We start from the raw sequence: 72089 nt of genomic DNA, 5'->3' as shown, positions 1-72089 counted from the left end.
AGGCCAACCACAGAAATGTTGAAATATTAGACAGTAGCACTGTCCTCCTTTAGAAACATCATCAGAGTGGTAAACTTTATCTAAACAGATCAGTGGGTAAACAAAGACTAATGAAGCATGCAGAGCTGCTGGTTTGATTTTAAAAAGCAACAAAAAAGAGCACTGTGCACTCCCAGAGAAGTTTAATGCAGTGAAAGAAAGTTCAGAATAATCACTGTCAGCCTGGAGATGGAAGAATGCTTCCCGAGCTCCCTGTCTCACGTTCTCGCTCTTTCTGGGATATTCCAGTTGGCAGTATTTGGAATAAGAACATTAGTGATAATTGGAATGCATGTTGATTTTTTTAATCTTTGCCAGACATCTGTGTTCAACGTACTTAAAGATTAGAAGAGTGGTGTATAATTCTAGCGTACTTCTTCATGTCATGTTATTAAATATCAGAAAATAAGTACCAGAGAGTAAAATTTCCTAGTATTTTTCCTCTCTTGGTTTGGTTTGAGGGAAAACAACATATTCGTTGATTAAATCCTGAGCAGCACATCTGTGGACCCGGCAGCAAAGGAACAAAATTTAGAAGCATTAATTACAGTGCTTTAAGCCATGCTGCATTTCATTTTTGGTAATGTTGGAATTCAGTGCCAAGCTACAAAGAAATACACGCAGCAGGCAAGCTTCAACTGGGGAGTGTGTTGCAGCAGCCATACTTTCACTGTTTTGCAAAACAAGCCAGTAAGTTAAAGAAAACATGAAAACACAAGAAATGAAAACACATTCAGCAAGAAAGAAGCAAGTTAAGTTTGTGCGTGTAGCAGTAAAGAAAAAGAAAAAACAAAGTGGAAATTAATAAGGAGGAGACTGAGGAAAGAGAAAAAAAGAAAGAGTAGCACGTGAATTCTATTAAATCTAGATTTGCTTTACACATTTCTTATAAGGGAATATTTGAATACGTGGCTGGACATTTTGCAAGTATTACGTAGCTCTGAATTTTGAAGTGAGACTAACAGTGCTTTATACTATCTGTCTTTGTGTATATACTGGTTTTCAAAGTAATTTTCATTCGCTTTATGAACAGCAGGTGCTTGAATCCATCTTTAAGGGTACTATTTAAACTGATTATGAGGTGGATTTTTTGAGGTGCATAGAACTGAAAGTGTGGAATTCCTGAGAAACCTCAAATTCTAACCTCATCAAAATCTGAATAAACTGGAGGTGTGTCCAGGCAAGAAATCTATTGTGACAAGCTTGAATTCTTGTTCTGGTCTCTCTTGCTGACTAACTCCTATGGAAATAGTCAAATTTATTGTGCCTCAACTTCTTCACTTATGAAAGGGAGGTAGTATACTAACCTTTCAGATTAAATTTTGTAGGTTGAATAACCTCAGAATATTTGAAAAAAAAGCTATCTGTAAAAAATAATTCCTCTTGTTCTACCTTGTTTCTCTTGTGAGAGAAAAATGCTCAGAAATCACTTTAGACATTGAAGTAAAATGACAAATAGCGACTAACATTTCTTCCACACCTTGTCTGGGGTCATTGCACATGCAATATGTCATGTAATTCAGGCCTACTCTGCATGGATCCAATAGTCTTACTGTTCTGCACACTCAGGAGGTGGTAAGGCAGTAAGATAGTGTTGAGTTGATGCCAAATAGTTCCTACCTTACAAGACACTATGCCTGGAAAGACAGGAAACAAAGCCTTTAAACGGAAGGCTTTGTGTACTTTGGAACTCTCTTAAATGACACAACAGCTTCTGCAAAGTCTAGATAATTAAGCTTCTGAGCTTGGACAACAGCCAGCCCCTCTCCAGCTTCACTCACACTTCATTTTCTTTGGCTGAAGCATGTACTGACTGACCACATTTTTAAAACTGACTGCTAGCAGAGACTGAGTGCTACCCCTATTCTACTCTATTTAGGCAAAGGCAGAGTTCAGTCCTCACCTGTCTTGCGTTTTCTCCGAAAGGAGAAACAAAAAGAACTTTTTTATCTATTACAAGTAATACTTTTTTCAGATCCTTTTTTGCAGCAGCTACCAAAAAAGTCAGTTTGTATAACATAATGATCTCAAACTAATGTGCATAGTCTTATTTAGGCACTGTCCATAATATGCTCTCAGATTTCATAGTATTAAAAGTTACACATGCATTAGATAGATGAGTTAGAGACAGCGTTTTCCATTAACAAGACCTGCAGACAGGTGTAGCAGTGGCACAGGTGACACCTGTCACTTGCTGGGGCTCTTGACAGTACATGATATACTGTGGGCCCATGGAGAAGCAAGCAGAAACCTGAAAGCAATCCTTTGCTTTCAGGTGAATAAATTCCTGTGCCAAGAATATCAGTTGTATCTGATGTAACTGACTTAAGGAAAAAAGACTTGTGGTTTGAGCAAAAGATGAGAAGATAGGTAGAAATTTCTGGCAGAATACAAATATCCTGGTACTGTGTGATACACAACTCCTTGGTGTCCCTTACCACAAATTACAAGAAATGAGTTGCCTGATTTTAAACAGGGAAGACTTGAATTTTGTTACTGCTGTACACCTCTAACACCTGGTGTCTTTGGGGGCACCTTGGTATGTGGTTTCCCAAAAACAGTGCTAATGAAAAGGTTATAAAACTAAGTCTACACAGAATCATAGAATCCTTAGAGTTGGAAGGGACCATTAAGGGTCACTGAGTCCAGCTCCCTTGCAATGAACATGGGCATGCACAGCTCAATCAGGTTGCTCAGAGTCTAATCCAGCCTGGCCTTGAATGTCTCCAGGGATGGGGCATCCATCTGTCTCTCTGTGCAACCTGGCTTTTTCCTTATATCCAACCTAAATCTCCTAAGTTTGAAATGAAGTCTCCTTATCGTGTCACCACAGACCCTGCTGAAGAGTCTGTCCCCTTTGTTCTTGAAGCTGCCCCTCTAGGTACCTACCGAAAGGCGGCTATCATGTCAACTTGGAGCTTTCTCCTCCAGGCTGAACAGCCCCAGCTCTCTCAGCCTGTCCTCATAGGAGAGGTGTTCCATCCCCTGGATCATTTTTGTAATTCTCCTCTCCTCTGGACGTGCTCCATCAGCTCCATTTCCCTCCTGTACTGAGGACTCCACATCTGGATGCAGTACTCCAGGTGAGGTCTCACCAGCAGAGCAGAGGTACAGATCACCTCCCTCCCACTGCTGGCCACGCTTCTTTTGATGCAGCCCGGGATACAGTTGGATTTCTGGGCTGAGAGGGCACAAGGCTGGCTGATGTCCTGCCTGGCATCCACCAGTACCGCCAGGTCCTTTTCAGCAGGGCTGTGTTCAGTCCTTCCATGATGATAACAGTGAGTGGGTTTATACTAATATTGACTCACTTGTGAGAAAAGTTGACTAATCTGTGTGCTCTAGGCACGAGAAAGTGCAACTTCAGGATAAAAATCCCTGGGATAACAACCTTCTGCTTACTGAAGTACATGGATTTCTAATGTCATGTATTATTCTGAAACCTGGTCCTACTTATATTACAGTAAGGTGATTATGGTGAATAAGAGCTTTCATGCAGAGAAAAATGCCTGGTTCTTACAAGCTCTTTAGACTAATGGAGAATGACATAACATGAACTGATTTTTGGAAGAAGTCTGACAAATTAGTGGAAAAAGCCTAGATTTTTAGCTTAGGAACAGACACCTACAGCAAATAGAGATTATCAGAGACTTAATAAGATTCAAATGATCTAGGGAGAACCAAGCTGAATTGTATGTAGTATGTGCACAGAACTCACTGTGGGGAATACAGACATAATTCATTCAGATTAAATGGAAAAAACTGGTAGACAGCTACTGTAGAACTGATAGGGCTAATATGGAATTGAAATCTTGTCCTATTCTTCAAATTATTATTAACAATTATGATATGTGTGAACTGTGATATGCAACAATCAAGTATATAAGGTCACTGGAACTTCCTGAATGTGAAATCTGACTTCTGTGGTACCTCATTCAGTTTTGGAGTGGCCAAAACTCAGAAGCTCATAATATTTTGTTTCAGTTTTGGTGGTTTAAGTATCACCTCAAGCTCAGCCTGGGAGTTCTGTAGTCAAAATCCAAATTGGAATGAAATCTTGTGGATCACATTGATTTGTAATTTTTCTCTCTTCTTCTACTTGAAAACAGAAAGAAGGCTTCACTTGTACCAGTATTGTTGGTTACATTATGTTTCTTCTTCCTGACTGCTTTTGTGTAGTGTCTGTTAGAAGCTCATCTCATCTCTAAAATGGAAGGAAAGACAAGATGGGCTTTGAAGTTCGAAACACTAAAGCAGCCACACAGGTTGCTGATTATTTCAATCTGAAAACAGAGGAATTCTGCAGGAATTCCACATAGTTTCAGGAGGAAATAGAAGCAACCCTAATGTGGGTTTTCAGTATTAGCTATAAATAACATTTTGTGGTCAGATGCACATTTAGCTAATTAGATCATTTGATTCACAGAATATTACTCTGAATGAAATTCAAACAGGGTTCCAGAGCTTATTCCCTTCTTGTCCTCAGGGAAGTACCCACATGGTGTGATCCCAGAGAAGGCAGCAGCTGTGTCTGGGTCTCTGGGCCACAGAGCTTATCCCTAAGCACACACGAGTGCATGAAGTCCCTTACTGGCTGCCAGCCTGAGAATCTGATTCAATTTTTCAGTGCCTTCCAGCTTGTTCTCTGATCTTTTAAGTCCTGAGCATTCAGGCAGTTAATTTGTTCTCTGCTAGAGGTGGTTATTATCTTAATTAGTCATACTCCAAAGATTTATATGGAATAGATTGGAGCATTTAGCAGCCAAAAATTATAATGACACCTACTAGAATTATTTCAAAGTGACCCTACAAACAATATCTTTGCAGGCATTGCTCACCGCAGAAAAAGTGATTCTCCCTCTGGCCACAGGGAGCCACACAACTACCATTATGAATCCAGGGGAGAAGACAAGGGAGAGAGCAAAAGCCATGGCCTCCGAGCTCCCTGCCAGGAGCCACAGGAGTTGCTCTATCCTTGAGGTGAATGTACTCGTAGCACCTGGCCTTCTGTTAGCTGTTTTCTTGCCAGCTCCTGCTGATAGTCTTTTGTTTGTCTGCTGTTTTTATCCAGGCATATAGAATGCCTGGGTAGCAAACTTGCAAGCAAACAGAGTAATTAGTGCAGACTGTCATCATAATTTCAAAGTTTGTTTTTGACTGCAGTGTTCAGGTCACTTTGCAACATGGGGGATGATCATTAACCTGTGATGCCGTAAGCAACAACATCAGAGAGCTTGACCTCAGAGAAGAATCCATCTGTTATGTAATCACCCCAAATATGTTATTCTTAAATATTTAACTGTCTCAGTACAGTAATCATTCCACACTAGCAGCACCACAGACACGAAGGCGTAATCATTATCTGACACTCCACACCTCTAAGATAATTCTACTGTACAGATCCAATAGCATTCAGCATCACAGTGCTTTCTAGACCAGACTGGCACATTAAACTCACTCAGCACCATTAGTTCCTTTACCAAGCCCCCTAACTGGACTTTAGAGGCAGAACTCGTGCTGTACTGACCTGTTCTCTCTTTAAGAAGTTTCCACCAAATGCTTGGTGAGCTGATGGATCCGAGAAGAGCTCAAATAGATCTTCATTCAGGTAAGGGAGGAGAAAGCTGAAAAGATCAGCAACTTGATGGAGCAGCACCTAGAGAATAAACTGTCAAAGGTGGAACACAAAAAGATGGGTTTCCCTGATTTGTTTTCCTTCCACCATGTGATCGTCTTTCTTCAAACATAAGATGTACACTGTCTTTGTGGGTTTTAATTCTCAGTGGGCATCTTCATAAATGTTCTTTCATTTACTGAGATACTTAGAACAAGTCAGTGATCAATCTCATTTATCAGAAATGCCTTAACACTTGCCTGGATTTTGTATGAGACTTTAAAGATGGAGGTATTTATGTTGGACAGCTCTGCAGCACTGAGCTGGATTGGATAGTGCCTACGATCACATGAAGAAACCATAAATCAAACCTGCTCATTCTGAATTACTTCAGTCTGCTGTTCCAGCTAGCTCATTTCTGCCCTTGCATCAAAATACAGCTGCTTGAGGGTGAATATTTGGCCTGTAAATCTTAAATCAGCTTCAATGCTAAATGTCCCCAGCTTTGTCTGAACGCTGATATTTCCGAAATAAAAAGCATCCCTTATTTTTCTGTTCTATATATGCAGTGGAGATGAAGTGCACAGAGCAAGGACTGCTCCTTAGAGGACTTCAGAAACGCTCTTTGACCAAATATTATTTGACATTTCTTTTGCCACTCTGTAAAGCTCCTCAGAGGGCTTAACTACTCTCATTTCTGCCAAGGAAGCGAAGACACCATTTCACTTTCCCCAAGCTAAACAGTGTATGATGTGCAACAATTCAGAATTAATTTGACAGTAATGGAGATGACAAGTATTACTGTGAGGTATTTCTGCTATGAACATTGCCATCCTGTCCTCATTTCACTCCCACCCCCAAGATTTGGTGTTACAAGGAGTTGCAGAGCAGCAGGCAGGCTCATACACACACAAGGCTACACTGCTCAAGCAGAGCAGCAGCTTTGGATTTGGCAGCCTACACGGGTACAAGGGTCCTAAAGTCCCACAAAACTGCAGCTCTACCTTGGAAAGAGAAACGAATCAGCATGGGTGTATGAAATGTGTAACACACACAGGTCTGTGGGAAGTAGTATTTTCTTCTACAGAGACCAGAATAGGATCAGAGCAGTTTTGGTCAGATGTTTTTGGAGATCACGTGGTCCAGCACCTTGCTCAAGTCACAGGACATCCAAGGCTGTTTCCACCAGTGACCAGTTAGGAAAACTTCCTGGCCGTTTATCCACTAACAGTGCCCAGAACTAACTGGTGATTAAAGTATGCATTCTCTGTACATAGCTAAGAAAAACAGAATGAATAGCACTGAAGCCAAGAATGCCATAAAGATACACACTGCTGGCAGTAATTCCTACCAGCTGTGCCAGATACACCTTCTCAGCAGAGAGATTTATTCCACCCCCTCTTCTACCAGTACCCACAGAAAGCACAGCACAGAGCTGCTCTAGGCTCACTGCCAGTTTTTCAGATGTGGCCTCTCTTTGATTCCAACCTGCCATAATGATTTTACAACCTTCCTCTGCAGGTGCAAGCTAAAGCCACTTGGCTGGAGCTGGTTACTGAAGAAACCCAAACATAGCAAGAATTTGAAGATGTGTGAGGGTGAGCATTACAAGCAAGGGAGAGGCAACTGAAAGGGTTGGGGAGAATATGGCTCAGTCCAGTCTGTTCCTAACTCATCACCCCAATAGTCTCGTACTAGCTCAGAAAACATTTTAGGGCTAAAGTCTTTGCCCACAGCACAGACGGGTTTATGTCTGTCAGGTGGGAAAAAAATCCTTAGCTTTTAGTACCTTCACAGCTGAACTTAATGCTGTACTAAGATACTAACATGAAATCTCAGCTTTATTCAAGTCAATAGGTGCCTCATCTCTTAACTTCACTCTGAATAGCTAGTGTGGGTTTACTCGAGCAGGCAGACTGTGACTATATGAAAAAGTGCATCATCTATAAAGATCATTTTAAGTCGGATACTTGAAAGACTTCAGAAAATAAGACAAGTCTGGGGATCTTCCATGTACTTAACTTTTGTGAGAATAACAGCATCACCTGCTTGATCTAATGAATGACATGATGTATTTGCTACTTCTGGGTAGGAATTATTTCAGTGGACTAAAATCAGACAGCCACCCTCAGATTTGAATAAGTCCTTCTTTTTCTTTAAACAGAGACAACAGGAAAGCCAGTTAGCCAAATGCTGCAGATGAAAGTGGTGAGGCTGTTTTTTAACCAAATCCTTCTGTGTTGGTATCCTATGGGCACAGTGGCTGTGTGTATCCCTGGAATGAAACGAGCACTGAGACAAGGTTCAGAGGAAATCAACATTTTGATCTTTCAATCTTAACTACAGTACAGAAAAGCAAGGTGCTTTCATTATTAACTTTCTTAGACGCTTAGAAGCCAAGAATTACTGCTCAAAGAAATGTAGATGATGTTTATTTTCAAGCTGTTTTATGAACAACAAAGCCAATGAATGCTGGACTCCTGCAGATTCTTCTGTGTTGCCTAAACTCTGCTTCCTACTGTGTAATAGTAGCTCTGCTGCATGTTCCCTGAAATGCCCACTGGGCACAGACAGCACATGCTGCACTGACTGTGCAGCCATCCACACATTGGCCAGCTGACCAAATTCTATAAAATGTCTGTATTCTGTTTAGTTCTTTTTCTCTCGTGGAGCTCAGTAAGCTGGAGAGTCTGTCCTCCAAACACCTATCCATTTTTCAATAAAGAACCGCTCGTGCTATCACGCTTCAGTCTTCTACCTGATCTAAATGTAGCAGAATAATGGCCAGTAGGCCTGAAAGCTGTGCTGTGGGGTAGCAACAGACACCATAACCACAAAGATCATATTTCTTCATGGAGCTGAGGATGTTACCCATCCCTAATGCGTGGGATGGATATGCTGCAGTAAGACTACCAGACAACCTTCTGTTTTATGGCAATTAAATGTAATACAATACTCTAAAGGCATTTTGATGTTTTAAAGGTAATTTCCCAATGTTGTTATGACAGGGCCAAATTATGTTAATGCCTACTAGATAATACTAGATAAGTATTTAGTAGACACGTATCTTAATATGATAATTCTAGGCTTTAAAACCTTGCGTATGAGATAATCCAACATCCTTACAGAATATTTTGTTGTAAATTGCTAATATGTGTGGATGGAGAGTAAATTTTGTCTGTAAGCTTAGTCATTTCAAATGCTATATACAAATAAGCTCCTTTTTTTCTAATTTTAGCACTATCCTTTTTAGCACTATCCTACGATTGAATGTAGCTACTCAGTCTTAAGATCAGTTTCCCATTAAGCCACAGGCTGATGAAAAAAACAGAAGGTATGAGAAAAATGCTGTTGTTCGGTTAACTGTGGACAGTCAACATGAAGCTGTATGAACGGATCTCAGTGCTTATGAGAATGATAACATCATGCACTTGTGCTTACAGTGTTAGTGTTGACATGGAGATCATAGGTATGTTCAGTTTTGTTCTCCGGTGCTATTAACAGAATTTTAATAGCAAGATGTGCTTTTACCTAAGATAGCAGCGAGACCCAAGACAGTCAGCAGATCTGTGTAGGCCAAAAGAGAGCAGTGTTATCATGACCGTGCCGTAACAGTAAAGAAGTTAGCTGTCTCGATGCACATCAGTCAGCACACATGTGTTCATGTAGGTTAAGTGACAAGTTAGCATGTGCAGCTGGATGTGACCAGTAACTTAACTCAGAAATGCAGGAGTAAGAGTATAATTTAAAGCCATTTTGTTGTGAGCTTTTGTCCTGCGTTCCTGAGGTGAAAGTAGCATTGGGCACATCCCGTGAGAAACACAGGCCTGTTGGCTGACCTCTGTAGCTTCACTTTAGACAGAATGATAAAACTGGGTGTTAATCCCTTCACAAGCTCACTCAGTATGCTGTACTGGGAGGAAATGATGGCTTGGTTTGAGCAGGCGTAGGGGTTTTGTCACTATTACTGAGTGCAGAAAATGAAAGTACAGGGAGGCACAGTCAGGCAGTAGGCCAGGGCATGGCTTTGAGACACTTCCACTGTCAGGCCAGTGCTCTGACCACAAGGCTTCATGTGTCACATTAAATAGTGTACAGGCCTCCAAGACTTCAGTGTCGAGATCGGCAGTATTGTGAAGAAATCAGCCCTTCATTTTCTCTGCTCCTGTCTCCCTTTGTATATTTTTTTCTCTCTGCAGGTTCACTAAATACATTTTCAAATTTCAGATAAATTTGGAACATTTTCATTTGTAACTTTAATTAGTAGACATCAGAGGACCTGACCTCTTTTATAATAACTGGAAAGGTTGAGTAATTGAGGTCTGAGTAGTCAAGGTCAAATTAAGATGCTGAATGTACATCTTACAGTTATCTAGTTTGGACTTCACAACATTACCAGTATTAAACTTCAAAATCTTCAGAACCCAAAGATCTACTTTTTTCTCTATAAAGAAATTAAATAAGATATACTTGTTTTTTAAACTGAAAATGGTTAATGGCACAGTGTCATAACATTTCACATAGCTGCAGTGCATCTGCTCATGTTTAGGTCTGTTCACATTAGCAATAATGCTTAGGATAAAGCTGCTTCTGTCTTTAATACAGGAACTGTTATGTCATGAGGGGTTCAGTGCCTGCTACAAGCACCATTACATAATGATGCTTCATCCACACCGTCTATTGGTGTGGATTAGTCAACAAGGATGAGAGGCATACAGTTGTGGGGATCAGTGTTCCTCTTTACAAACTGCATCAGAGATATGAAAATGGGTTCAAGGAGAGGTGGCCTAATGTTCTTAGGACATTTCTTCTCTTTCCCCCTAAAAGGAAGAACGATAACATCCCTGATTCTCTTACACTAATCTGTTTTCAGATTAGATTTCACATTAGATTGTTCTTGATATAATTTGTTAGAGCAGGCTATTACAGCATTATGACAACTCTTAACTGACAGCGTTACTTCTGCAGCGATAAATGCAGGAGAGAAATTGTTCCATGTGCAGCCCTGTAGTGTAGTGCCCGTTCAAGTAAAGATTTCAGAGCGAAAGAAGAGCGGTTACACATGCTCGAGCCAGTTAAACTAAACTTCTGTGAGCTTGTACATAATTATTTCCACAAAGCTGCTTCCTATCTTTTACACCAGCTACTTCACTCAAGTAATTACTTTTCTTCAGATTTGTGGAAAGAACAAGCTTGCAGGAAGGTGCTTCTGTCAGAAAAGGGTAAAAGGCAGCAAGAGACCCATTGTAATAGAAACACTATGGGTCCCCTGACAAGGAACAGTTCAAGAAGGCAGGACACAGCATTTAATTTGCTTCTCAGAAGGCCATGAGCCCACTTAAAGCAGTCACTGACTATTTGTCCCTACCCTCAGCCTTCAGTGGTGAGCTCACCAGGCTCTTCTCCTGTGGTCTGCTGTTTTTCCTCTGCTGCACTTTTCTTCTGCTGATACTGGCACAATACCACTGGTGTTAGTGGTGATAGGAGCGTTCGATTTAGTGCCACAGACAGTAATTGGAAGGGCGGCTCCGAAAGTAATGCCTCCTATTTTATGATGTTGGAAGAAACAAGTATAACTGTTTGCAACATCTATTTTGTTTTCCTCCTGATTTGCTACAGTAAAGAAGTGCCACAGTATACATTACCTAGTCATCATAACACATGCTTCTAAAATCAAGTAAGGGTTACTGCTATAACCTCAACGCTTTGTAGTACTCATCCAGTACTGTGACGCAAGGAGTCTCTTATTCCTGCAGCTCTGTTCATTTAGCTGCAGCTCTCGCCTTTCTTACTATACAGCTTATTTCTGACTCATCTTCTGAGCTTACAACATACGAGATAAAAATAGGTAATTGTTCCATCTAAATTCCCATAATCCTTGTACTCGTTAAACATAAAGTCATGTAACAGTTCTTAGTCAGGATTGCACTAATCAGTGCAACTGGCACTTCTGACCTTGTGATATGTATCCTTACTGTGCCCAGCTCTGCTGTGCTGCCTGATGCAGCATATTTCACACCCCCTTACACAGCAGAGTGCTGGAGAGAGAGCTGGGCACAACAGAAAATAAGTGTCAGAACTTTTTGCACAGTAATAGGTATTTTTTTCCACATCTTCACCCTTTGGCTTGGCTGAATATCTTTGGATTTATTTTTATATGGCCAACTGAAGGGCCACAAGTTAAAAACACAGACCAAATTTCATAGATGCTTTAGGAAGACAGTATTTTAATTTGGGGGATAACTACTATTGGCAGTAGATTTTTTTGCTGTAGGTGCTGACATTTACTGCTTGATTTATAGAAGTTTCACTGGAGCCAGGAGATTGCTAATGGTAAGTCCATTATTAAATCTAAACTCACCGTCAAGCTGTATTTAAATGAATATTTAAATAAGTTATGCTGACAGGCCAATCAATTCTCTGAATGTTATAATAAAAAGCAGAAGTACTGTGCAGGTGGTGAACCTACAGGAACGAGAACAGAAATGTAAATAGTTAGCTCAGAGGGGCCCTCAGTCATTGCAGATTTGACAGAGGTGTATAAAGATAGGGAAGACAGGCAGAAAAAACAAATTGGGGATTTTACTCCTTTTTAAACTACTCACTGACACAAGAGGAAAGGCACAACCAGAGTGAAATAAGAGCAATCAGAACTGAAGAAGCTTTCACTAAAAACAAATGGACTTTTGAAAGAACCTGTAGGCAGCCTGCAGGACTCATTCACCTCCTCAGGCACAAAAATGACTCAGGACTACAAAACAAGGAGGCCATCTTCAAGGAAAACAAAATAGGAATGTAAATTTCAGTAGGCCAGGACATAAGCCAACTTCTAATTGGAAGGTTGAAAAGTAACGACCTGTACATAGCAAGGTTATTTGACACTTGTCCACTCCAAGGATCCTTACAGTTCGCTCTGAGGCTCTGGGATTGGCTATTCTTGGTGAGGATACTGCCTTGGATGTGTCTGGGGCCTGACTCTATATTTACGTATTGAAGACAGCTGTTTCAGTAGTTATCCCAGATGTGAAAGTCATTGAATAGTCTGAAAAAATCAGTCTTTTATTTTGTTGCTGTCTTTTGCAGCTCAGGGTCTTAGTAAGTCCAGGGCAGAAACACTGTGTTGAGAAGTTAAACAAATAAAAAACTGGCCATATAGTTACTAGAAAAACAGTAAGTTTGGTAGACTATCAAACCAAAAACCAACCAGGATAACATCTAGTTTAGTTACCTACATGTAGGTCACAGTCTCCCTCAGTAATTTGGCTAAACAGTACCTACTTCCAATTCAGCTCCACAGCAGAATATTTAAGGTAGTTATATAAGGCAGCATTAGTATTCATCATCATATTAGCATTTAAGACAGTTTTAACTTCAAACGACCAAATATACACCCCTTAGGATAGCTTCTTCTGCCAAGAGCTGCTGCATCTTCCATCCTTCCTTCTGGAGTATGGTCCATGATGGAAACCACCTTCAGAGGGCTTGTATGTAGTATTTTTCTTTCTTTAGGATAAAATAAACAGACTAGACTTCATTTTCTTCCCTTAAGACAGCTTTTTTTTTTCTTCCCAGATTATCTTTGTAGAATAAATTGGCTCTGTCTGGAGCTCTTTTCTCAGAACAACTGAATTCGTACATGTAAGCGCACACGGTGCATAGTAAGCAGAAAGAGCTGTTACAGGCAACCTCCAGAGCCTGTCCTCCCCTGTGGGGTATTCTGCTGACTTCAGATATACTGAGTTGCCTGACACTGCTTTTCTCGAGTTTAAGTAACAATTATTGCGTGAACATAAAACACGTGCCGTACTGCATTAGCATTACTGTATGGCAGGGGCTGGAGAAACAAAATCCACCAGCTGTGACTTCAAGAGTCAAAGCAATCAGTCTCCCAGTTTCTCGGTGGGAAATGTTCTTCCCATCTCAATCAGAATTGAAAACATTTGTTTGCCAGAACTTTTACAGATGTTCTCCTTCAGATTTCAAGTGAGATTACAAAATCTTAACTACATTCTGTCACACAATACTAAGCAGAATTTGCCATCTCATCTAATTTAGTATTACAACTTTAGCAAAGCATTGTTGCATTTTCCCAAAGCAATGCTGAGCAGCATTACTGAGGTTGGCTTGTTACTTACTCACCACATGGACAGAGATTTATTTTAATTAACACTGTCACAACATGCACTTTTTTTTAATTTTCCCAGTTTCCCAAGGCAAATTTTGAGATCTGTTCATCGTAACTCATTGAGCTCCTTCCCATCTTTAATGAATCAGTCTATTTGTGTCAACTTTTAATACCCCTGCAGTAACGTTAACAATTAATTCTACTTTTAAAGTTACTATTGAAACTTTGCAGCCTTTATTCAGCCATGTTAGATGTCAGCACAAGCTGCTCTCAAGTTCCCAATGGATCACTTTTGGAAATCTCACTGAAAACTCTTAACCAAACCAACCCAGCTGACTCAGTACAGAAACAGACCAGCACCAGAAGGACAGCCAAACCAGAGCTCTTTTCCTTAGAGAAACTAAGGGTATGAAAAATTAAGTACCAGTGGATTCTACCTAAATAAAGATACTAACAAAAACCTTTCTTCTTCCATAAAAAGGGGATACGGTGATGTCAGTTAAAAAAAAGTCAACTACACATTAACACACCCCACCACCTCAGACACCCATATTTGTCCACCATCACACTCCCAGCTCTGACCATTACTCTGCCCTATTTGTAAGCAGGCAGCTGCTGGTAAATCAGCTCAAGTCTGGCATTCGCCCTGCATGCCAAAGGGACTGGCAACACGTGCTATCTGACAGCAGGTCTCAGAGGAGGAAGGGAAGGAGAAGCACCTGGCACTGGAACTAATTACATCAGATCTCTGTGCTGAGCTAACAAAGCCTTCAAATACATTTTGTGGTTATCTGATTTTAAAATCAGTGAGGGATGTTTCTCTCTACACATCAGTACACAGATGACATGACATCCACGCACCTTTATTTGCTGCTTCAGTTGAAATTAGTACTACTTAAAAATGCTGAGAATCCTTTCAAAACCAACCAACCAAAAGCCACGTGGCAGCCACCAGAAAAGAATACACGATGGAATCCTGAGAGATAAGAATTTATTATGTCTGATCAGCACGTCATGGTATGGTCACATCTTACACTGCTGACATTCCCATAGCCAAAAGGACTTTTTCATTTTTAAAAATACATTTTTCTTCCCAGCAGGAAAGATTTTTTTTCAAACTTTTTTTAAAAACAAACATTTCATACGAGGCAGGAATGAGTTTACAACCACGGCTTCTCAGAACGATGACGCAGCCGCTAAGCAGCGGCTCTCCCACCTGTGTCTTCATTTGGATGTCAGATTTTTCCTCCCCGCATCCCCCACCCCTCACAGGAAAACACAACAAAAAGGACAAAGCCCAGAGGGAAAAAACAGAGGTAGATGGAGCTAACAGCCACCGCTGCTGGCAAGGTGTCCTCCTGTGTCCTGAGGAGCTCCCTGCTGGGCTGCATGGCAGCACTGCACACAACAGGTAATGCATGGCAGCTGAGCGCGTCAGGGCTGCACTGCTTCACCTGGATGGAGCTGCTTGAAACCAGACTGCTCTGTCAGGTAATGTCCTCAGTGAGGACTCGGGTTCTGCTCCCACTGTCCCCTGAACTCTTAGGAACTTTGAGGGGAATCACTGCTACACGGCACCCTGCACAAGGACTGCAGGCAGAGCACCCACAGTTCCCCACAGGTGCTTGAGGAATTGCTTCCCCCAACCTGCTGCTCCACTCCTCCCCTTACCACCACTGCTGGCACAGAGGGGTTCCTCTCTTTGTCCTTCCCCACAGCTCCATAACTAACACTGTTCCTTGACACTCAGCTGCGTGGTGAACTGTTTTTTCCCCAATATTTCTAGTCTTCATGGCAAGCACAACAGAGACTGTGCCATCTATTAGATACAAGCACAATAAATACAGCCTTCAAACAAAATCATCTCTGCCATCAAGGATTAGAAGCACATAAAATAACCTTGGGAAAAAAAAAAAAGCAGCTTTATTTTCATACACACACACCAAAAAAAAGAAAAAAGAAATGGAAATAGAAAAAGACACCTAATAGTCGCTGTAGAGAAATGCTTCTTCTGCTATCTGCCTGCAGTTCTGAAAGACATCTTGGCTGCTGGAAATACCTGATAAAAATCCAATGAAATAATTCCAGTACAACAAATCCAACCACAACAGCCCTCTGCACAGTCACAGAGTAACTGCATCCATTTGTCACATGGAGCACAGTGTGGCTAACGTGGGGGAAGGAGAAAATGGGACACTAACATAAATGCTATTGAGAAAGCTAACTTTTATCATACTAAATGAACACCACTGTAGAGAAACTTAAGAAGAACTCACTGTAAGAGGATGGTTGTTCAGTGTATAATTAAACTTCAGTATTGAATGCTTAAAAGATTTAACTTCAAAATACACAGATTCCTTTTAAATCCCTTCTGCATCCCAGGCAGGGAGGCCACAGCTTTTGCACAGAAAAAGTGGAATTGCTCAGAAGCCTTCATAACGTATGCAGACTTTTAAAATCAGAGAACAGTTTTCAGTTTCACTTTTTTTTTTTTTTAAAGAACGATTGGAAGAAAGTGTAAAAGCTATCAGGTATGCAACTTTGCAAAATAACCCTTTATTTCATATGGCTCCAATATTTCCATACAGTACAGTACCCGGATGCATCATTACGTTGTGTGATTGTATCAGAGCAGCACGCAGCCTCCAGCCTGCTGTCTCAGAACATGCCCCCTCCCACTTCTCAGTACCTTTGGTTGCAACACTGTATGCCAAGGCAAAGCGAGCAGCTGAATCTGTCACACAGTGATCGGTGTATCTGCGTTCACTTACACACAAGGTTGACAAAGTTAACAGCACTTTATGGCAAAACACCCAAAACAACTACATCATTTACAAGAAGATGAGTAACGAGCAGTACCACAGCAGTCACTTCAATGCAGCAGGATGTTTTGAGGGTCAGGGTGAAATGGAGAGAAGGAAGCTCTTCATTTTCCAGGGAACGAAGTTAACTGCAATCTTTCTTTTCAAAATCTGATGAGAGCAAATGAAAATCCCTCCTGCAAGATCATCACTGTTGAAATATGTGGTGACAGAACCATACATACAATGTAAGGGAATCTGCAAGGAAGGTACATGCAAAGGGCACTAAAACAGAAGTGCTGCTCATTTTGGAGGGGCAGATATTCTCCTAAGGATGAAATTCGGTAAGAACAGTAATGCTAAACCATCGGGACTTGCACCGTTTCCAGTGAAACTTGTTTATGAACAACTGAACAGAGAAACTTACAAATGTTGAGTGCAACCCTGACAGAGAAACACCTTGATTCACAACAGACTTGAACCGCTGCGTTCTCACTTGCGTGCAACAGCTTTCAATTTATTTTTTTCATCCTACTGTCACTGTATACATTCTTTCATATTATTTCTCCTGACACATACTTAAAATCACAGCAATTAACCATTTTGTGAACAACTGCACGGTTCATAAACATTTTCATCAAATGCAGGTCAAACTCTTTAGAAGAAGAAACCTTTGGCTGCTGCAGCACAGCACTCACCCCAGCCAATGCCAGAAGGCATGACCCAGCTGGAACCCACAGGGATCCATGTTATACAAGCTTGCCTGCCAAGCTCCAGCCTTCACCAGCATGGTATTTTTTAGCATAGGATTTCCCACAGTGTTTTTCCCTTAACAGGAAAACTTACTCTGTCATGAAGTAGTATTCAGTTTCATGCTGGGAGGGTACTTGGGTACTTGTACCTACAGCAGCTCAGCCGGAGCGAGAGACAGCACCACGCTCTCTTCACATGTTCCAGTGCAGGCAGGAAAGGAGCTTAATACTATTTACTCAACCTACCAAAATGACAATCAGTGCTTGCAAACAGATCTCTTGCAATAGTGAGAACTATAAAGGAACTAACTGAAAATGCACAGGACCAGATAAACCAAAGGATTATCTGAAACATTACTGTGCATTCCTAGGTTCTGCAGGCAGCATGTGAACACTCACTACTGACTGCAATCCACTGGAAAAAATGCTGCATTGAAAAAAAGAAAGAGTACGCTCTTACATGGAGTTTACTGGGTCTACTGTGAAGTGTCCTGATGCAAGTTACTGCTGTGCAATCTGCTTATAGAAACTTCCCTTCTTCTATCACTCCAGTCTGTCCTAGCTCACAGTAAAACAGCTGTAAAATAAGGGCATCTCTGTAGCTCTGATTGACCCACACCGTGGAGGACAGCAACAAATAGCACACCACCTGCATTTTGCAGTTTTGAGAGCCCACTTTTGCCCAGGTGCTGCAGCCTAGCTACTCACACCTGATGGCAATGAGCTGCCCCAGAACCTGCCTAGGAAAAGGCAGATTAAATACATTCATTCCATCAGCTGTGATTTAGCAAGAGCAACAGGAAAGAAGTTACACTCCCTTTTCAGAGCATACCTCCTCTGAAGTGGATTTATGTTACAGAAGCATTCAAGTATGGGGCTAGGTGTAAGACAGGTGGGATTTAGAAACAGCATCTTAAGTAAAATATTAAGGCTCTATCTAGGCAAATGCTGTCCTCTGCCTTCCCACTGCAGTGGTACACGTAAACCCAGGAGGGGATTCACAGTTGAGAACTCGCCACTGTCTATGGATTTGCAGCCATCCCCACAGAGCTACTTTAGGATAGATCTGATTTTAGAGGGAGGGAGGAGTGACAAATTTGACAAAGGGCTTTTCAATTAACGTCAGAGAAATCAGCATTGCCTCCTATTTTAGTATGCTCATCCTGCTCCTGCAAAGGAACCACTGACTTTCTTTCTGAACACCACCCATAGTACCAGGACAAGGGGGATCCATATCACCAACTCGGAGATGAAACCACTGAGGGCTTACTTTGTTCTCAGTAAAACCAACATACAAAAGGCAGCATGCCACATCTCAAGTTCTGGCTATCCTGCTCGTATTTAGAGAGATTAATTTTATTTTAGGAACAGCTCTCTCAAATCTGTGTATAATCAGACAAAGACAATGCCAACTAGAGCAGCTAGGGTCAAGACATACACCACAGATGCCCTTCTGAAAGTATCATACACCTGAAAATGGAGCTGAACTTCTGTTCCAGATTGCCTTTAAAATGAACTCATTCTTCCATTATGATTTTTACCACACTGGTGAGCTAATTAATGCTGCCCTCCATATAGTCACTCAAATGATTTACCATACCTTTTTCTTTCCTTTTGTAGTGATACTCTCATACGGATTCATGGTAGCAATTACACCTATTTTTTTTTAATATATATTTTTCTAAGAAACTAGTTTTCCTCTGTTATATCTTAGCAAAACATTAAGATGGTTGGCATTGAATCATTTAAACTCTCCCACAAGTACATTTAGTGCTGTTGCAACTAGCAGGGGAGAAAAAGGCCTCTATAAACCACTCAAAGGTCACCTTGGTTGGACAGCAGTATACAAAGTACAAAGGTGGATAAAAAATCACCAGCAGCACCAGCAGGCCTTCAGAAACAGCTGGAATTGCTCTGGCAATTGGTCAACGCATGGCAGGTAAAGCTTTGCCCTACTCCCTACATCTCTCCTTCACTGTATTTTCACCTTTAAAAGTGCATTTAGAAAAGTGACAACGATCAACTAGATGTATTCTGAACAAAGGGAGAAACAGATCCAGTGACTAATATTGTCCAGGTTTCCTCATAAGATGAGCTACGAGTAGCACACAGAATTCAGTTAGCTGATGGTAAGACCACAGCAGGGATGGGCTGGTTCATCAAACGGAGATAACTTCTAATCACACTATGATGCTGCAATGCTTTGTTAAGGACTGATTCCTCACAAAACACACCTGAACAGGACCCTGCTGGGGTCCCAGTTTGAGATCAGTGTGTTTGAGACAACTCCTGCTGACTGGGCAGAGGCAGAGATGCCACCAGCAGCTCTGCAGATATCTCTGGCTCCAGCACAGCGAGCTGCAATAAAGCACACGTTTGTGCACATGAGGAATCTCTACCACACCAATGCTGCACAGACTACTGAAGAGACAAGTTGCTGAGTTTTCTGAGCTCTAACTACAACGCCGAGAAATACTTATGGTGACAGTTTTCTTGTTGCAGACATTCTTCTACGGTGGTTGTATGATTGTACCTTTTGTCCAAATGCTGAGTTTGCTTAAGTGTGGGTGAGAGTATACACTTTTTAAAAATACAGACAATTCTTAAAATAATACATCATCAGGTCACTATGTTACTGATCTTCACTTTCAGTGGAGTTTAAAATTTCCCCAAAGAGAGGTAAGAGTCCGTCCAGTATTCTCCTTTACTCCTCTATACTCACATTTGCACATACAACATGGTACTCACTTGCAAGAGCCTCAGTTTCCATTGTGTCCTCAGGTCCCATTCCACTTTTAAAATAGGCAATGATAAAAATACTGTAAGATGCAGTACCACATACCGCCCGACAAAAACGCCAATGACTGTATGCCGACCAGCCACAGGTTGCTGAGGGTCATCTCCCGAGAAACAGCTTTCGTTTGACCCTGCACTGGAGGAAAAGCTCCTGAAAATGAAACGAACAAACAAAACAAACACACTTAATGCCTCAAGCAGCAGGAATACAAGCTGAGTGTGTGACTCTTGGCTGTCACCGCCTGCCCCAGCACAGTGCGCACCATCAATCGGTTAATTCCGTACCATGCTGCCAAATGGATCAAATCGACCATGTTCTCTGTAAAGCTTTACAACTGTCTGGTAATAATTTCATGTACTGTGAAGTATGCATATGCTTTCAAGTTATCTCTTGACTATGAACATCTAAACACACGCACACACACCCCCGTACCATTTTTCTTGCACTTATTTGTACATATTGTTTGAACATTCATCAGCTAATCGGTTGTAAAGTGTAAGCAAGCACCCTGATTTGCTACTCCGTTTTCTAGAATTAATTTCTGAAATGCCTATTTGAGTTGAGAAACATTGGCAGGAGATAAAGTCAGTGATTAAAAACTAAATTAGTTCTCCCCCATACTGACTATTTTTGACAACACAGTAAATTTACACTGAGTACTTTGGAGTTTCATGATCATGAACAAAGTGTTTGTGTATATTTGTTTCAGAATATTCCATAATTTGTTATATACTTCAGCATGATGTACAAAGCCTAGGCAAAACGATCCACTTTTTTTTTCTTAATTCTAAAGAGCAGATAGAAAAACTAACTACATCAGATGAAGGTGTTCTTGCTACAACATTACAGAGTCACAACTATTCATAGAAGAACAAAAGGTGAACAATTCAAAGAGTAAGGATATAGCAGCATCAGTTTTGAATCTCAGAATCCACACAATTTGGGCAATCAGATGCTGTCAGCAGCTCTTCTCTGTGCTTCACATCTGCAATTACTGGAGGAATTGCAATTAAGCACTTAAGAGAAAGCTTTTCTTTCTGTATGAATGCTCTTCAATTAAAAGTCTTGATAAGTCCCTCATTCTATCACTGAGGCATATTTTAACACGTGAGTAAAGGGAGCGACAGATCTGCTCACCAGTAAGTCTCACTGCTCACCTCCTGTTTGTCCACTGTGCTGCATTTGTTCCTCCACAGCCCATCTGTCTTTCTGTACCAGCAATGACCACTGGTTCAGAATACTTCCTTACCCCTCAGAACTGATAGCAGCAGCCTCTTCCCCTTCCTCCTCTGCCAAGCCAACTCATATTATGACAGAGAAAGTGATCCTTCATGCTGCTAGACAAGCCAAGCTAGGCCAAGCCAAGCACTTTTAGTTGTCCTTCACAGGAACAACTCCTCCTTCCCCTTCACACCTATTCCTTCCTTCACACCTATTACCTGCCCCTCTCCCCAGGTTCAATTATATTTCTTGAGCTGCAATGACAGATCTGTACACAGAATTTCCAGATGAGGTTTCAGATTTGGTACAAGGGAAAAAGTACTTTTGCAGCACTACTGAGAATACTCTCCCACTGCCCTGTAGGATGACGCTGCTTACTTTTTTTAGTTGCACCACACCAGTTGGCTTAAGATCAGAGCGTGAACGAGGAGCGCGATGTCTTTTCCAATTGATAAGCTCCAAGTTTATAGAGTTGGATTTATTTGTTTTAATTAGTCGCCAAGTGCTAAATGTGATCCCATGTGCACTACTGCAGTGTTCAAGGTTATCTCGCTCAGGACTTCAGAGCGATCATGCACTTGCCAATACAAGCTGTCCATTAGCTGCTAGGAATCTGTAAACAGCTTTAATTTTATAAATGAAAGGTGTAAAATGTACTACACAAACAAAAATGAGAGTTTGATATTCAAACTTTTAAGGACTTCTTTTGTTTAAAGTTATCAAGTTACAGATTTTCCCAAGATCTCTTGAAGTCCTTAATACTTAGGAATACTATAAAATAAAAAAAAACCTGTTTTAAGCTTAGATTTTTCTTCTTCCCAATAAAAGAGAAAGTACAGTACAAAAGGTACTGGTGACAATAGCAGTGACAAGCTTTTGACTTTTCAAGTAGAATTAAGCACTACTCCAGCTTAAAACTAGCAGTTCACCAAATAAAACTATCTTAATTTCTTACAGAAAGTTACTACCTGACGTGAGCCCTACGAACCCAGAAGAGGCCCTGAGCACTGTATCAAGCTGCTGCAACAGCCCTAAGTTTAAAAATAAATAAATAAACAAAAAGCTCTGACTTCAGATAATGTGTCAGTAAAAAGCAAACCCCTGGGGAGCTGTTCATTGGGCCTCCCTGGGGTTTTCTGCAAACAACAGCAGCTCCTTTTCAGTACCATGGCAGCAAAAGAGAAAGCAACCAAGTTCTCAACTGGAGTAAGTGGCAGTACCTTTAAGTTATGACGATTCATGCCTAATAAGGTTCTATGTCATACCACTTACATTTATGATTAATTCCTGCTTATTACGCTGCTGAATTATAGCCAGTTATCCTATTTTGAAGCACATTCCAAGGAATACATCTGATTATATTCATTACTCTTCTGGAAATTCTGGTCTAGTTAGATTTTTTGGTACAACCATTTTATATTAGTGGTATTTGTGAAATAATGTCTCAACAACAAGGACTCCTGACCTCCTGCTGACTACCTCTTTAAGCAGGTTCATGAAGTTACTTGTCTAATACGTGCATTTCAATGCAATGCATATAGCAGGGTCTGACATTTGCCAAGTAAAACTTGCCTCATACAGGAGTCTTATTTAATCCTTTCTACTCAAGAATCTGCTCATTATTACAACCATGCCTACTTCCCTCAAAACATAAACTCTGAATTCTCTTATTGTGCACGTGAATGTTCATTGCCTCTCTGAATCTGGCTAAAACATTCCTCTTAATGAAAGCCTCTGGCAGAAGTTTCACAGCTGAGCTGTTGGGGAAAGAAAGGGATTTCCTTAGTTCTACTTTTCACATCTCAGTTCCCAAATATCACCTGATTCTCATCTCAGCCAGGCAAATGTTTCCCAAATATTTCTTAGAGTAATTTCTTTAACATTCCTAAGCCATCTTCAGATCCTTTTAAGAAAAGACGTAACCAAAGCGTAATTCTCTTAGCTAGATGCTTTCCTACCTGTTTCATAGAAATGGGTCAAGAGAGCCTCCTTTTCAATGAATCGTTGATACAGCCACTGTGAGAGCGCTTCAGGCTCTGCAGGTACATCTTTAATTGGAAAAATCCTACCAAAGAAGAAGAACACAATTCATTCTCCTGTTTTTTTCACAGATCACATTTTTCTGGATGAAAAAAAGGAATGGTTCAGGCTACCAGCCAGATGCTCACAGGAGATGTCTGTGCTTCGAGCTTGTATCAAAAAACTACCGTGCAGCATTCGATAGAAGCTATTGTATGCTAGGTCTATTTAGGAAAATTCCATGTCCAGGACACAATTCACTAAGATACACACAAAAAAACTCCCAGCAACCCACTGCACCTCAGCTATTTTTTCTCAAAATACAATTTCAAGTTTTACAATTGTGAAACCTCCTCAGCGGACTCAAATTGCCCTTTGGTACATATAGAAGATGCTTTGTATCTGCTGTGTTCCTCTGGGAGGCCACTGGAGAAGAAACGTGTGCATCAGACTGGCCTGAAAAAAAACAGGCTCAGAGACATAAGACCTTTCCATGAGCTTTCTCTTCCCAAGAGAACTCCCAGTTAGCCTGTCCTATGGTACGTTTTACTTCCATTAGTGGAAGTTTCTTTCTTTTTTAAAACACGGTCTTGTATACTGAAAAGAATTTGTGATAACAGCTCAATCATATGGGAAGTGTCTGGACAGATAAGGTAACAGCAGACATAGAAATAATGAACGTTTCTGAAGAATGCTTTTCTTGTTTTCACAGTTTTCAAATCCCTGCTTGACTTAGTGCTAAGTCATCTGTACCTCCTCCTTTCATGAACATTTTTTCATGAAAATGCTGCAGTGGAGGAGACAGGCAGCAAAACATCAACCAATGAGTGAAAAATAATGATGCTCTGGCCTACAAAGAAAACTTCAACATAAGGAAACAAACACTTATTTACCCACTATGGCATCAGTGTTAACTCCGATGGTTCTGTGGCCTTTGTCGCAATTCTGCCTACACCGTTCTCAAACCACAGAGTTCTCTATGCCAGAAGCCTTTGGCTCAAGAAGGACTGGGAGACAGTTGGTGGTCCAGTAAATAGCTCAGGTGTGTAGATGAAGAAGATGAAAGACAGGTAAAAGTCAACTTACCTTGAAGCTCAGATATTACCGAGCACTTCAAAATTAAAGCACATGAAGTCAAGGGAAAAACATCCCCATGGAGAAGGGGCTATCTTTGTTAAAGGCTTAAAACGTTAAGACAGCCTCCCTGTCCCCAAGCACTACTGTACTGCCAGGCTCTATTTTTACTCTCTTCTTCCTATCTGGTGTGAAGAGATAAAAGGCCTCAGCAACTGAATATTGCATTTCATGGTGTATTTTTGAAGGACAGATGCTTGCTTACGCATGTTTGAAGACGGTTAAGAACTAACAGAACGTGCGTGTGGGCTCAGGACAGAAGTCTAGGATTACCTGGCCTTACAAGCATTTTCCAACTCAATAACCTAATTAAGCCAGACATATTTCCAAAAATATACTCACTGGTCTGAAAACATTATCACAACAGCTAACAAAATGCTTGTTAGAAACTATTTATTAGCTGGCACTTCCATGGAGTAGCCAAGTAGTGTAAATGACAGGAGGCTAATGGAGCCAGTGTACTGGCCTGCTGCTGGAACCCATCCAGGCTCCTGTATGAGTCCACACAGTATCCGTGTACTTCCACCTCTGAATACACGCTCACACTTTTAAGAAGCAGTCCCAGTTATATCCATTTTGAATGAACATTAATGCAGCACAGAATACAGCTAGTTTTCCAATAATGCTAAGCTAACTGTTATAATTTATCAAAGAGGACTCTTAGTGTAACTGGAAGTATTTTCAAGCATAGTTTTAGATTACTCAGGTTTATTATTTATTTTTACAAGCAGAGCATTCTTATTAATGACTGAGCTTAATTAGAGATTAATGTCTAAATCCTCAAACTCTGGAAGCTGAACGCATTGCCATGTTCCCTGCTCTTCAGACAGCTCCTTTAGGACTTGATTTACAATGAGCAGAAGACCTAACACTGCAAAACTCCATACAGATGATCGAAAACCAAAGGACAGACATGTTGCTGACTGCAGCATGTTAATCACCAGCCACTAGCTGCAGATCTGCTGGGCTCCTGTGTTCAGAGACATTCCTGTGTCTCTCACTCCTTCATCCATTAAATATGAGCTGAAAAAAGTAGCTGCAGTTGTACCTCATGCTGTGAACCTAGAGATCCTTCCCTCAGCTCAGCCACATTTCTATTCCATGAAGTTTTCACAATGCTTCTCAGATTGAACAGGGAAAAACATTTATTTTACCATTTTTCTCTGAGCTTCAGTAAATGACATTAGTACCAAAAAAAATTCCCTGCCTTAAGGAAATCCAGTAATCACAGAGCCAACCAGGCACATAAAGAGAGCAGAAAAAAAGCCTCTTTGAGAGCATGAGATAAACAAGAAATGGTTTCAAGGATTGGTACAGCATAAACATCTGCTTAAATTAATTTCTTCAGGTAACAGCCAAAGCACTGACCCTGCAGCCTCCAGTACCTGCTGCCTATGTCCTACCAGACAGCATCTAAGCTCGCATCCCACACCGCACTGGTCCCTCTGCAGGGATTTCCCAAGTTCTCCCCACCCCTGGCCCAGCTGGCTGCAACAAGGCTGACAGGTGAGGTAATTCTGTAAAGGACTCTCCAAGCAGATGTTTCTTCCAGTTTCCAAAACACACAACAGCTAATTAGCCTCATCTTGTTAGCATTACAGCGATAAACAATCTACGCTCTTCTTCTTGCCTAGATTACTGTTCTCTCTGTGGCATGTGCAGGCACACAGACAAGGCTATCACGACATTTGTTTCTTCACCAGTTAGAAGAAACACAGGACCACCACCCTGTATATCACACTTCTCAAGGACAAAACATACCCTGGAACAGCCCCAGCATCTCAACATTTTGCAGTTGGCTACTCAAGATTAGAAAAGCTGGATCAAAGTCAACAGAAGAGTGGCTCACAGGGAAGCTGATGCCATCTACTTCTGAAGAGACTTCACACAGAAATTGTCTTCTGCCTTGGGCTTTAGTTTCCTGGAGGAAACTTACACTGAGTGCCCACCCCTTCTGACTGCGGCACCTCAAACTCACGACGAAGCATGTGGTATGCACAAAGAAACTAAAGCTCTTAACTCTCGCTAGATTCTTCCCTGTCCTTGGACACAGCAGAACAAGATATATAAGTACAGTTACCTTCATCTGTGTAGTTTGCATTCTTGTGTTCCCTACACCTGAAGTGTCTTGTCCTCATCCAACAAGGGCACAGTTGCTGGCTGTTCTGATTCTGAACAGTACGTTCCCTTTAGAAGAGCCTCCTCCACCTGAAGCAGCAGCCTGCCAGCCATGCTCTCACCTGTGACAGTGCTGCTCAGCACCTGAAGTCACGCCGAGCACCCAACCAGATGGCAAGGGGTTTGCTTTCCATCACAGAGGAAAGAGCGAAACTAAGAGAAAGCAGAAGTCCCACCTGGTACTGACAGATCTGTCATTAACGCCAGCAACATCTGCACATACCAACAAATATATGAAGATTGCAAGCCAACTACAATTACTGTGACATTCTGACACACAGAGAGCTGCAAGAGACAAAGGAGCTTTATGGAAACATAACTGGCTAGTTCATAGACACCACCTTTAAGTACTAATTGCCTTTCATCATCTGTCCCGTATTAATTATCTTCCTACTCCTTCTAAACTTTACTTGCTGTTTCAATGGCTCTTCAAATTAAGTCAGTGTGATGGAGGTCATTGGTGTATCTCAGGCACCTCCAAAAATAAGTTACTTGAGTAAAAAAAGCATATTAAAATCTACTGCAGAATTGGATGCCCTTCACAGACGTTTTGTGCAAAACTCATTCAGCAACCACAATATATTCCATTTTATTTATAGCTAAGAGTCTAAGCTTATTTTAATGAATCTGTATTCACGTAGACACAGGAAAAGAACTTCCTCAGTAGTTGAAAGATTGTTTCAACAGCAGCACAGTACAGAAGCTGGTACGATAAGGAAAGGTGACACAGTTCTTATCTGCATTACGGCAACAGGACAGCTGAGCTGGCTCGGAATTAAGCAGTGCCTTTGTGCAGCGAGAACGCAGCTACCTGCCCTGTCTGTGGGATGAGGGCTGTGGCTGGCTCTGCCTTCAGACCCTGCACCACCCTCACTGGAGCACAGTGCAAGCAGGGCTATGATCACATGAGGTGGGGAAGCTAATGCAAAACGAGCCCTACAACCCGAAGCCGCTCTTTACCGGTTGGCACCTTCCAGCTCATGACCCTGGCTGTGGTGCTTAGTGCCCTCACAGATGGCTTACCTAATTTCCTCCAAACTCCAGCAATGTTTGACCTGGCACAAGTTAATTAGATACTCTCCTTGATGCTTACGTTTCTGAAAGCAAAAGCCGTTTTTCAGCACTTCCCTGAGAGTTCTGAGGAAAGCCTGTCAGGGTCAAATTTAATTAAGAGGGTAAATTCTCACACCTTTGTGCTTTGGAGAATCAATCTGGTGGTTGCCTGTTCATTTCTTTGTTTGCTTAGGAAAGTTTCTTTTGAGGAAAAGCAAGGCTACAGCTTAGCCTTATTATGAGCTTCTCAAAAACAAGTAATTTCTACAGGAAATTGGTGAAAAGCAAGCTTCAACTCATCTACCAAAATTCAAGCTGTCAACCAGAAGTGACTTCAGGATTAAAGTGAACTTTCTCTGCCATTTCCATCAGCTGAAAGTGAAAAAATGAGGCTGGTCACCGTGTCCTCTACACTCCTGCTGCTGCTCCCTAAGTAGGATGAAAGAGAAACAGACCTGCAGCAAAAGGACAGGCTACGAGAAAAGAAAAGCACCAGATCTGAAAGACAGTGAGGCACTGACTACTTGTGACCAAGAACAGCAAAAAGATAATTCAGTGTCCTAAAGACAGAGAACAGCCACCAAACTTTTCAAAAGAAAGCTGTGTTTATATACCGAGTTGCCTCAATGTATAAGAAGAAAAAAAGACATTGCCACTGTTACTGACTTCCTGGATCTTGAGATATGCTGTTGCTAACTTCTGAGGTGGCTTTCTCGTTCGTTTCTTTATAATACCCTAGTTCAACGTGAGAACAGAAGGTTTACTGCCTACCTGTAGTGTACATGCGTAACTGTTGGTTGTCGGTAGCCAAGAATCCAGGTTTGGATGTCTATAGGTTCACCTTTGGGATACGCAATGGTTGCATCTATCACCCACTGGAGACCTTTGGATTTGCTCTCTAGGAGTGAAAAAAAAAGACTGTGTTAAAATTAATCAGGAAGTACATGCCATCGATTTGATAGTTATTCCATTTTTTAGGTTACTTTATGAGGTATGAGGCACAAATGTAACTTAAAAAAGTGACAAAATAAGACAGCTAAGAATCAAATCTAGATTTCATTATAGAGCACAAAAATGTACTTGCAAACTTCAGCAAGATTCAGATTTTACTCTCATGGTTGCTTCTGTTGTGCATACGTATTGCAGTACATAGAAATCAGCAACTCTGCTCTTTGGTTACAGTCACATAGCACACTGGCTCAAATCTTAGGTGCTTCCCCCATTCTCCAGAAGGAGAACTTCCAAATAAAAATCCAACTGTTTTAGCCTGCAATAGCCACACGGAGCTCTTTGGGCGTCCCACCTCACTGCTGGGGTAGGGCAAATAGATAAAGGTGACTCTTGTCACACAGCACAGCTGAATTTTCAAAGGCATTTAAAAAACAAGAAAACAACACCTCAAACGTACTTGAATATTTGAGTTACAGATAAAGAGGAAAAAATAGTCACTTTGTGTATGAAAGGCAAGCAAGGAAGAAATAGGAAAAGATGGTCAGTGTTCACAATGGAGATTCCATCCACAAGGGCTCTGGCAGACTGACTGACCCCAGTGCATGCTCATGCACCACCCTAAACATTCAAAAGAAGGTGAACATATTCCTATAAAAATTATTCAGGAGCGTCAAATCTAAGCCGTAACGTAAGTTACTACCAGCAGCAGTCAAGGACAGACATCAGCCTGGCCGTGACCTCTTGCTGCTCTTTCTTCAACCCATCTGGCACATCTTCAACCCACAGGTTTGCCAAGAGGGAGAACAGCATATCTGGAAAGTGAACCAAGGAGGGGGCATGCTGCCAGACAGCATTTGGAGTTCAGTTGTCAATTTTAGTTCTGTTCTGTGGAAACAAGTCATGCCTTGTACCATGCTATGCTCAGACTAGTGGAGTAGTATATGCTTACATCATATCCAGCAGTACCATAGAGAATTTTAAAAAGGCTGAATTTAAAAAGCTATTTTAAAAACAGTCATCTGTTGGCAGGAGTAAGGGCCGTTACATATCAGTACAAGCTGCAAGATTCTTCCAGCCCGCAACGGAGACACGTAAAGAAGAATGACCCTTCATGCAGAGGGGACCACCTTTGACAAGTGTTGAGTTCAGGAGCAAACTGGACCAGGTATATGGAAGATGTCCATTGCAGAGCTAAATCAAAAGGCAGAAATGCCCACCTGGCTCAGCTCAGGAAACGTGCTACGCTGGGAAGAGTCAGAAACTAGGAGAGTATGAGGGAGAAGTACAATGGAAGAAGCACAACGTATGTTTGCTCTGTTCACGGTGCTCCTGCAGTATGCTCTTAGAACCACAGAAAGGATCTGGGGCTGAGATGAATGTTTGGTCTCATCCAAAGTCGCCACTCAAGTTTTACTGCACACACAAAGAAAACCGCAGCGCAGACTGAGGCACACTGCAGTCATTAACACCACTGGAGCATACCTGAACAGACAAGGACTGACTCACAGGTTTCTACCTGCATTTCATTTGCATTTAACTTCATTAAGTGTGAGAAGACATGTAGAGCAACACTATCGCAGCTATCTATCAAGTACTTTAAAAAGCAGCAGTGTTGTCGCAGTGTCTGATCAACCACGGAGCTGTAGCACTTCATTCCAAATGCAAATGCACACCCTGAGTCAGACTAGACAGTATTTCACAACGCTTGCTCCATGAACAGCTGCATGCAGTGCGTAGCTCCAGAATTTGACAATGTGCAAGATACACGGGTCAGGCTGTAACACCACTTCAAAATGCTGACAGGCACGTAAAGTGAGCGCACGAGGTACCGGAGGAGGCTCCAGGCCAGGATCATGGCTGAGTGGCTGTCATGTCTCTCGTAAGAAAAGCACTAAGTGCAGAGTCCTTCATTTTAAAGAAGCAATGTATTAGAGAAAAGTCAATATGAAATTAATAGTAAACCCACATAAGTATTCATTTAGAAATGGATTTTAGAACAAGGCCACTCAATTTATCATTTTCCCAGATGTAAAGAGACAATGGATGAAGACAAGTAAATTGTCTGAGTAAGCAACGAAGATCATCAATTGTAATTAAAAAGTGCCAGATGAATATGGGAGCATTATCTTATTATTTACAGTAAAATGTTTTTAAATTGTCTATTAAATATTTAGCTACTATTTCAGTCTGTTCTTTCAGTGGATAATGGTTCAAACTTCTTTATAGGAAGGATACCGTGGCCCTCCTCTCTGCTGATTTCTTACCTTCTACCTTTTGTGGGGCAGAGCTGCTGCATGGATTCCTCACATCAGCTCCAACCTCACCTCTGACCCCTTCCAGGGCTTCTGACAGTCTACCGGGAGCCTCATGCTCAAAAAACAAAGTTCTGAATGTAAGGCAGTCTCTGGAGATAAGCAAACAGGTCTTACAGCAGCCTCCTCCAGTAGCAATTTACAAAGACACGCTATCAAATCACAGTCACTGACATATTTCAGCGTACCCTGCTCTAAAATAAGCCTTATATAATCCATCCAACCTCTCACAATGCCTAAAAAAAGCTTAAGTCACCAGGGATTTTTAGAAAATTAATATTGAAATAAATCTCGCTGTCCTCTCTAGAAGGCATCTGTATTTTTAAAGCCACAAATGTCTAGCAAATCCAGAAAACTCAAAGACAACTGCAGCAACACAAAGGAGAAGGATCTCTTCATCTCTGAGGATGCAGTTCTCGGCCTAACCAGACCTCTGAACAAGCTCAGAACAGACTGCCACCCAAGTTGCAATACGGTGTGACTTTCAGGTGTGATATCTGTAGAAAGGCAGGCATCAAGTACACCTGTTCCAGAGCTCTTCTTGCCAAGTTTGGCTTTGCCAACACAGACACAGATGTTTTTGGCAGTAAAACCCTTTTGAACTTCCCACCTCCATTAAAAGACATCCTCATCCTTCATTTCTAGTACCTGCTGAAAGACCGAGCAGTCTGACTGCCAGAGGCTTCAGCTAACGAACAGCTGCAGAGGCCAAATTTAAGCTGATCTCTCTGAGGACTGCTGTTTCTAACACAGTGCTTGTGCCAAGTGTCAGCCTGCTTGCCACCTTCAGCACAGGCGGACGATTTTGAATTCTCAAATCACCTCAAAATGCCACCAGTGATGATTTTTGAGTTGTATACAAATGTTAAAAGCCATCCTGCAGGGCCTGTCCTGCACAGCAGTACCCGAACCATGCAGAAGGAACGTATGCTAATACCACTGCTGTGTACTTGTCTTGTGAGCACTAGGAGAAGAAACACATCAAGACTGAACAACCACATGTACCAATCATTAATGCTCCTCGCTATCCCCTCCGTTTCTAGCCTGGGGTTACCCTCAACCAACACTGCAACCTGGATGTGGCTAGGAGCAGGGCCCTCCAAACCCACCAGCAGACCATCAGTGTTTACCACTGGGAAAGAGGCTGCAGCAGGAAACACTTACTCCAGCCAAGCTCTGGGTGGACCAACACTGCCAGAGTGCACTCAGAATAGGAAAGCACCAACAGTAAACCTGGGGACTGCAGTTTCCATTTAAAGAAAATACTTACTAGCATTCACTAGTATTTAGGTGTGGCTTCCCAAGCAGCTTACATCACTTTACGCTCAGCCAAAAGAGGCTGCTGCCTCCTCTGCAGAGCAGCACATTCCTGCCATTGCCCTCTGCTTGCTGGTCCTCTAGCGAGCAGCTGGATCACTGGCCTCAACATTAACTCTTTCCTCAGAGATCAGATCTCAGGCAGAACATCTTATTCATCATCCCAAGATCTCTTGGTGACAAGCCACCTGTGAACAAAACCCTTTTCCACAGCTGAAAAACCCAAACAACAAAACCTTCCCATGCATTACTCAATCACATTCCTCAAAAAACAGCGAATCAAGAAGTATGAGTTAGAAGAATGGATTGTGAAGTCCAGTGTCCAGCTCTGCAGAAAATGAGAAAAAACATCAGAACTGAACGTACCGTGCGACATTTGAGAACAGTAAGGTAAGATTTCAAGCTCATACCATTCTCTGATCACACACAAAATTACTTCCAGGTGAAATAAAACAAGATTAAAAAATACCCTAAAGCATGGCTCATCACAAATCAGCTCTGTAATACACATCTTCTGTGAGCAATTCCTCCTAACTCCTTTGAATGCCAAGTGTTCACTCTAAGAGCTGGATCTACACCCATAGCAACAACAACAAAAAGCAAAACCAGTTTGATTTTTACCAGATGATTTTGCTTGTTCTAAAGCTCACGAGATGACCAGATCCTTCCAACTGAGGAAACACTTTTCTGTAACTACAGCCTAAGTGTCTGGTAAAGAAAGTAAAGAAAAAACAAAACCAACAACATCACAGTAAAGCTATTTAATGAAAAGAAGGTGAGCTGTAATCATCATTATTAAAGCTTGGAGGTAACAAAAATTGAGGGAATGATAAATCATGGAGAAGAAAGCTTAATACAGCAAGCTGGATAACTTGGTGATCCAGGACAGTGGAACACCAGGGACATTGTTGAATAATACAGTTCAGAGCATGAGAAGTAGTGCAGAGGAAAAGTGTTTTTGCTGAACCATGAAGTTCAAGTACAATGCTGCTAAGTCAAAAAAGTCACTTCCCAAAGCAAAGGAGTATAGTAATGAAGTACAAAAGATGTACGCACAGTCCTTAGGCATGGCATTCTGCATGATACATTCTGCATTTAGTTGTGGCTGCCACAGCTAGATGAAGGCAAATTAAAGACACAGGCAAGTTTGATTTCACTGAACCAGCTTTCTTCGTGTAGTTAAAAAAACAGAAGGGAAAAGTAGAGCAGAAAAAAGATGGCCACTACCTTGTGAGGCTTTCTATAATAACCCTGTAAGTTTATAAAATGATATTTCATTCAACTGAACAAATGCTCCTGAATTTTCTGAAGGGCAAGTGTGAAGTAAAAGCATTTGCAAGGCAGAGTATTAGAGGAAGAGCCTTTGATACACTGTACAGATCGAGAGCTAAACCTTCCTACCTCTCTGGAAGGGAATTATTACTGTAATAGAAACATTTTTGTGAGAGAACATAAAGTAGCTCAGCTTCACACATGTCAAATATTACTCTTTCCTAGCATATAACATTTATCTTCACCTCTCTTTTTCATCGTTTTTTATTTAAATGTTTTCATATCCACCACTTCTTTCACTCTGAAGTGGGGGCAGTTAGAAAGCAAACGCTCCTCTCCTATTTCTCTGCTTCTCTTTCCACCCATCTTTTCAGCAGGATGGGTAGATGGGCTTTCCATCGTATTTCTGAGACGACTGGTTTATTTTATTACCCAAATAGGTCAGCTATTATCAGATGCTCGTTTCTCATGATTCTGAATGATGCCACTCAAGAACAAGTGAGGAAACAATAACAACAAAGAAAACCAAACAAAAACGAAGAAAACCAGCACTGCTTGATGTTCAGTGGCATCAGCATCCATCAGTATGAGTGCAAAAACATAAAACCATTACTTCAGCCATCACCTTCGGGTCCCTTCCAGAACTACATGACCTGAAATTCACTAGGGAAACTTCTTACCTTTCATACCTTGTTGCCTTTGTGAGCAGAACAAACAGAATAGATCAAACCTTAAAAAAAAAGTCCTTAAAAAGCTTTATTTAAATAAAGACTGAGGCACTTTTTTTAATTTTTTTAAGAACCTACAGTATTCTAAAATTGAGGGCTTACTTGAAGCTGTCTTTTCTGAATGTGGAATGATAGGAAATATTTTTAATACATCTCACAGCTTGAGTTTCTTTTAATTTCACATTTTCCCTCCATTCCTGCAAGAATATCATCTTCATTCATTTCCCATGAATTTTCCCATGATTTGTTTCTAAACTAAAAATCTGGAAGTAATTTCTGTTTGAAGCTTCCTGCTAACCCTGAAATTTGAACTTCAGTGCAGAAATAAACCTGCTTGCCTTCATTAGGGTTGGTGTTTGGTTCTAAGTGAGTATAACTGCTAAATGATAATAATAATTCTGGTATAGAAATACCAGCATCACCCACCAATAAGAGAATGATAGAAATCCCCGATCCTCTTTTCCTGTAAGAAGTAAAAGAAATCCACTACTAGCTTAAATGAAGTCCAACTTCACCAAGAGCCAAGAAGTGCATGTGAAAAATGGAGCGACTAAAAGCACGAAGTCCCATAACTACAGACACTACTTACGTCCCAAATATCGTCCTGCCTGCAGCCCAGGCACCCCAGGAATAGTTTTGACCCCTCATAACTCCTAGTTAAAGACCCTAAAACAACCTTTCAAATCTTGTCAGTGACAGCATAACACCAGCAACAAAGACAGAAGCCATCTTAAAAATCTGTGGAGAATAACAGAACTTGAACTCGACCGTTCAAGAACTAAGTATACAGTACTGAATGCACAGGATCTTTAAAAGACAGAAATGTAGATGTAAATGTTGCTTATTCTGCATTCCAGAAATACTTGTAAATACCCCATAGCAAAATAAAGCAGCATAAGCCATCACCCTGCTGAAGTGAGCAGCCCCACCTTCTCACCCAGTCCTGGTGTTCATTCCAGTACCTTCTCTACCCACTGCTCGTGCTGAGACAGGCATCATGCATCATGCAGTCACAGAGCAGACTAAATCAAATGAAAGCTAAGTTGCTTGCTTTTTGTCTCAACATCAAAAATAAAATGAAAAATGAAAACATTTATATAAATATGATGTTGCATTATGGGTCTATTTGACATCTGAGAGACAAATTCAACACTGCTTCATAAGACAAATATCTGGGACATTCAATTTTCTTTCTCTGTGACCTTTACCTTTTATCACAGCATCTCCACCTGCAGGAGTTCCGTTTTCTTGTGGAGCCACAAGTGTTTTCAGAATCACTTGCGTTGCCCCAAATCTTGGCAGGGTGACATGCTGAAGAAATGGCAAATTATTTTTCTTGGCAAACGCCTGGCTTGTTTCCCTCCTTTTCCTAAGAAAGCCACCTTCTGGAAATAAAACAATCCATTTCCGATTGCGGCTCCTGAAATATTTTTCTAGGTGCTCCTTGAGTAATGCAAGCTGCTGGTCACGGTGTGCTTTCCCCTGGAAAAAAAGAACACTGACTAAATACATATAAATAAAATAAAATGAGTGCTTAAAAGATACAGCACGTGTCAGGAAATCATTGCATTTTGAAGATTTCTCTCCCTTTTCAGAGGCACAAACAAGCCTCTGCAACAACACAAAATATTCACAGAATCATTAAGGTTGAAAAAGATCACCACCTAGTCCAGCTGTCAATCCATGCCCACCCACCACATCTCAGTGCCACATCTCTGTTTCCTGAACGTCTCCAGGGATGGTGACTGCCCCACCCCCCTGGGCAGTCCATGCCACTGCCTCAGCGCTCTTTCTGACAGCGTTTCCTAATACCCAACCTCAACCTTCCCTGGAGCAACTTGAGGCCATTCCCTCTCATCCTTTTGCTGTTACCCAGAAGGGGTTGTCCCCACCGCACCACCACCTGCTTTTAGGCAGTAGCAGACAGCAACAAGGTCTCCCCTGAGCCTCCTCTTCTCCAGACTGAACAACCCCAGCTCCCTCACCCACTCTCCGTAAGACTTGTGCTCTGACCCCTCATAGCTTCACTGCCCTTCTTTGGACAGTGTTCTCCTCAGAGTACTGTCTGGTAGCCTGGGAAATGCCACTTCACAGAAAGGTTGTGAGGGAGGATGCAAGTCTCCAAGGAGTTCTGTGCAGGACTGATGTCCAGACAGTGACCAGGCACTCTATGTACCAGAAGCACAGACTCACAGAGTTCCCTGGTGAACTCATTAAACTGAATTCTGCAAGTGCAACCTGGGCTCAAGCTATTCTCCCAAGGTCCACGTACTACCAATACTTTCTGCAAGCCAAGAGTAACTTCATGGCCATCACCTTCCACACACACTTCTCCCCCTCAGGCCCCGTGTGGGTGACAGAAGCCAGAGCCAGACAGCAGCTACTGACAATTACTGGTATACAGGGTATAGCCAGGTGATAATTAAACCCAAAGGACCAAAAGTAGGGAAAAAAGCCTCATTAATTTCTCCCCTTTAGTGTATTAAGATAGCTACTTGACTTAAGACAGTAAGATTTGTCATTAATTACTGCAAAAAATAAGTACAGTACCTTTAACAACAGTCTCTTCTCCTTTCACCTTCACACACAGAAAAGAGCAAGCCACCCAAATTTTACAGGCAGAAATGTACATCAATTAGCATTATAAGGGCTTGGAGGGTCCAAGGTAATTGACACAAACCTTTCTCTGTGCTTTTTTCCCTTTGGGCAGGAAGGAAGATGGGAGGAGTGAGGTTGATTGAAGACAAGAAACAGAATTTTATCAATGGTAAGTTCTGCATAAGAGTTCCTCCCATATTTTTGTATCTTACCATTGAAATTATTTCCAACTTATCCTCACGGAAAACGAGGAACGAGCTCTGTCTGCTCATATTTATGGAATTAAAGAGCAATATAAAAGTTCCTCAGTTAAAGCAGCTCTTTGACACCAGACCAGGGGACTCCAGGACAGCACAGTACTTAAGAAAAGGGCAGCCAACAATAAACTTTTTGCAAGTTCAATATTACAACTTCTCAAAGCCTAGACACACTTAGCAAATAGGGCAGGTGTATAAACTGAAGTTTAGCAAACACTGTGAGTTTTAAGACGTGGCTGTAATATAGAAAAATCTACCAAGGCAATGGGAAAGAAAGCGACGTTTTACAAGTAGCCATGACAATTGGCAGATCACTGGGGAGTCCTGGAACACAAATGCACTTAACATCTTATCCAGAGAGAAGTGTCACACAGGAGAAACTCCCCAGTGACCCATTCTTGAAGGTCATGGCTAGCTGCTCAGTACCACGGGGAACAGGCTCAGCTACCTTTCCTTTAGAGGAAAGAAAGCAGCAGATTGCTGATGTTCTTTAGAGTGCCGAGCACTTTGCATCATCACTAAGACAAGTTACTGACAGCCTCGGTTCTATAAAACTTCTGAATGGGAGAAGAGAAAGCACCTGTCAGCCTGGAGCACACATCAAAAGCATTGCTGGGCTGTTGTTGCTGCTCATGAAAAGGAGGCTAACACATCTCTTTAAATCAATGGGGTGCACTGCACTGTGATCAAACTACATTATTTCAGAGAAAGAAAGAAAGTACTTGCTCATCCAAATATTAGTACAGCTTTTCTAAAGTTAGGTACAATTATTACTCATTCTAAGTATTTTAGCTTGTAGCTTTTTATCAATAGGAAAAGCAATCAAACAGTCCAGAAACATTCTATTTTCAAGCAGTCTAAAAGACACGATGACATCATTTTATGCGTGAAGTTGCAGACTTCAGTCACTATACAGAAAAAGAGCTCTTTTTTTAGCTCAGTAATGGTTTAGCTCTTAAGTGGAAAAGTAATTATAATTTCTGAATTTCACTATTAACAAACTGACAGCCATGTGTCAGTTTAACCTCAAAATGTGCATTTTGTAAATTTTAACTACTGGAATGGATTTATATTAAGTGTCCAACCCTGTTCCTTCCTGGACTCTCCCAGTACATTATTGTCTATATCTAGAAAGCTTCCATCTTATTACCTGATTTTGCTTGGTGCTTTCTAGACTTGCCTCTAGGCTTATCTCATTGTGGATTTTTTATTGCTGTGTATTAAGTATTTCTTTATTTCAGAGAAAATTAGCTTACCTTCCTCTGAAAAGTTAAAGATGTGAATTGTCTCTGCCACAGACAGTTTAAGTTCAAAAGAAAATAAGGAGAGGGAAGAATCGTATGCTGAAAGTTTGAGTCACATAACTGGCACCAGATCCGTGCTGGTCAGCACGCTTACTACATTTCTACTTTTAGAGCATAGTTTTATCAACAAATATTAAACTTCAAAGTAACCACACACACACCTCTCCCCACTCCTCCAAATAAAGACAAACCAAAAAAAAAAGGCCAACCAAACTACTGTGCCCAAACAAAAAACTCAAGCTGTAAAAAAATACTAAGCTGGATAAGCTCCACCCAAATACACACATTTCAGCAGTTATTTCTCTGTGCAACCCAACCTAGATGGGCTTGCATGAGGTAAGATACCCCAAACATTAGGATAAATCAAAGCACTGCTACATTGCCACTTACCTGTCTTATAAAGAAGTCTCCATGGATTAGTGAGACAATGCCAAAGTTTGTATACTTAAAAATATGATCCATCAGCCACATCATCTGACGGACAACCTGAAAAGGTCAGAAAAAAGAAAAAAGCTGAGCAAATATGCACAGAACAGCACGTAAATACTAGTCATGAAGAAGCAACAGAAGTAGCAAATACTTGGAAGAAAATCCTTTGTGTGTTTGTGCATCAAAGTATAAAGCAACACAAGTGCTACTCTTCTCCCTCAAGCACAGTGTGCAGCACAGACTGCCTTTTGTAATGTAAGATGCAGTTCTTCACTATTAGCCATATGCTATAGCCATTTCTACTCTGTGTTTTTATGGGAGGTGTAACTTCAAATTGTGATGGTACATCTGTAAGAAGTCATCTGCAAACTAAAACCATTTTTGATGTGTTAAAATTCCACAAAACAACACAAATTTGTGTTTAAAATCCCTAAGTGATTTAATTGTAGGTAAAGCAAGAGTGGCAGATTCTGGACTCTCACACTACCACAAGCGGAAAAAGAAACCATATCTGAGAGAAAAGGACAGTTCTCAAAGACATGAAAGGTCACGATATCATCAGCTCACATCCACGTCATAGGGAAACGCAACCTTTGAGACCATCAAGTTAAAATTAGCACTCAGATGCCACTAATGATGCTTTAGTGGAGTGCAGTACCCATATGATTCTCTGTTCCTCTATTAACTTTGGCTTTTTGACAAATATTGCTCTATCCTATTAAGTAGAAACAACCAACTTCATCTGCTTTGTTGGAAGAGATGAACAAGCTCAATAATCTGCTTCCCTGCAACAGTTTGGGTCTTTTGAGGAGTCAGCCTTACATGTACTGTGTCACCCCCAGGAGGAACAGCTGCCCAGCAATGCTGAGGCTGCTCTCCCCCCACTTGTTATGGCTGCGTGCCAGCTGGGCATTTAGCTCACAAGTTCAGATGACTGTACTTTTATCTCTAAAGTTCATCATCGATCTTCAGGGGCTGAAGTCCATCCCACCGTGTTCCAGGTGACACAGAGCTTCTAATTGATAGAATCTAATTGGTAGAATCCAGGGGTAATCCCTGGGCACGTGGTTTGTTGCCAAGTGGGCTACAAAGAGGCAAACTCCACAGCTCAATGATTACAGGTCTGCCAACAAACCTATGCAGTGGTAAGGAGTACAAAGAGGAAATAAATATTTTAACGTGTATTAATTCACAAACAACACACACACACCCATCAAAAAGGGGGAGATCAAAGGGTACAACACAATCACCTTGTTTGTAATCAAAAGGCAAATGAGATTATTGAATATTCATACTGTTCTACTACCAAAGGCAGAACAGAAAAAGCTGCAGGATCATGGTGGTGGTTTTTATCCTCAGGAGCAAAACAATGCTTATCAGAGAAGCCTCTTATCACGTGCATTTCAAGTAGGCTCAGCAAAGGCATTCAAAAATGTTTTGAACACAAACTCATAGGTGTTCATGGACAGAAATAATTTTTGGTCATTTTTTGCTCTACCCTTCCTATTTAAGCTAAATACAGGATGTAGATAATCGTTTCTAATGTTTTAATAGGAAAACTAAGTACCTCCCATTCACAGGCCCACTTTGATTTCACTCCACATAGATTTCATAACAAAGCAATCTGAACAGACAAACTTCCATCTTCAAAGCAGCTGCCTATAACAGCTATGAAACTCAGGTATGCATGTCTTGAAACTTGTACTCAAACCTCCCACCTACACGAAGTACCTTGAGCTAAAAACTTGTACTCAAACCTCCCACCTACACGAAGTACCTTGAGCTAAAAAGCATCGCTCGAGTGGTAAAAAATGTTTCAGAATTAACACAGCTTAACTGTCCTAATGAAAATAAAAGCAACTGCTATCTTGTTACTCGCAGTTGAAAACCAAGGTTATGAAGGACTTCAAGTTTAAATTAAACTGTTAAAAAACAAACAAAAACCTGACTTGTTTAAATAGTAGCTTATTGTGTAATGATTTCTTTTCCTCCTCTGGTGGTTTCGTGTTCTGTTCAAGATAAGACAATTCTCCTGTTCAGAATAAGAAGCATGCTATTTAAAAATACCTGATTCAGCAAGTTCCATCAAAGATAAACTATTCTGTTGTTCCTCCTTATTTTTAGACACATGCTAAAGCTTGTGCTTTTTTTTTTTATTAGCTAAAAAAATATTAAGGCCACTCAGGGCTCTGGACACTACTATTCCAGGAGCAAAAACTGAAACCCCATAAGGGAAACATGCAGATTTCTAAGGCTGCTTTGTTTTTCCAAAACGCCACAAGCGTAACATTCTCTGCACTGAAGGTTGTCTGCCACCTCAACACCTTATTCCAATTTTAGCATCTTCTATACACTTAGCAACACTTGTTCTATCTGAGCTGAAGCTTTTTAGCTAAGGGGTGAAATAGGATCAATATGGTTTAGACTTATACACAAATAAGGATATATAAACTAGGATACATACATGAGAGGGGGAGAGGCTCTTTAGCAGGGTCTGTTCTGACAGAACAAGGGGAAATGGTTTCAAAACAGAGGAGAATTCAATTGGATATAAGGAAGATGTCAGTCAGGGTGGTGAGGAACTGGCACAGGTTGCCCAGAAAAGAGGTGGATGCCCCATCCCTGGAGATGCTCAAGGTCAGGCTGGGGGGGCTCTGAGCATCTGATGGAGCTGTAGGTGTCCCTATTCAGTGCAGTGAAGTTGGGCTGGATGGCCTTTAAGGGATCCTTCCAACTCAAACAATTCTACGATTCTATGAGTCAATGAACTTCTATGACACTGAAACTATCAACAGTCACGATGACACACGTATCCACAGGACTATGCCCTTACAGCTGCACCTTTACCAAGATTGTCCTATGCATAACTTTGATGAAGAGAATTAAATGTGTTCATTCTACTCATTTGGGTACATACAATACAGAATACCATACACAGCTAACTTCCTCGATTTCCAAAGGAAATAAAGCAATTAAAAACACTGTTAGAACACTGTCTTGTCTAGGCTGTAGCAGAAAAGAAGAAGTTAGTCTCTTTCATCAGCCTTGAGTGCTGTTCTCATACTTCCCAACTCAAAGATTTGAGTGCTTTTGTTTATTGCATCAGTCCTGCTGGCACAAGTAACATCTGGGAAAAACTCTACAAAAACTGGTAGAAATGTAGTGTGTACATAATGTACATGAATGTACACTAAGATGTAAGACAAACAGCATCAGTTACAGGTGGTGCAGATGCAAGAAAGAGCAGCTGTTGTTGTCCTCCTTTCCCCACAGTAGGACAGCAGGGAAGAAGTACACTAAGACAGATTTTCAGCTTACCAGGCATGTACCCATCCCTCTGCAGCCTAAACATATACACCTCTTCCTTCTAATTCCCCCATAAATTTAATTTCCAACTTAGATCCTATCCTCTAGCTTCCAGCACTATACCCTTAGACATGACTGTTCTGAACATCCATGAATGAAGTGATTGACATTAGTTGCATTTCTCAGCAAGAAACACTTGAGAATGCACAGAATAAGAGCTCAAGCAATTTTGACCACATCTAGATGGCCAGTCTGGAGATGCTCTCCAAGGGAAGTTACTTCTGATTTCTATTTTCTACCAAAATCCCATAGCTGCTTTTGACTTCACGAGAAAAATTCTATGCCAATATAAAGTCAAAACCTAAAAGATATAGCCATGGTGGTTTGAATAAAGTTGGTATGAATTGCACAGAGACATACAGAGAGAGGAGGGACACAATTTATCTTCAAGATCTGCTTTCCTCCACACTAATCTAGACTTGCTCACTGAGAGCTTGCAACTGGCCTCTGAAGGCAACACAGTGGTCCAAAACCTTCTCCAAGCTACTGTCTTCCTAACCAAAAAACTCGTGTAATCAGAGCCTTGTGATTATTTGATGGATTAACACACAAAATGAAATCATCAGCACTGCACACAGATGCGGGCACGCCCACGGTTACAAGTTACAGACAGAAGCTATCCCACTCCCCAGCTGTAGCCTACCGTGCCTTTATCCTGAAGGCACATCATCAGAGTGCAGACATCACCCGTTGCTTGATGGTTCACCAGCACCACGGCTTCATCTTCCGACACCGCTTTAACATCATCACCCCATTCCATTACTAATGAAAAAGAAAAATAAAAGGTAAACTTTACAACAGTCACATCGCTAAATTCACTATTAAAAATCAAAACATGAAAATCAAAGACCTCCACATCGACTTGTAATGAAGAAACCTACATGCCACATGTGCATGTAAACTGGCACACAGCATAACATACGCTATATTAGCAAGACCGTTTTTTCAAGCAGAGGGATCCAGCTTAGTTGTAAACTGCATGCACAGAATAAGAACAAAACAAAAATACTCCATTGGTACATATGCAGAGAGATTGATCTTTTTGTGTCATTACACTATTCTATATTTAGGGTCTCTGTATTATATAAGCTTCTGACCCAACTTTCAAAGTCAACTGACTCATAAGATTTTATTTTTTTAACCAGGTTGTAAAAAAAAAAAAATTTTTTTTTATTTATTTCTTGCTAAAAGTCATCAAGTTTGTTTCATTCCTACATTTACTTTTATCAAACTATGCTGGTAAAAGCGAAACAACAAAAAAAAATCTTTAGTTGGAACATTCCATTTAAAATATTTCATTAAACAAACATAGTCATTCAAATCTAAACAAGTTAGCTAGAGGCAAGAAAATGGGCTCAGCAAACAAGCTGCTCAGAGAACAGAAACTATTAGTCACTTTTGTAGACCAGAGACTCCAGTGGCAAGAATGACATCAGGAAGAAGCCACAGTTGTTGATCATCCAGCATCTCTACTCACTAGCAAAAATATGCTGAGGTAAGGAGGAGTTAGAACTACATCATCTAGAGTAACTAAGTAAATAAAGTGAAGAAGGCCTCCTCCAGAAGAGTACAGGATGGAAAACTGAAAAAGATCTGCCATAAGGCAAAGCCTGGCCTATGCCTACTGCTGTTACCAGGGCAAAGAGACCAACGAGCAGAGCATGGCCCTTTTCAACAGAAGCAAATGGTACTGCAGCAGCAGGGACAGGACGGGGGAGGCTGGGCAGTTCCATGAAGTTCAACAGGAAGAGGAAGATGCCTTGCCTGTGCGTGTAGGACACAATTGTTTTTCTGCACTCAGGATCTCAAGTGGTTCTCACCGGGTATTATTTCCATTCCTAGCATCAAAGGAAATACATCACCTTCACTACTGGATATTAAGTACCTTTAAAGAAGGTTTTATTTATTGATTGATAGCTCTCCTTGCAGGACAATTACAGGGTTATACTTCCACTGCTGTTTCCTAAGCCATAGTTTAACTGAGGCAAAACCCACAGGCTACTCACTGAAGGTGTAAAGCAATAAACCACGCATGGCTTCCCTGTCCCTGAAGAAATTCCATTAGCATCATACATTTGAAACTTGCTGTTTCTATTAACTGCTAGCAGCACCAAAGTCAGTACTGAACTGAGAAAAACACAAGGCTGAATAGATAAAAATGTTCTATTTGGTCACAGGTAGGTGGAATCAAACTACACACAAAGACAGGAGAGCCTGTTCATCCCATTACTTTAACCCTCCTTCCTTTGACAAAAACTAAGCATGGAACCTTTCTCATTTCTCTCAATGTGAACTTCAAGAATCCCCTTTGTTCTTGTGGAATTACTATTGGATGTGACTTGTCCAGATGTCTCCCTCTAGGGAGATGTTACAATGCTGAGGAAACATCCAGGGCAGAATACAATGAATGTACACAGAATGCATTCAAGAATGGCTCCTCAGGCAGCATAACAGGCAGCCCTGAGGTTGGCAGCACCTGGGCAGCTTGGGGTGCTGGTTCCAAGAGAAGAAGCACAGAGAATGGACCGAAGCTGCAAACTCCGTGGCCAGGCTCTGCTAACACCACAGGGATCAGAACTTGGTGGTATGATAGAACTGGTAAAACAGTATAGCTGTTATCCTGAGCCAACAGGCTTCCTTTATTTTTATTTATTTATTTTTTTTAAACATGGCCCTGGGCGAACTTTGCTCACACCTCCATCCCAAAGGCTGCCTGCCTCCAAGGTGTGACTGCCCCTCGCCAACCACACCCTCTGAATTTTTTAGCCTATACTTTCAGAAGCAAAGACTTTACGCCAATCCCAACCAAAAGTATGTATATGACTATTGTCACTCCACCCAAAATTTAGAAAATAGTATAAAAATGGCTTAAAAAAAGAGGAATTTTAGGAAAGATCTCATCCCAGACAAATTGGAATGACATCAATGACAAGTGGAACCAGTCCACACAGGCTGAGTCTCTCCCTGCCCCATTGGGACACCCACTGGGTGAGCCTGACACAGAGTGCTTCCCCAGGAAGCTAAGAAACGTCTACAGATTTTACAGAAAATCTTCAATAGTCTAACTTAATTGTGACTTTCCAAAAGCCACAAAAAGTAAGTGCTAAATTTATTGAGCATCTGCAAAATAAGGTGATCACAAGCACCTAAATATTACCAAATAACACCATTTTATTTCTGGATCACTCAGCGCTACAGATACTTCCTCGGAACACATCAGTTCACACTATTAATCACTTCAAATGCAGAGTAGTTTAAAAAGAAACTGCTTTTAATCTTGTAAAGATTAAAGCTGCAAGAAGTAACGACTAAAACCAACTGAAGAGGGGAACTTGTGAAGCTTCTTTTGCCAAAAGGGGGGAACGAAAAAAGAAGTGGCATTATTAGGCAAAGTATGTGACTTGACTTGGAAATTCAGACAATAGAAAATGGGGAAAAATTAGCTTCTGCTACTACACTGAAGACTTCACCTAATCTTGTTAAATACAGCACAAGGCAAACTCCCAGCCAGCTCACAATGCACTACCAAGTTTCAGCTGTAGTAGGAAACACTCTGACAGAGTGGCCAGGTGCTGCCCGGAGAGGTGGTGGAGTCACTGTACCTGGAGGTATGCAAAAAGCACTGAGACACTGAGGGACATGGTTTAGTGGGGAAGTATTGGTGGCAGGTGGACAGATGGACTAGATAAACATGGAGGTCTTTCCCAACCTTGGGGATTCTATGGTTCTGTGATAAGACAAGGCAAAATCCCAGCTCACTCACAATGTGCTACCAAGCTTCAGCTGTAGTACTAACAAGGGGGGGGGGGGGGAGGTCCTGCTGCAGGTAAGGATGTTTGATTTAATTCTACAGCTGATTTATTCAATTAATTTTATCTACCAACTGGTGAGACTAACAGCTCAACCTCTGCACCCAGCAGACAGGAAGGAACTTAGTGAATCACAGTGATTCAGCCCTACCTCCTGAGTTCCTTTCCCCTCTATCATTTCCCCTCAGGCAATGAGACTTGCCTCTTGTGCTTAACATCACTTTTATTGCCAATTGATTGAACTGATTAACAAGGAGAAAAGAATCAGTCAGTACAAGTCCTTCACATAGCACTGCTGGATGGGAGACACAATGGTAAACCACAGAAGCGTGCGCACAAACCACTGCTGCTACCACATTTTTTTTAAAAGAAGAAAAACCTCCAAACACTGAGCTTAAACTCACAGCACCCTTTAAACTCAATGGAGGAAGAAATACCTGTCTTAAATTTCCCCTCTGCGCTGGAATTTTCAAAACAAGCCTCTTTTTCTTTAAGGAATAAATACTCGTGCCATGACAGGCCACTCCAACTGAAGACACTGAAATCAAAACCTCAGATGCATGGCAGCAGAACCAGGAACCGTGTTTTGTTCCTCTGTAACGAGACAAAAGCAGCTCCAAGGACACATACTGGTTGCTCCAGGTGCCCGAAAACCAGCAAGCATTCCCCCATGGCTTCCTTCAATTCCCAAGTCACACTCTATAACGGTACATGCCCGTGTGTCTACAGCCTTGCAATGATGAGATTTCTGCAAATGTGGTTTCACATAATATAAAGGCAGGCAGGAAAAGGAAGTTACTTTAACCTGGTTATTGGAAATCACAATAAATTCAGGGCCAGGCAAATCTGGTAATCCTGATTAGAAATGAAATCTTTTACCCACAGATGCGACACAGAAATGGCCCTGCTGCAAGAGAGACCATCTGGGACTTAGTGTTGTAGGCAAAAGGATTCTCCAGGAAAGAACAAAGACACAGCATGCAATGGCAAGGGAATGGAAGACAGAAACATTTATCCTTCCAAGTCTGAAATACGCACAAGTCATTAAAGCCAAGAACATATTTCATAAAAAGAGCTGCAAAGTGAGCTTTTTATAAACTAATCCTTGCAAAGCTTGAAGTACAAAAGCAATTAAAGTCTTTTTCACGTTGCATCTAAACCACTGCACATCTAGATGTAGCTACTGAGAGCTTTCAGAACACTCAGCTGCATAACCGCGCAGAGGTAAGTGATGCTATGAATAAAAATTCAAGCACTTCAATTGCAGTATGTCATCAGGCCAGGCAAATCACCACTCAGCTAACTAATAATGCAGGAGATTTACACTGTGCTTTTATTTTATACCTGGCCTGATGAACGGCAGCCCAGTATTCTGCTCATTGTCTAGAGGGGAAGCAGTCCTTTCTTCAACTAGCACCACGTAATCATTTCTTTTGTATGCTGCACTTTAAAACTTCTACTCTTGCCTCTTTTTTGTAGTTAGAAGGTTCATCAGTGTGTGCCCTAAGAACCAGTATTAAGTTATAAAGGTGTCAGTTCTACTTAATGCTTGGGTTTATTACTTTAAAATCACATAGAGCTTCAGCTTCTTTCCCAGTGAACTGTAAAACAGGAAAGTCTCCTGCAAGAAATTTCAGCAGCCATTAGGAAATGAGCAGGAACCAGACTTGGTTTATTTTTCTTCTGATCATGTGTAATTGCAGGCAGCCACAAAACAAGGCTTCAAGAACAATTCCAAGAAGACATACGATGGCAACAGTTAGAACTGAACAGCACCGCCTTTTGCCAACCACTTGCAAACCTTCAATAAGAAATACATGGGGTTATTAATGGATAGTCTCCTTCGTCCCCTCAAAAGTCACCCTGCTTTCTACAAGGGATTTTAACATTAGGAATTCAATAGTAATTGTGGCTCACAACAACCAAGTTTCTACATTTTTAATATTTCCCCTCATGCTCCAGCATTTGTCTTTGGGAAGTCAGACCCTTGTTTGGCCATTCCCAAGCAGGTAGTTAAAGCATGCTGCAGCTGGAGCTGCTAACTCATCTGTCTTTACGGATGGGAGTCTCCAATAGCTGGCACTAACAAGTAATTCTGTTTTTGTTTTTAATTATTTTAGGGTCAGAAGGCATTTAAAATCTCTTAAATAAAAAAAAAATAGACATTCTATCGGAAAGAGGAACAACAGCTCTTTCAACTCACCCAAAAGAGCATCTTTCACACCTAACTCAACTCACGGTGCCACCAAACAATTTTTATTTCCCTCTGCAAAAAACCCTTTTCAAAGAGAGGTAAATAAGGAGAACAAACTGAGAGGGTGAAATCCATAAATGAAAGGAGCCTGTTCCCACAGTACACATTAATATATTGGGTCTGAGTGTATGAGACCTCAGTTGCCATTTTAATTTTTCTGAGGCAAACCATTTCATACTCCTCCACACTTCATTTTAGAGAAAACATGTATTTCCCTTTGCTTTCACTTCCACTCTTTTTGGCTTCCACCTTTTACAGCTGCAGTTTACTGACACCTGCTTTGAGGAGAAGATGACTTTGGTGGTCACAATATTGATGCTGTAATACAATCCATCCTCCTACTGCAGTTAACAATCACAGGTGGTAAAAGCAAGTGACAGTTAGAATAGAGATGCCCTGTCGCTCTCATAACTCTCATCAGCCCAAGAACCACGTTCTTACTAATGAACAGAAGTTCCATTTGGAAACAGATCTCAGTGATGACTGCTATCCAAGACTGGCTTCATTTTCCTGGAACGCGTGTTTTCAAGACCTCAGGGGTACAATTTTCTTGAGTTCTATAATTCACTGGCACAAGAGATAATGTTTGTGGCTGAAGAGAAGGCTCCTTTTACCCATGTATGAATGAGAATCAATAGAAGTGAAACCTAAGCTCATCTTCCATGAAGAGAACATCTTCCACTGATTTCAGGGCAGGCAATATCATTTCAAGAGCTTCTTCTGCTCAGAATTACACTACGCAACCAGTTTATACGATACAAAACCTTGTGAAGTTAAATTCCACCAGAGCAGAAAAGCAGTGCCAGCTACAGACACGTAAGGCATAATTCCAACGTAACGTATGCCTAACAAGGATGTGCTTTCACAGAACATACCCTTGATATTTTCTGCAGGACTCCAACAGCTAATTTAACTCTGCTTCATTTCTAGAGATGCCCAGGCCTTCTTACTTGCCCTTCTGAGCTTGCAAACTCAAACCCTTTTCATATATAGCGGTTCCTGCTTGCAAGCAGTGGTATGAGACAGGCAGTGCTCACACCTCACCATCCACACCTCCCCACGCAATGTGAACGCTGCTGTTATGCCTGCTTTCGTGACTGTGCTGGTAATAAGCTGCAGCAGACAAGAAGCAATTCCGCTGTCTGCTTTGCTGCTTCTATTATTAGAATAGCAACTCCAAAACTGAAGAATGGGATGGAGTGCTGAAACCCTTTTGAAGTACCTCGAGCTCATGAGTCAGACCATTTGCAGACTGAGCAAGCTGTACAGCACGTTCCTCCCCAGTGACAGATAAAATACATTAAGCATTAACTACCCAGAGGAACATCAATGCATTTGTGAACTAATATAATATCCTGAAGCTCTAATACATAACGTACTGCAGACGTTGTAATGGACAGAAGAAACGCTGTTTGTTTGAAGCCTAGAAGGAGAGACAAAACAACAGGCACTGTTTCAATATTTTCCTGCCTTTGAAGAACAATTCTTCAATTTTTAACACAAGAAATGAAACACCAGAACAATAAAAGATTATGAGGACACATCGGAAATCAAACAGGCTTAAATATTAAGAAAAATTGCAAGGAATTTCAAATCACAAAAAACACGATCTAGGATTGTCTCCAAAATCTTGGAGTAATCTGAACTGACGGTTAGAATACTTCAGATGGTCCTCATTACACTGCGGAAAGAAATTCTGTCGATCCACATTTAAAAATGTGGATTTCCATATTATTGAAGACATACAATTTATAGGACTGCCTTTCAGATTACTGTAAAACAAAAGGAGATCAGAGAATTTTCAGTTTACCATGACTGCACAGAGGCACAAGGCAAGAAAGAATCCACTAAAAGTCACAGGGCCACAAGACTGCTCATATGAGAAAAAGTTATCCTGAAAAATTTTGGTTAACTCGTTCTCCCACTCCCTAGGAAGATAATAACCATTTGAAATTCTCAAACCAGAGCCTCAAACCAAAATACACAAGATTTTCTACCAGTTTGCACTTTGCATCATCCAACTCCACAGAGCAGACAACAACAGATACACCATGGCCAGTTCCTTACATTCAGAGTATCTTTATGAATATTTCCACATATGTTTGAGCTGGGGAACTGTTTCCCTCCTTGAATCCTAGTTAGAAGAAGTGAGAGGTGGGCTCCCCCCTGTATACAGTCTGAAAAGAATGAGAAATTAAAAAAGGAGGAAAGGGAAGATTTCATTTACAGTACTGAAAGGGGATACAACAGTCTGAAATTCAGTCTGCTGACACTTGAGTTTTAAGACAGAAAGTGTTTGGATGCAAGAATCATCAACCCCAATAGACCAAAGTCCAGCTTCACATCTTCATCTGCAACCTGAATGACAGAGTGCAGCCAGTGCACAACTGCTGCACATCTGCAGACAGCACAGAGCTGGGAGGAGGTACTGGCACAGCAGATGGCTGTGCTGCTGCTCACAGGGATCTGAGCAGGCTGAATTAGTGAACTGACAGGAAACTTACATTGGTCAGTGGGAGGAAATGGGAAGTCCTGCACCTGGGGATCAGATTTGCAGAATAAGCCCTGGGGTCCTGGACAGCATTCAGAAGAGCACTGCCAGCAGGCAGAAGAAGCAGCATCCTTCTCCTCCACTCAGCACTAGGGAGGCTGGACCTGGAGCCCTGGGTAAGGAAGGAGTCCAGCAAACGACCACTAAGGTTGCTTAAAGACTGGAGCATCTTTTGTGGGAGAAAAACTGAGAAAACTTGAAGGGAGAAGGCTCAAGAAATGTTGTCTTATCCATGCATAAATACCTAATGGGGGAGCAGGGAGCAGAATAAAGAAGATTTAACCAGCCTCCTTCCCATGGTATCTGGTATACTGGCTGAGAGGCAGCAGGCACTAACCAGAACACAGGAAACCCCACTTCAACAGAGCCAACAAACAAATAAAAAGAACAACTTTTTCACTGCGAAGGGTGGTCAAACACTGACACAGTTTGCCCAGTGAGGCTGTGAACTCTCCATCACTGAAGCTGTTCAAAATCTGAGCGGACATGGAGCTGGCAACCTGCTCTAGCTCACCATACTTTAAGCAGGGGGTTTGGCTGAGCAATCCTCAGAGGTCATTCCAACCTCAGCAACTCTGTAAGCTACTGTCTGGTAACATGAGGAAAACAAAACAAAACAAGCAATCAACAGAATTCTTTCATATCGGTTACCAACAGCTACAACAGAACCTACCACTTTATCCCATGGCATGGAAAGGAACAGCCTTTACAGTTACAAGGCGTGTTCAAAATAAAAGTGGGCAGGGTTTTCCTGTCTTATCGCTGCAGAACTGAAGCAAGGATGTAAACACAGGTGGAGAATAATTCAGTCCTTAATTATGTAAGATGCAGAATATGATTAACCTGTAATTGTAAGATCCAGGCAAAAAATGTGGGTCCAGACATTGTGCTCACTGTTGCAAAGTCTTGAGATTTTTAGCCAAAGATACAGAACTTCAGATCTTCACCTGTATCTTTATCTGTAATAGCAAACACGGCAAAGTAAACTACTCTACTGAGACTGTTTTGTCTGCACATTAAATATGAAGTGTGTGAGCAGTCACATCCAATTTAAACAACTTTCGGTTGCTCACAAAACATACAAATTACTATCTCACATGCAGCTATTGGCCACCTACTTAAATGCAGAACTTAAAGACTGGAATTGTAACAAGTGAACAAGAAGGCATGCATGATTCCTTCTGCATTGTAAAATGGGAGGGGTTCAATTATTTTCCATGCCCTCTTTTCCCAACATCTGTTATTTTCCCTATTAGCAAGTTGCTCAAATATTTGAGAAGCAAAACAAAGCCACTGCAAGATCACATCTGTGCTGCTCGTAAAAATAATGCAAGCAGAGGAGGCAAGGCAGCTCAACCAGAGACATAAGAAGCAACAAAGCTGGACCTAAACCAACCCTCATGGATCTGTGGTCTGCTAGGCTGGAATTGCTGCCAGGCAAGTCCATTCAGCCCAACTCACAGAGCAAGACCTGCACAAGCCACTCAAATTGCCTTCTAAACAGAAGAGTTGCTTTAAAATAAACTAAAAACCAACCAACAAAAAAACCCTTGTTAGAATTGTGGTCCTTAGAGCACAGCAGACATGGTGTTTTGTACTTCAGTGCTTCAGAATGTGTTGAAAACATGCAGCTTCCCACTCATCCCTGCAGAACCACTACTTGGGCAGGGACAAGGTGACAGCACTTTGATTTGCTAGTGGGTTTTGAATTTCAGGGGAAAACAAATTAAAAAAAAATAAGGAATATATTTTCCAGGAAAGCTTTCTGAAGAGCACACCTCGGTCATAACTCAACTACCGCATCTAACAATAACCTGAGCTGTCCTTCAGCAGTCATCTGCCTACACGGCAGAATCCACCCGGGGGCATTATCACAAACTACAATACTATTACTACAGTTTCCTTTTGAGTCACTGGCAATGGTATGCATTACTAATTTGATGCTGCTGCTTGTCTTTCCAGATGTGAAATTCCCTGAGAGGCCAGAAGAGTGTCATTGATAAGTCACTTCATTTCCATCAACTGTTAAGGACACACAAAAAGTACAGTACTATACCACACACTCTAGAAAAGCTAATCCGTAAAGGACTAGAGCACACCTTAGAAGATGGGTTTCATGGCAGACTCTGACCAGAGAACACACCGAGGGTCACAGCCCTGACTGAGGGGACACTTCTCAGATCGTGTAACCAACACCAGGCATCAGTATATCCAAACCAATGGTGTGTAAAATGCCTTTAGGGTAATGGTCTATGCAAAGCAAATGACTTGTGAAACATCGCTCCTCAGAGAGGAAAATACCCCGTTCAAAGCAGGGGGAGTGGCTGAAACCTGCTCTGCAGCCTCAGCTGTTAAACGTGAGGACCTCAATCAAAAGAGAAACAGGAGAAATGAAAGAAGCAAACTAGCTGCTGAAGTGCCAGCTGGCAGAATAACCAACAAGCTGTCCTACAGGACCACAGCACTCCCATCGCTTCCACTCAGCTCACACCGACTTGTTTGCTGCAACCTATGAGGAGTCAGAAACTCTTCTCTGCATCATGGAAACAGTCTGCAATGTGCAGTCCAGAAAAATGGACAGATTCCACTTTGGGAAAAAAAAATACACTCACAAGACAGAAACAGACTTCAAACAAGCAATGGGGAAAAATGCCATTCTGTGTCAGGACTTAAAAGACAGCAGAGCCCAATGGCTGTAAATAAATCAGAAACGGGTAAGAAGATGACTGTCACCAGCAGGTGTAATCAAGTATTCTTTGTTTCTCAAGGTCCTGGAGATGCTAACTAGCAATGGGAATACACAAGGTGGAAGACATTTCTGTTTTTAACTGCAAGTTCTGAATTACTGGATAATTTTGGCACCATCAATTTTTCAGAACACTATGAGAGCCTCTTTCAGGTAAGAGGCACAGTGAATGTAGAAAACTGGTGCTGGACTGTACAAAGAGGGAGAGCACTGTCTCACAGAGAATCAGTAAAGCACAGTATTCCAGCGTGCTGATATGGAAGCTGTGGAGCCCCATCCCTTGAGGTGCTCAAGGCCAGGTTGGATAGGGCCCTGGGCAGCTGGAGCTGGGGGGGCAGCCCCACCCACAGGCTAAGCTTGCCCTGTTACAAACAAAACCAACTCACTGGACACTTTCAAGCTGCAGTGTGGAGGGCAAAGCCTAACAATGAGACACATGTGAAGAAGTAATGACTGGGTACAGATGCAAGGATGAACAAACCTCTTAAGGGAAGCCTTAAATGCTTTCATTATTGGGTTTCCAAGGCGTTATTCAACTTCTCACACACGCCACAACAGTCTTCAAAACAACTTAGAATAGGAACAAGAACTACAAACATTTCCCCTTGGGGTTCTAAAACTGTATCTTCATATTTTTCTAATAAAGGAGCTTACAAAGGGAGGAGGAAAAACAATGTTTTGTTACCACAAATTTAATTCAAGTAAATTAATCATAAAATAATAAGAAGTTAATGATGCAGATTAATGCAACAGCAAATTCCCATATTCAGATTTACATTTACACAAGTCCTGCTATTAAAACAGAAGGCCACAATAGCTTTGAAAAGCACACTGAAAAGTATATGACGACTACTGGAGCTGGGAAGTCAATCTAGTACTTTGCTGGCATGGCACAGCACGTGATCCCCAGATTGCCCTGGGACAGCTCAGGGACACTCGTGAAGAAAGTGTATAACCATGTTCAGGTAACAAGAAGTCTGTTACCACTAAATAAGAGGGGATACCTTTCAGGGCACTCTCAGGCTGTCCCAAAAGAAGCGATCAAGAAGGAGAAGCAGCCTCACTCACATTACTCTAGCTTATGTACCTCAAAGCAGCAAAAGAAAGTTTACTGTTCCTAATTTACAAGGAAATGATTAATGTGAATACTCCTAAGGCTGTTGATTAAGTACACTATAGGCGATGTGCTGAAGGGACAAGCGTCTTTGCTTACTCAGGAAATTCTTACAAATCATTCTTTCCCCAGACAAAAAGAGAAATGGGCAAAAAATAAATGTATTGGGGCCATAAAAGTCTAGTGCATGCACAGAATATGTTTGGTCAGTACATTCAAATATCACATTCTACCTACCCACCTAAATCCTCCGCCGTTTAGTCAGAGAAACCCTGCCTCAAAACAAAACTAGCAAGCAACCAGACATAGTTTTGGCAAGGCATCACAGGGCTGGTAATGAGGCGGAAAAAGCAAGGAGCTCACTACCTGTAATAGTTTGTTCTTTGCCACAGCAGCCACACAAATCAGCCTTGCTATGGTGACGTACTGTGACACCACCCATGGTTAAATGAACTCAGCACTGCAATTTAGTTTTTGAGTTTCGGAAGGCTGTTAAAATATTTGTAACACTTGCAGTAAAGGGGAAAGAACAACAACAACAACAACAACATGTTTCGATATTTTCTCTCACAAAAGTATTTCTTTAACCTGTAAAAATGTTGTTAAACTTCAGAAGCCCAAGGTGGGCATTAGCTGGTCATCTAAATATACCAAAGAGAACAGAACTATCTGGATAAAGACTGCTGATGTAACATTCCCTCCGTAGATTATTAGGTTAGAAGACTGCAGTATTAGGTTTGATGATATAAATAGAAAAGTCTCAAATACCAAAAATACTCCTCCATTAGTTTTCGTGTAGTCTAACGCACGGAAGAGGTTTAACAGACATTAATACTAATCATACCTCATCTAAAAACATTTTAACAAACATAAACTAAGCTTCATAGGTTCCTTCACAGAGCATCAGCAGATACGCAGTCTATGGTTATGTTTGTTTCCAAGTAAAGCAGTTGCTAGGAGGAATAAAAAACAAATTTTATGCCAGAGGCAAGCACAGGAAATAAAAATGGGTACATTATCCAAATGAAAAGAATGCATCTGAAAAGGAAACTGGCAGCCATCAGAGCTGGAATATTGCCAGGCCATCTATATATATAATTTAAGCATTCAAAATAGACCAGACAGGTACACATTTCAAGAGGCCACCTCAGCAACGCAATGCTTACCCACACGCTGCTCAATGGCACAGAACCCTGCTGGACAGATCATCACACTGCTTAACGCCTGCGTCGCTGCTCTCTTCCAGGTCTCTCCAAATACACCTCAAGCCTCACATTTCCATGTACCTCTGGGTCAGATTCATCACTGACTTCTCTTTGGTTCTGCCCTGCCCACAGCCACCTGAGCATGAACTCTGTCCCTACAGCTGTAGTTATGTTGATGACCTTCAGGTCCTCCCTTCAGAATGCAATGCCAACTCCTTTTTTTTTTTTGTATTATGGAAAGATGAAAGAAAAGTATTAAATCCCAAAACTTTAAGTTCTCTTTAATACTGTATTCTTCTTTCTGATGGATGGTTGTCCTCAGCTGACAGCTATCCCAGAGCTCCCAGAACACCATTCTCTCCAAAATCTGAACCATCTGGTCAGCTGCAGACAAATTTGTGAGTAGGCAAATCAGAAGTGTGGGAGGACTGAGAGAAAGAAGAGCTGTTAAACAAGGAGCCTCATCCACCCCAGGAAGCAACTGTACTAAAAACACCGTCACACTTATCTACACGTATGGTAAATTACACAGGTAACCAAATTACTTTTAGAAGATGTTCAGTGGCCCACTCCAAACACCACACAAACACAACTGATGCTTAAATTAACTAAAAATACGTATTCGCAGTGTTGTCATTTCCCCCCCCCACTCTGGTAAGCAAGCACAGACACTGCAGACTTTTATTGCACACACTTGGGATCTTGGGCTGCAAGAAAACAAAAGAAATGACATTAAAAAAAAAAAAAAAAAACAACACCAAGATGAGATCCTCCCTTTCACCACCAAAACCCCACATATCCATAAGCACTCACATCACTGCCCTCCTACTGATTCAGCGTACCCACATCCTCTCAAACAGCAGCAGCACTGCCCCTTGCTTGCAGAGAGCCCTGGTTTTAGTTCTACAGAAGTGAGAAGCGATAACAAAGCCATTAATCTTTCCTCTGCCCCTTCTTCAAATTACAGAATTGAAATGCCACCCTAAATTAGCTTAAACTGTTAAGACTCATTTAACAGGGACAATTCTTTGCCCTTTAAAACTACAACTTTTAAATAAAAGGTCTTGAGATTATGCTGCATGACTTGAGAACTAATGACCATGACACTACTTAACTTGCAAAGTAAATATTTGTGGAAAAACATAATGAAAACATTTAAGGGAAAAAAAATAAAAATCAGGCACTACTGTCTTATTAAAATAAATCGTAAAATATTTTAATTTGATACTTTCTAATAATAATAAAATCCCCCCTTCTTCTCTACACAGAGGTGAAGAGATTGCACTTCTGCTCTATTCTGCCCAGGAAGTAGAATCACTAAGTTGTCCAGTTCAATTCTGATTCAAGTTTAGCTGTGAATGGAATTGCTCTGATTTGTTTTCAGCTTCCATTAATGAAGTGGTCGACCCTTCTGGATCCCCTTCTTAATTCTGAGATTACTGAGACAAGAACAGCAAAGCGTGAAGCTGATATTTTCATTACTCTCGTTGTTCTCCACATACTTTTAATTACACAGTATGCACTGAGCCAAAAGTTTCTCCAAGCTCTCCATCATTATACCAATCTTTTCCTTATGCTGCTGCTTTCCTTAAATGTTCATTACTTTGGACTGTTCAACACCAAACAACTTCTGCAATTTGTTGGCCATTCACATAGCTTAACTACTTACAAAGTTCTTTACAATCATCTCTGCAGCTCACAAACTCAAACAGCCAAGTATACAAAACTTGTGAGGAACCCCACTGCTAACCTTTCATTAAAATGAACACTGGCCTTTTTATTTCCTAACCAAGCAGTCTTCAGTTCATGATAGCTCCTCACTCTCAATCTGTGCTTCATTTTCTTAAGAAACCCTGCAGAAGGCATGTGCACAGCCTAAATAACAATAGCCACTTAACAAGACAGAAGGTGAAGAAGTCTACTTCAACGCCATTTCAGTCGCATATTGCAGCCCAGTGTGTCTAAATACTACAGCAAAAAAGGCAGCAGGTAGACTTCAGCACGAATCAGGGCTGTGATAAAGATCATCACACAATGCTTAAAATATGTGGCAATAATACTGAAGCGGTGGTGGGAGCATGAAACTGAAGGTTGGGACCGGGTTTTGCTGGGGCACTCCCTGCTTGAAAATCTCCTGATTGGAAAAAATAAAAATACAGCCCCATACACAAATCCCTCACCAGTGTCACAGAGTGCTTTTAGGAACACAAACATATTGGCCTTACTGATTTCAGAAATTACATACACAAATGGCTGAGACAGTAGTGGATACACACTATTATCTCAAGTGTGGCAACTGCAACAGCAGTGCAATTACATGCCTACGCAATCCTGTGTCTGATGTGTCATCTTAAGCATTAGTTTATATTCACTGTAATAAACACAAGCAGATTACCTATCTTGGAGCTGCGTTTCGGCTCAGTTCATGCTGGAAAGTTACACCACCACACTGGTACTCCATAAAGGATTTGCTAACTGCCTGGTCTCACTGAGGTTGCACAACTCTTCCATTTTTAAGGTCCTATTTTCAGCTGCCTAAGACCTTGCCAAACAAACCTGTGGCAAGACTTCCCTGCCCCTCGCACACACCCAACAGAGAAAGGGAAAGTGACAAATTTCATCTGTTTGAGTGGAATTCTAAAAAAGTAATTTATCAGAACAAGTTGTCGGAGAAAAGTATCCTTTATTCACATTAAACATTCAGTGCTGTCTCCAGCAAAAAATTCAAAAATGTCTTTTTGAAAAGTTCTGAGATTCTTCTGCTTTAAAACAGTCTACTTACATGTATATGCAATTAAGCAATCATGTCTGACATCAAGGCATCATTTCTGATATGTTCTAGAATCGCACTGTTTAAGCAGGGAAAAAATTTCCTCCTTCAAATCTAAAGAACTGGTGCACAAAGGGTTTAGCTCCATGAGATTCTATTCTACCTCCAGAACGGAGCTGGACTAAACCATTCCTGCCATTACTTCACATGGCTCCTAAAAGCCTACCCACCATCAAGTAAAAGAGCAAGAAAAGGCACAGAGACATCTCTCAGATAGTCATACCCTTCCAGGCACTTCACCAGCAATGCTGGGGGGAGTAAGATGACTAGCATGCATAGATACATTTAAAATAATGTCATGCCTTGAAGAAGCAGAAGGGATGAAGACATATCCTAAAAATAGAAAACTTGGCCATAAGCAGGAATACAATGCTGGTTCAGAAGCATTCCACAGGCATTCCTGGAGCTAAGAGTAAATAATCCTCCCTTCACACCTTTCTGTAGAAGTACTCCTCAGTAATGTCATGCTTACCAACCTTAGGCAGACATAACAGACTTGTTACGCTTGCAACGTCTTGTTTTATCCAGATCAGGTGAAACACAGGAGCAGACACTAACCCACACTGAAAAAGAAGCAAATGGCAACAAACAACAGAAATATCACAGGCAAAAAACAACAGCATGTGCTTTTACTCAAAGTGCTGTGCCAGAAGGTGGGAGCTTTCTAAAAATAAAACTTAGAGAGCATTTCAATAACTAATCTTTTGGAATGACCCTTTATAGTTAAGTGATACAACAGGAAAAAGAGATATAAGCTTTGCTGCTTTTGACATGTAGCTGACACTACATGAAAGGAAGAAATACGGTGAGGCCTGTACCAAAAATGAGAAAGGGCAATTTCCTGGTGATTTTTACATATAAAATAGGTCTAGGGTCACTGTAAGAACCCTTTACAAACATGGACCTCACTTGCTCAAAGCTGACAGTGAGTTCACTGTACTCCCCACTATATCTTGCACAACACAAGGAGCCTTTGCTCTGAGGCCAGGGCAGAAGCAGTTCCAATGCCCCTAACTCCTTCAACTCCCACCCCTTTTTATCAAGGCAGCTCACAAGTTGCGTACAAACGTCCTCTTGCAAAAGAAATTCAAAGATCCCAGCTTGATCTCAGCCTATCCTACACAAAAGTTATATAAAACTCTATCAGAGAAAGCTGCATTTAAATCAGGAATCACGAAGATACTCAATTCAGAGGCATACAGTCTCTGCCTGGTATGTCACTATCCGAACCTATCAAGTCACATCAGGTACTTTCATACATTCAAATCTTCTTTCTTCATTTTACACACCACTTGCCCTCAGAAACCATACTGCAGCAACAAAACAGGGTAGGAACCAATGGCAGGGAAAAGCACGTAGATGTCTCTCCTGAAATAACACCCCCTTCCTTATTTGGTGCAAAAAATGTACTTTATCTCATCTGCTGTTTCCCAACTCATGTTGCACTTCCCGTCGAACAGGGGCTGGCCAGCCAAGAGAGGCAGTGAGGACAACACTCTTGTGCCAGGGAGGTGTGATCACAACTCCATCTGGACCCATCGCTGTTCTAGAAGACCAAAATATTCTCATTCTTAAAAGATTAAAGGAGTTGAGTCTGGTGACTGATGAAAGAGAAACTAAGAACGTTATGAATCAGAGGAAAAAAAATGGATGACGGCTGAAAAAAAATGATATACTGGTCACTATTTAATCTTACAGAAATGTCAGCCGATAAATTTTAAATCACTTGAGTGGAAAAGAGTAAAGACATCTAGAAATCCAAATCCCCATTTTACTCTTCCTGTCTGAACATCAAGAGTGAGGAAAGAAAAACTCTCCTCCCTTGACAAAACTGCAGTATTCTCACAAGAGACTGTTTAAATGTCCCTACTGATTGCTACAGAACAGTACAGGCAGTACCATTTGATTAGTTCAGATTTTCACCTGCAATACCAACAAGCATCCTCACACCACTAAGATCCTTTCAGCATATCAGCAGACATATATTACTCTTCCTTTTGCCAGCCTGCCCAACTAGACTGAGACTGCATGAGCTGGCAAGAGGCTGATACAGAAGGTGGCTCTGAGTTCTCAAAGCTCACAACAGTATTCCTTTCTGAGATGCACACAACTCCACTGACCACAGGGGATGCTTCTCCTCCTAAAAGGCAGAGGAGCACTGACAGCAGCTGCAGCTGGGGGACACTCACCATCACCAGCTCCAGGAGGTGTTCAAGGACAGCTTGGATGGGCCAGCCTGATCTAGTGGAGCTGTCCCTGCCCACAGCAAGGGGTTGGAACTGAAGGTCCCTACAACCTTAGAACAAAGCACAAGATCAGTATTCCAATTACCTGGACTGATGACTACGTGGAGACTTATAATTGCAACATTAAAATGGCAAGATCTCAAGCTAATGGTAGCTGCTGCAGTTAGACAGCAGGAAAAGAGAACAAAACAGCATGTCTAAGCATTTTTAAGCCAAGCAAGGTTCTCTTCTAGCAGCCCCAACTATTTTTAGAGATATGATTAGATACAGGGTTATTAAACTTTAGTCAGTAATAGTCACTGACCTGAAGAAGTTCAAATATAGAAGATGGTTGCTTTAAAAGTAGTTTTGTCAGTGAGCAAGAAGTCACTGGAAATTCACCTCCACAGACACGCTCCATCTCCCTCCCATTTCATTAGCAGCTTCTGTTCTACCTGTATATTAAATGACAAATTATAGCACAGAAAAAAGGCACTTGCCACAAAGGATCAAGCGCTTGCAAGTTTGCTTTTTTTAGACTGCTTCTTCCACAAATGCAGGAAAATACTGAGAAGTGTTTTTGTTTCAAATCATACTGATATGCATATTCAGAGTGTCCTAACCGAACAGCTCCTACTCCAACAGTTGTATGTTTGTACAAAAGCCTTAGAAAAGGTTTGTAAGAGTTGTATGAAAACTCTTCTGCAAGCTGATAAAATAACCGCTAGATGTCTGAACATTCCTCATGGAAAGATACCCACTTTTCTTCTCGTAAGGCATACGACAGTTAAGAGAAGAATATATTTATCACACTCTGCCCTTTAAGAAACAACAGCAACCAGTTATACTCAAGTTCTCACACATACTTGAAGCTTAAGAAGAAAAAAAAGGAAAGAGAGAAAGGAAAGGGATCTTTACAACCTCTGTTCCCATTCCTTTCTCTGTTTTGCTTGTCTGACTCTACAGCCTCTCTTTATATAACATCAATTTCAAGTGCAACCAGGAGCACCTACATTAACCAAAAAGAACAGGTCAGAGCTGCTGATACAGACCCAGATCACATAATTTCATAATTTCTTTAACAAATCCTCCAGGATTCTTACACACAGGGTTATGAGGAGCTGGAAGAAGGGCAGACCTAGTTCGTGAGTTTTCCTCAGCTGTTCCAATAAAGTACACCAACAAGTTATGCAACAACAGCAAAGCCCAGAAGGGAAAAACTAACACTCACCACATTGTCTTCATTTGGTGTCAAGCCCTCTCCCACACATGGCACACAATCTTACATAGGGTATTAAAAAAAAAAAAAGACACGAAAAGCAACCTGCCCTAAATGTAGTTTGCAGACTGTTTAAGTCCCTTATTATACTGCCACTTCTTACCCGGGTAACAGATGACCCAAGACTGGAGGTGGAAAAAATGAATAGAAAATAAAAATAGAAACACACCTTCAAAACAAATGAAGCAGAACATTACCGTCAGTTAAGAGACAGGCAAACTTCTTCAGCTGGTTAACCCAAATCAAGAGGAAAAAAAATAATAATTCAACTCACTAACCACTCTGCTGCCCCCAGAATTGAAACATCCTTCATCTTCTTACTGAATCCACATATACCTATCACCTTATATTTACTTTCACAGAGATGGAACATAATGAAGGCCTTTCTTCAGTTTAACTCTGAAATCAAAAATAGAAAAATATGCTGGAGCAGGGACTCTTTCAGATGTTTTCAGATGTACCACTGTAAGTCTTAGACACCAGCTCTCATAAAGCCGTGTTTTAGTTCTGAAATAACTGCAAGAAGAGAGCACCACAGCCACGGCCCTTTATAGATCCATCAGTCTGGAAACAAAGACATATAAATTCACTGTTTTCTTACATGGAGGCAAAAAAGGGATCGTTTCCAGGTCTTTCTGCTCCTGGTGCTGAGCACTGATGGGGTGTGAGGAAACAAGCTATTCTTGTTATTTTGTGGTGTTAGGTTAAATAAAAAACAAACAAAAAAAAATCACAAGAACGCCTTCATATCAAATAAGAAAATACGTTCAAACTGAGACTTTGTAACAGTGTTTGCTTAAAATACACCCCAGATCAAAAATCGTACTTTACAGGGAAAAGTGAACAGCATCCTTACCCACAGACCACCCCAGAAACACTTCTGTGTAGCCGTTTGTGAAAGGCACGCCACACAAACAGACATTTCAAGACTGTAAAACAACAAAGGATTTTTGCAAATTGTCAAAGTACATCAGCAACACCATTCAACAGCTGCTTCAGGAGGACTCGAGGATATGCAGACCATGCTAAGACCACTTTCCAAGCAGTAGGCAAAAGAAACCACACAGTTCTGCAGTCAGCAGTAGAGCTATCCCAAAGAAACTGCCTTCAGGACTGACAACCACATTGCCACGGGACAACGGCTTGAATTTTAACCAGCGTGCTCAACATATGCCGCATAGCCCAGGATGTATGCTGTGTGACTTTAACGTTACTGTTGTGCCCATAAACTTTCTCATTTCCAATTAATAATACACACAACACCTTGGAAGGCAGTCCGTCCTTCTGGAAAGACTTGTTGCTCAAAGGCGTAAGCAGACTTTTAAAAATATACCTGCCACTGCAAATACTATGTGGACTTCTTTTAATGAGCAAATATAAACATATAAAAAGATTTTAAAAACAGTGCATCTGGAAAAGCTTGAGCTGTACGAGGCAAGGCAGTTTGGAAGCAGTGCAACGTTGCGACAGTTCTAGCCCGGCAGACCAGAGCCTAGCTTGCTGCTGCCACCACCTCCTTAAGAACTGGAAGCTCACCTAGAGAATCCACAGAAACCTTGTGCATCTCGGAAGGGCACGTGACAGGGTACCAAAAGGCACAGTGCCACAGAAGCTTCAGTTCTTGCAGCCTAACAAAAAGCGCTCCGTCTGGGCCAACACTGACATTCTGACTAATCGGGAGTCTGACCAGACTCCGGGGCTCTGTGTTGCCATTCCTTTCTTTCCTTGTTTACATGGACAAGACCTGTGGGTACAGCCTGGGCAGAAGAGAGGGAAAGAATTTTAGGAGGACAGTTCATGTTTTGCACTCAGTAGATTCAGTCCCTTCCCTTTCCAAGGTCTCAGCAACACAAAGATTTGAGGGCTGTTTTCTTGCAGGAAGTGCAGTAGCCAGGATGAAAACCAGTGAGCTCAAGGACAAGACTAGAGCCTTCCTTAGTGTTTCAGTTCAGTGCTTCGCTTAGATGAGCCTATGAATACTAACAAGTGAAAATAAGTTCGATCATCACCACAAAGCAAGCATGCAGAGGGGAAAAAATCCCTACAGGTTCTGTAGTTAGCTTTGCTAACGGTAAATGAAGAGCCATACAGCCAAGAAGCACCACACATCACTAGCTCTGTGCAAAAGGCTTCCTGTTTCCCTCTGTCCTCAGGCAACAGAGAAGGCAGTTACAGTTCAAGGACCAGAAGACCTACACTTTGGAGACAAGCTCCGTGCCAAACTTCTTAGTTTGTGTCCTGACAGTTTTAAGCAGAGATGATTTAGAGACACATGCACTTAAAAATAAAAGTTTGGTCATACTTGAACTTTGGTTCTGTCAGCTACGTGCATAGGACAAATCAAAACTCTCTGAAAGAGGTGTACCTTTTTGTATAATACTAAACCAAAGCGATCAAGACACGCAATGGAAAAAAGGTAGCATTTCTTATCATATCAAGACAAAATACTGAATGAGAAACTCTATTAGTTTAACACACAATAAATCCATACTGACAATTAAGAACATGTTTTGGTACACTCAGCATCTCAATCCAGAGATACTGTGCCTCTGTGTACAACCCCTGGAAGAGAAACCTCCCCACAGCCGCTGTGTTTAGATACTCCTCTAAGCATCTCCATTCTAAAACATCTGTCTTTTAATGCACGTTTACTGCTTTACATCGGTAAGTCTGCAATTAACAGGAGGTGCTTACCTGTGTATCCTGCCCACCAGCCCCAGGAAGCCACCATAGCTAACAGCCATTTAAACAACACTCCTTCGATGTACCAGAAGCTCTCGCTATCCAACACTCGGAGAGGCTGCAGGGCAATTAAATACAGGACGTAGGACGGAATAGCGACCAGGTTATTGGCGACCATAAACGCGAACCTGAGGAGTGCTTTCAGGAAGGTGTAGCCCACCCGCTGGGCCTGCTCTAAGGTCACAGCCATCCTCTTCACAACGGGACCGTCCTGCGGGGCAGAGGAGAGGTTAGGAGAGCCGGGCGGTGCTGTGGGCAGGGCTGGGAGACCGGGGGAGGAGAGCCGAGCCCGCCCGCCCGGACACTCACCTCGGGTGGCTGCAGAAGGGCGCGGGGACTGCCCTGCGCCTCGCGCGGCCCCTCGCCTCCCTCCTGGCGGGGCTCCAAGCCCGCAGCCCGGCGGGGGTCACGGGCGGACCCACGCGGCCTCCATCTTCCCCCCCTCCTCCCCCCAGAGGTCACGGGCGCCTACGCGGCCGCCGGCGGCCTCCTCCCGCCCCGGCGCGGCTGACAGGAGCCGGGCCCCGCTGGCGGCGCCGACGGGAGCGGGCCGGGCTCGGGACTCACCTCCGGCGCGGCGGCGGAGCGGCGGCGGAAGCGGCGGCGGGGCTGGGGGAGCTGGGCCCGGCGGCGGCGGCGGCAGTCCCGGGCGGCGGCTGGCGGCGGCTCATGGACCCGGAGGCGGCTGGCCCAGCCGGGGAGCGCCGCTCGCCCTACGGCTCCCTGTGGGGAGACGGAGAGAGAGAGAAAGGGGGGCGGGCGGCGTGAGCGTGGGGGCCGGCGGGCGGGGAGGCGGGAGCGGCGGGCCGGGCGGGCAGGCGCAGAGCGCAGGTTCACCGCGGGTCTCCCGCTCCGGGCCTGGTACCCCCTGCCCGGCTCTTCCCGGCCCCTCGCGGTCCGGCTCGGGGGAGGACCCTGCACCTGTTGGGGGGCGGGCGTCCGTACCTCAGCGCCGCCGCCTCCTCCTCCTCCTCCCGTTCCCGCTGCTGCTCCCCGCCCGCCGCGAGCAGCGTGAGGCGCCGGGGCTGCATGCCGGCTGCTGGGGCCGCGCTCCCCGCCCCCGCCGCTGCGTGTCCGCCGTGACCGCCCCGGCGCTGCCAGAGAGCGCTGCGGGAGCGCCGCCCCCCGGCCCCCCACACACACACACACGCGCGCGCGGGCACTCGTCCCTCCGGAGCTGGGTGCTCGGCTCACGGCGCGTCCCAGCCCCGCGCACCCCGACCCAAACGGTGCCGAAGCAGTTTGGTTGTCCTCGGCGGCGGGCTTCATGACCAAGAGGATGGTGTAAGCAGCCGGTCACAGGTCCCTCCGGCTTCACGCAGCTCATTGCCATCAGTCCTGGCTGTCGGGGTTGGCTGCGGTGCGGTTCTTTTTCCTTCTCTGCGGTCAGAGCTGGTTCAAGCCTGCTTCGAACTTCTCCCGCTCTTCCCTCAACCCTCCCCACAGAGATCACCACAGGAGCCCTGCGGTGCCAGGCCAGGCCCACGGGCAGAGAGACAGAGACCTCACGGCCCCTCGGCCCCAGCCCCGTGTCACTTGCTGCAAGCCCCCAGCTGGCGGGAAGGCCACCCCTCTTCCCCTGCTCACCCCTCCAGGCTGACTAGGCCCAGTTCCCTCAGCTTTGCTCAAATATTCTAATACTCAAATCCACGAAAAAACGGCTCCTGCTAGTGATTTTAATTTGGCTTCAGTTCTGAGGCTGGAAAAAACCACAACACTTTTCAAGAAGCAGATATGCTAGAATGCATTTTATGCTGAAAAATAAAGCTTTCACGGTGTAATATTTAGACTGAAATCGTATCACTTTCACAGACAAACCCTGCCGTGTGCACCGCTAGGCTGCTGTTTCCCAGACAATGAGTCTTCAGCAATGACTGTACCTTCAACAAAATTAAATCCAAACTTCCCCTTCAGGGAGAAAACCAAGATATTATTGCAGATAATTTTCACTTTGGAATCCTAATACACAAACAACCAAATAATGCCATTGTGCTCCACTGGAGCAAAACACAACAAAACTGCTGACCTTCTTGACAAAAAGGACAAGTCTTGCATAAGCGGCTCCATCTCTGGGTGTATCTGTGTTATTTTTATTACTAGGTTACGTCTGACAGCGCATTTGGTGATCATTATGGAGTCAGCTTCAGCTGTCCTGTGGTGTTATCAGCTTCAACAGGACTTAGGCTTTGTCTTTTCTACCACACACAAGCAGTCCAGGGCATATACCTGTGCTTACCCTCAGCAAATTTCTCGTCCAAACTCTGGAAGAAAAACTACTGGGCATTAAAAATATGTTTTAACTTTTACATCCCAACAGTATATTATTCCAATACAAAATTAAATTATAATTCATGCTTTTTTGGAATAATATTCTGAAATATATGATGCTTCAAAATGAGGGACTTTGAAGAGTTGGTGCGAGTTGAGTGAATTAGGGGATTTGTACAGCAGAAAGGAATGGCATATGGGGAAGCAGGCGTACAAAGCAGTGTTTGTCAGAGCGGCTGCCCTAAAGCTTAGGAAGCTGTGGTTTAACATTTTGCTGAATGAGCAAAGTCCCACCCCTACTCCTCATTTCCTCCTTCACATGGACAGCCCAAGCGCTTGGAAGCGTTCTGCAGGAAATGCCCCTTGCAGAGCCCAGGAAGGCCATCGCCTGTTGTCCAGTCTGAGGCCCCAAGGAATCCTTTCCAGCATAAAGCAACACCTGTGTGCATGTATGTGCCACGTCTGCTGATAAAACAAAGGAAAAAGTTAAGCGTCAGTAAAGGTCAGTAAGCCTAAATGCTGAATCACAGCAGTTTCACAAAAGGCTTATTGGTAAGGTGGTACTGTGAATTTTTCTTCTCTTTTCTTCTTTTCTTCTTCTCTTCTTCTCTTCTCCTTCTCCTTCTCCTTCTCTTCTCTTTTCTCTTCTCAATTCCTCAAGGCAAATTCCTCATCATCTTTGGAGATTATGAGCTTTCTGTACACACAGTTTGCCATCTAATTATTATAAAGACAAAAAAGTAGAGATTAATACAAGCAATTCTTGATTTGTGGCCTTTTTGATCATTTCTCTAAAGTTTCTGTCTTTCTTGATGGAATGTAACTATATCTCTTCAGCCTGGCAGCCAATACTGACAAGGTTGTCACTACTGACCATTATAAAAACATATTTTAATGTGCTTATTAAGTGTTAAAAAAAAGATACAGATACCAGCACCGGTAACACTGGGTAATTAACTGATGTCAAGGGTAACCAGGGCAGATAATGAAATACTGGAATGGCTTTTCTCCACTTCAGAAGCCTATAGACAGAAGCCAGGAGGAGGTTGGGTTTGTTTCTGCCTGTAAAAAGGAGAAACATGCCATGATATCCATGGGAGTGTTGTACAGCAATAAACAAGCATCTGCAGCATCCAGTTACTTTGAAGAGCAGCACATAAATGGCTGCAGGCGAGCTGCACATGCTGAAAGATTCTGAGTTCACCAGGCTGGATTTGATCATGGTATCTGGCTACAAGATGCAAGGCAGTTCTCACTCATTAACCCCTTGAGAGGCTTTTGCAGAAGGGAATGTTTTTTGTTTCTGGGTACATTTCAAGAAATTACCACTGTGGACCTCAGATACTACCACTGAAGGGCTGGCATTCGCGTTCCAACTTTGCTAACTCTTTGGAGCTGCCTGCAAGCATACCTGCAAGGAGAGAACACAGTGCAGGCATTCACATATTCCATGTCACAGTGGCAGGGATTGCCATAATGAAATCCAGGCTCAAGGCTGTAAACACCAAATCAACCTGAAGATTTCTTTCTGGAACCCAGAAACAGTAAGTTCTGGAATGCTTTTGAACCTCCATCTGGATCCAGGGTTGGGAAATAAAAAGCTGCTCCTTTGTCTTCACCAGATTCAATCAGTTCTTGCTTGCTTTTCTTGTAGCAAATTGAGTCACAGATGCCATATGGCCTGGGAAAAAAGCGTTAGGAGTACGCACTTGTGTGCTGATGACACTAAAACCAAAATTGCCTTTAAAAAAATCATGAAGGTCTGTCATACAGAGAACAAAGACAAGAAAATAGCTAGAGAAATCTCAGAAATACTGCAGAGCTGCAGATTACTGCTTCTTACCGCTCATTACTACTTGAGAAAATAAAAGTATTAGATATTATTGGAAAAAATAGCATGAAAGAAAACATGAAAGTAGGCAAAACTGACAGTGAGGAACTACAAAGGTGGGAGCATGTGCAAAGCACAGACTGCTGGAAGATGCCTAACACGAAGTAGGGCAAATACTCAAGGCACTGTAACTCTGGAAAGCGTCTCAGATGAACTAAGTATCAGATATGGAAAGATGAAAGTTTAAAAGCACCATCAATAAAAACTTAGCAACCATGTTTTCCCCAGGAAGAAAAATGTTATCAGTGTTATCCTTGAAAAATCATCTTCCTGGTTCATCTGAGGACACTTAGGGGTGTTATAAGGAGCTTCTACAGTGGACTAAGTCATGCCGTTGACTTGAGAACCTGTTACATCCCTCAGAAGCAGCAGCCCAAAGCCAGCACTGCCAGCTCCCACAGTTCTACCACGCAGCATCATCATTTTCACTAATTTCTCTAATATTTCAAGCTCTTGGAGGAAAGCCTAAGATTTTTTATTTTTTGTAATTTTTATTTTTATTTTTCATAATAAAATCATAGGCCTCAGAGAAAATATGTCACAAGTGTGGCCAAAATTTCAGACTCATGATAAATGCACTGTTTTCCTCCTTTAGTATCATGAGTTTACATCAGAGCTCACACAGCACTGGTTCTGACAAGACTGCAGAAAGCCAAGTGAATCAGGAGAAGATCTGATAACTGTTGTGCAAAACTAATCATTACATACGTCTTTAAACTAATATGTTTATCCAATATTTCTGTGAGCTTAAATGAAACTAAGAAAATGTTTTATAACCAGGTGTCACATTTGTAGTTTTGAATGAAAGAAATAATGTATAGTTAGGCACAGAGAGAACAATAACTTGATCCAGTGAGGAAACATCTCTTCCCACTCTGTCCAAATGTAATGCTTAAAATTCCATCCAACATAAAGCAAAAATTAAAATTCTACATACAGCTTCCAAGGAGAACAAACAGAGCCAGAGCCCAGGAGGCCATGTGACATGGAAGACACAGCCATGCTAAATAAGTACAAGTGCTAATCATCAAGTGTGCTACCACGAAAAGAGAAGTCCACTCACATCTAGCGCTGTCTCTAGCTATGGTCCCATTGCTCTGCCTAGTGAGTCCTGCAACATGGAGGATCCTCTTCACACAGTGAGAGGTCCCAAGAGCATGGCTACAGCACTCTCCCTACCCTACACTGCTGCTTGAACCATTAGATCACCACAGCTCCATTTAACTGAGCAACGTAGACCTGAGACAGCAAATGGTGTTCTTCCTGATCACACTGCAGCTGGGCACTCTCTATGGGAATGTGGTTTTGTTCCTCTTGAGAACTAATTCTTGTTTATCCTGTCTTTTCCTGTACTTTCACCGATGCCAAGGCAGTGTCAAAACAGATTTGTTGGTTAAATACACATACAAAGTAATAGTTTCTAAACTTTTGAGATGGAGGTCACGTTTTCAATTCTAGAAGTATTGGTAAGCTGTTTTCTATTTTTCAATTAATAACTGGTTTTGGATGTATTTATTTCCTCTGTAGCACAGAAATGATGTGACAACCCCTGTGTTACTTTAATTACAAAGAATCTAACAAGACTGATTAAGCTAGAGGGGTCCAAGCCACATGATGCTTCAGTGAAGACTACACCCTGGTCTCCCAAAAGGGGTTAGGTAGAATGACATCTGAATACAAGCACTGTTTCTACAATACAGCAAGATTAAACCCACACACTGTCACAAAGTCTGGCATGAGAAATTTTGGATGAGAACAGCACAGTCTTTGCTGGTGTCCTTCACCATTTGTGAAAGAGGTGAAAAAACAGAATACATCACATCTGAACAATTTGACAGTTGGTTAAGAACAGAACATGAAGCAGATGTAGCCAGCCCTCTATTTCTTCTATCAGCTACATGCAAATTTCATAATTTTCCACTTAACAAGAGATTAGCCCTTAAAGCAATGTCACTCAGATTTTTCCATTTTAATGTTTTACATAAAATATATGCATCACTCTCAGAATATTTTAGTTGTCCTTGGTCAAGCATTAGGCTCTTGTTGAAGCTACACTTCCTGTAACTCATATGTAGATCTGATAAGATTACTTGTGATGTGTTTCTCTGCTGCCAAATCAGTATCACCTTTGAAACAGGAGAGGTTGGGTTTTAAACAGCTGCACCACTCAAAAGATGCACCAATCCCCTTGAAGAAGCAGAAGTTAAAGTTCTCTCTTCCAGCTACGGTTTTCATAAGGGTACAAGATAAACAAGAACTCAGTTTTAACCCCAGAGAGACAATGTCTGGAGCCTCTGCTTTGTGACATGATGTGACTCTCAGCATTGCAATAAGCATACAGATACCCCAGCAGGAAGTAAACTTGCTCCTGCTATTCCATACAATGCTAGATTTTCCCATGTCAATGGCTGTGACCGTGAGCTGAATTATTTAGATGTTTTGAGGTATTTAATTTCTCATTAAAACTAAATAAAAACTTCAACAGAGACTTACTTATTAAAGATGGATAACGGATACTCCACAATGCAACCAGATGGTCAACGAGCAACACTGCAATTTGTTACTGCAGACAATGTGTTCCTGCTGAACTGTTTGTCAATCAATGGATGGCTTAAGTAGAGCACAACAAAACGAGGTTCTTATTTCAGTTATATGGGCATTTTTCATGTACGGACATTACTGACACCAAGGTAAGTTTCAGCTCAGGGTTTTTGTTCGTTTTCACTCATCTGAGAGAAAGGAGCTCTTAGGTTACACTCCCATTACTTACTGAATCTTTAACCTCTGTGCTAGTTTGGTTATGAAATATTTTATCCATACTTCAATCATATCTACAGAATCATATTACTTCAGGCAACTATGATATACTGATTATATATACATTTTGCAAAGCTTTTCTAATCCCTCA

At 41.9% G+C, this 72089-nt stretch overlaps 1 protein-coding gene across 2 annotated transcripts; it reads right to left on the bottom strand.

The window, feature by feature from the left end:
* Nucleotides 1-16310: 16310 nt before the first annotated feature.
* Nucleotides 16311-66049, bottom strand: LPGAT1 (lysophosphatidylglycerol acyltransferase 1). 2 transcript variants are annotated; one of them, XM_065748159.1, is made up of 9 exons: nucleotides 65968-66049; nucleotides 65590-65745; nucleotides 64975-65233; nucleotides 42911-43029; nucleotides 38863-38958; nucleotides 35522-35795; nucleotides 28505-28631; nucleotides 23308-23414; nucleotides 16311-20278 (listed from the first exon to the last, which is right to left on the bottom strand). In XM_065748159.1, exons 3-9 carry the CDS (start codon nucleotides 65210-65212, stop codon nucleotides 20127-20129), a joined length of 1113 nt encoding a protein of 370 aa, XP_065604231.1. In that variant the 5' UTR covers nucleotides 65213-65233; nucleotides 65590-65745; nucleotides 65968-66049; the 3' UTR covers nucleotides 16311-20126. The 2 variants fall into 2 exon arrangements, with proteins under 2 accessions (XP_065604231.1, XP_065604313.1); XM_065748241.1 differs by lacking the exons at nucleotides 65590-65745; nucleotides 65968-66049 and adding an exon at nucleotides 65332-65347.
* Between the last annotated feature and the right edge of the window lie 6040 nt (nucleotides 66050-72089).

The sequence above is a fragment of the Cyrtonyx montezumae genome, unplaced genomic scaffold (assembly GCF_038088225.1).
Source record: "Cyrtonyx montezumae isolate F1298 unplaced genomic scaffold, pur_monq_1.0 scaffold_0, whole genome shotgun sequence".
NCBI classification, from domain to species: domain Eukaryota; kingdom Metazoa; phylum Chordata; class Aves; order Galliformes; family Odontophoridae; genus Cyrtonyx; species Cyrtonyx montezumae.
The sequence above is the reverse complement of the archived record's forward strand: the minus strand, read 5'-3'. Positions and strand labels throughout refer to the sequence as shown.

Bases quoted from the DNA above. Each gene is read 5' to 3' on its own strand.
- LPGAT1 (XM_065748159.1), bottom strand. From the start codon at position 65,212: ATGGCTGTGACCTTAGAGCAGGCCCAGCGGGTGGGCTACACCTTCCTG. The intron at 38,959-42,910 runs GTAGGCTACAGC...TGACCTTTTCAG, and splicing joins GCCTTCAGGATAAAGGCACG to GTTGTCCGTCAGATGATGTG. The intron at 23,415-28,504 runs GTAGGCAGTAAA...CTTCTTTGGTAG, and splicing joins GTTACGCATGTACACTACAG to GATTTTTCCAATTAAAGATG.